The sequence below is a fragment of the Callithrix jacchus genome, chromosome 9, assembly GCF_049354715.1.
Source record: "Callithrix jacchus isolate 240 chromosome 9, calJac240_pri, whole genome shotgun sequence".
NCBI lineage: Eukaryota > Metazoa > Chordata > Mammalia > Primates > Cebidae > Callithrix > Callithrix jacchus.
The window spans coordinates 136,352,765-136,423,064 of NC_133510.1; the positions used below are offsets into that span (position 1 = coordinate 136,352,765).

At 45.9% G+C, this 70,300-nt stretch overlaps 2 protein-coding genes and 1 pseudogene across 10 annotated transcripts; 1 reads left to right on the plus strand and 2 right to left on the minus strand.

Annotated features, from left to right (window-relative positions):
• Positions 1 to 632: 632 nt before the first annotated feature.
• On the plus strand, positions 633 to 31,625 carry ZNF268 (zinc finger protein 268). Of its 7 annotated transcripts, none has more exons than XM_054239171.2 (6): positions 633 to 876; positions 1,035 to 1,119; positions 16,802 to 17,002; positions 20,132 to 20,258; positions 20,547 to 20,642; positions 27,506 to 31,625. In XM_054239171.2, exons 1-6 carry the CDS (start codon positions 833 to 835, stop codon positions 29,890 to 29,892), a joined length of 2,940 nt encoding a protein of 979 aa, XP_054095146.2. In that variant the 5' UTR covers positions 633 to 832; the 3' UTR covers positions 29,893 to 31,625. The 7 variants fall into 7 exon arrangements, with proteins under 7 accessions (XP_054095146.2, XP_017832020.4, XP_009003201.4 ...); XM_017976531.5 differs by having other exon boundaries at positions 633 to 786; XM_009004953.6 differs by having other exon boundaries at positions 633 to 660.
• Positions 13,006 to 13,532, minus strand: LOC100409043 (ribosomal protein S20 pseudogene; annotated as a pseudogene).
• A 16,652-nt stretch (positions 31,626 to 48,277) lies between the features above and the next one.
• Positions 48,278 to 66,890, minus strand: ANHX (anomalous homeobox). Of its 3 annotated transcripts, none has more exons than XM_017969229.4 (10): positions 66,573 to 66,890; positions 64,557 to 64,827; positions 61,994 to 62,121; positions 58,995 to 59,118; positions 58,067 to 58,283; positions 57,445 to 57,568; positions 56,656 to 56,948; positions 51,528 to 51,675; positions 49,222 to 49,306; positions 48,278 to 48,928 (listed from the first exon to the last, which is right to left on the minus strand). In XM_017969229.4, the coding sequence occupies exons 2-10, from the start codon at positions 64,803 to 64,805 to the stop codon at positions 48,842 to 48,844; spliced, it is 1,455 nt and encodes a 484-aa protein (XP_017824718.2). In that variant the 5' UTR covers positions 64,806 to 64,827; positions 66,573 to 66,890; the 3' UTR covers positions 48,278 to 48,841. The 3 variants fall into 3 exon arrangements, with proteins under 3 accessions (XP_017824718.2, XP_078193998.1, XP_078194000.1); XM_078337872.1 differs by lacking the exon at positions 66,573 to 66,890 and adding an exon at positions 66,345 to 66,561; XM_078337874.1 differs by lacking the exon at positions 51,528 to 51,675 and having other exon boundaries at positions 48,795 to 48,928.
• Between the last annotated feature and the right edge of the window lie 3,410 nt (positions 66,891 to 70,300).

Sequence of the window (70,300 nt, forward strand, 5' to 3'; positions counted from 1 at the left end):
TGATAAAAGAATCCATTCAAAGTGCAATGTAGACCAACATATTTTATGTAAGAGTACAAAAGTTCTTCTATGTGGTTTCAGACTGTACACTAACAAAAGTATCCCTTGACTTGTATCTTTATTTACTTTGACAAAAACAACATATGCAACAGATTAAATATAGAAGCAAATATGAGAATTCAGCTTTCTCGTAAGTCAGAAAAGAAACAAAAAGCCACTCCTTAATACATTTTTTCTTTTGTAAAATATATTTAATTTTCATTAAAATATGATTTATGTCAACATGTAATGGCAATTTTATGGATCCTTGTGTTATTAACGTGTAAAGCAAAATAATATTTTTACCATTTCAGTAACGCAGGGAGTAGAATACTTGTAACCTAATTTACAACCCTCTCACCGTTGAGCCATTAGTGTCAAGTATTTTAATTCTTTTTATATTTTAAAACCTGCAGGTGCCTGAGCTCAGGGACTGTGCCAGGAGAGCCTGAGCTTCCGGGTCACCTTAGCACGTCCCCTCCCGGTGGCCCTTGATCAGAACCCTGCAGCGTGGGAGTAACTTCTCGCAGAGGCCTCTGGGAGTTATAGTTTTCGCCTTCGAATCTCGATGACGCAATTCCTGTGCGACACCTAAACGGCTTCCATTGCTCGGCGCCGGCGGTGAGAGCCCTGTTCCGCGGATAGCGTTTGTCGCCCATTGTGGTCACCCGGTCACCTGAGACTGGAGTGGCCGCGAACCCTCTGGCTGCTATTCTGCTGCCCATTCAGGGTTTGGAGGAGCCGGAGGTTTGGGATTCCTCCAGTTTCAACGCGGCGGGACGGGACAGAACTAATGTCTCCTGCTGCAGACCTGGGACGGTTGCGTGACCCTAACCTGTGTGTTGGTGGAGGGTGGAGATTTTGAATCCCGTAGCTGTGGGAGGGAAGGAGGCTCGGCTCCAAGAATGGCAGGCAGCCCTGGTGCCTCGGACCCCCCCGCTCTGGGTTTGGGGACTGCAGGGAGACCGCTTTCTTCACCGTGCTCTCTCCCCTAGCATCCCTCGCGTCCTGTCACCTCCAGCGAGGCACACGAAACTGACCCTAGGGATGGCCACCAGGGTCCGGACAGCTTCTGTTTGGGTGAGTAGGCGGTTTCCCTCATTCTTGAAAAGCTCTCCCTGAATGCCAGCGTGACCACTTTCTCTCTTCCGGAGTCTGAATTTGCCGGGAGCTCTCTCGCCCCGCCGCTGTCCTAGGTAGCTGGATTCGTTTAGAGCATGTTAGGCTTTCCAGAAATGCTTCTTGTCATCACACTTCCTGTTTTCCTGCTTTCATCAGTCTCTTTTTTGACAACTCTGTACCCTGAACTTTGAGTTAAACAAGGGGTACTCATACATCTTTCAGTTTTTCAGCCTGCATTTACTGAGTGTCTTTTCTGATGGGATCTTTGAATCTTATTTTGGAAATTACAAACTTTTTTATTCACTTGTTCAACATCTTTGTTTATTGTATTTTGTTTGCTAGACCCTGGGGCAGGTGCTAAAAATGGAAAGATGGGTTCCTCATCATCCCTGTCTTGAAGAACAGTGGTCTGGTGGGGATGGTGGGCAAGAAAAACGCAATGCCAAGTTAGTGCTCTGGGAGCAGGCTGTGGAAGTATACGGGGGCATGCAGAAGTGGGTCAGTTTTGGAAGTAAGGACACCCCCTAACTCACAAATGCTTCAATGATTAAGAGATTGTTAAACTTAGGTTTGAAAGATGACAAACCTAAAGTAGACAAAGGATTAAAGCCAGCCTAGGAAAAAGAAGTAACACGTGCACATTTGAGAGGCTTGAAATGACCTTAGACGGTGAATTTCAGGCACTTTAGGGTTGCTGAAATGTAGAGTTTAATGCTGACAGTAGAGGTGTATATTAAAAAATGAGTCTAGAGCCATAAACCTAAGATCATCGAGGGTTTTGAGGACCCCACTAGAAACTTGGATTTTATCATATAGGGCAGGCGGTCCCCAACCCCTAGGCTTCAGACTGGTACCGGTCTGTGGCCTGTTAGGAACTGGGATGCGTGGCAGGAGGTGAGTGGCAGGTTAGTGAGCATTACTGCCTGAGCCCTGCCTCCTATCAGAGGCTGCATTAGATTCTCATCGCAAAAACCCTCTTGTGAACTGTGCATGCGAAAGATCTAGGTTGAGTCCTTATGGGACTCTAACTGATGCCTGATGATCTGAGGTGGAACAATTTTATCCAGAAGCCATTGCTGCCCCCATTACTCCCTGTCCATGGAAAAATTGTCTTCCACAAAATTGGTCCCTGGTTGGGGACCAGTGATACAGGGGAAGGAGTCTACTTATTGAAGTGTCTTCACAAAGGATTTTGGGGGTAGAACAGTCTACAAGGTTTAAGTAAATTAGTGGTTTTGAGAAAGGGGAGGAGGCGGCCAGGTACAGTGGCTCAGGCCTGTAATCCTAGCACTTTGGGAGGCCGAGGCAGGCCGAACACCTGAGGTCAGGAGTTTGAGACCAGCCTGGCCAACATGGCAAAACCCTTTCTTTACTAAAAATACAAAAATTACCTGGGTATGGTGGCACAGGCCTGTAATTCCAGCTACTCGGGAGGCTGAGACAGGAGAATCACTTGAACTCTGGAGGCGGGGGTTGCAGTGAGCCAGGATTGTGCACTGCACTCCAGCCTGGGCAACAGAGCAAGACTCTATCTCGGGGAAAAAAAAGGAGAAAGGAGAGGAGGTAAAGAGACAGAAGCATAACTAGTTGGGTGCGGTGAGAAGAGAGGCAAAAAAGCCAGGGATGACGACTAGAGTTCTGCTCTGTGGGCCTGGGTTGGAAGTGTCAGCATTTGCTGAGTAAGGGAAGACTATCAGAACTGTGTTTGGTGGAGGTGGGTAGATTTCAGTTTTATATAGATTGTAGCCTCTAGGTAGAGGTTGCTAGTGGGGAAATGGGCAGACATGTTTCTCAAGAAAAAGATCTGGATGGGGTTGCACAAATTAGGTGTGGGCAAAGTAGCTCAGGGAGAATGTGTACCGTAAGAAGAGAACTGAGGACAGTGGTCAGGGAGATGACAAGAGACGCAGGGGAAGAGGTGTTAGAGACTGAGATGGGACCCAAGAATGGTGAGAGAAAATAGGGGAGAGACATGTAATTCACAGTTAAAGAAAGGGAAACCTCTTAAAGGAAACAAATGCTTTTCAAGTGACATGTATGAGGGAGATCAAGTACCACTAGATCATGGTCTTAGTCTGTGCTGCTGTAATAGAATATCACAGGCTGGGTGACTTATAACAGATACTACTTTCTTAAGAATTCTGGAGGCTAAGAAGTTGAGGATGGAGGTGCTGGCAGATTTGGTATCTGATGAGGGCTGCTCTCTGCTTTCAAGATGGCACTTTCTTGCTGTATCCTTACATGGTGGAAGGGGGAAGAAAGGGAAGAATGCTGTGTCCTCACATGGCTGAAGAGATGGAAGGGCCAGGCAGCTCTCTGAAACCTCTTTTAAGAGGTTATTAGTCCCATTTGTGAAGGAGAGCCCTCATGACTTAGTCACTATTTAAAGACCCACCTCTTTATTTTTTTTTTTACAGTCTCGCTGTGTTGCTCAGACTGGAGTGCAGCTAGGATGACAGGCGCACACCACCACGCTCAGCCGGTTGGACCCACCTCTTAATGCCACCACAATGGGGGTTAAGTTTCTTTTTCTTTCTTTTTTTTTTGAGATGGAATTTCGGTCTTGTTACCCAGGCTGGAGTGCAATGGCGCAATCTCGGCTCACCGCAACCTCCACCTCCTGGGTTCAGGCAATTCTCCTGCCTCAGCCTCCTGAGTAGCTGGGATTACAGGGGGTTAAGTTTCAATATGAATTTTGGATGGATGCAACCATTCAAACCATAGCAGTCATAAAAACCTAAATTGAATTTAGTAGTGATGGGCCAGGCGTGGTGGCTCATGCCTGTAATCCCAACACTTTGGGAGGCTGAGGTGGGTGGGTCACCTGAGGTCAGGAGTTTGAGACCAGCCTGGGCAACATGGTGAAACCCTGTCTCTACTAAAAATACAAAAACTAGCCAGGCATGTTGGTGGACACCTGTAATCCCAGCTGCATGGGAGGCTGAGGCAGGAGAATTGCTTGAACCCAGGAGGTGGAGGTTGCAGTGAGCTGAGATCGCGTGACTGTGCTCTAGCCTGGGTGACAGAGTGAGACTCTGGCTCAAAAAAAAAAAAAAAGAATTTAGTGGTAATGGTAGTGGCGACTGTTGCTGGCAAGCTTTCTACAGCAGAGTATGAATATATATGTGTGATGGGTAAGGGAGAAAGGTGAAGGGCTGGGAAGGTGAGACCAGCAGTTGACAGCAGAAGTGGGATTGAGGCAGGAGAAACGGTAGTATAGAGTTAAGCAAGGTAGTTTGAGGAAAATCCAGTAAGGTACCTTCATACAAAATCAATCTAAAAATCAGTAGGCTTTTAATTTATAAGTGGTGTCTATAAGTAAATGTTTCTATTTACAGTGGTAATATAGGAAATACAAAGGACTTCTGTATTAATGAGTTTTCCAACTTCATTAATACCAGTTAGCATTTATAGAGTGCCTGTCACGTTCCAGCCCCAGGTCTAAGCACTTAGGTCCTCACAGCAGCCTCATGAAGAAGGCACTGATGTTCAGCCCTACTTTGCAGATGAGAAAATCATGACAAAGAGAAGTGATTTGCCAAGATCACACAGCACATAAGTAGCAGAAGAAAGACAGAATTCAAACCAAGACGACCAGGCTCCAAACTCTTGAGTTCTTAATACTGCAGTATATGCCCTCTCAAGATAAAGATCAGCCTAATCAATGCAGATCATATTCCTTCGTTTCTGAAGTATTCATTCATTCATTCATTCATTCGTCTGATGATTAATTTAGCACCTACTGTGTGCTAGGCTTCCTTCTAGGTGCCAGCTTGTGACGGTGAATGAGACCGATGGAATCCATGCTCTTGGGAGGGAGACAGATGCCAAATAAATGTTGAAGAAACTACTCACAAGTTAAAAGAAACCATCAGAGTTTTGTAACACACAGAATTAAAGTTGGTTAATGTGAAAGAATGAGTGAGGGCTACTTACAGCTTGGGTGCTTAGGGAAGGCCCCCACTAAGGAAGTGACATCTAAGCTAAGTCTGAGTTACAGTAGCAAGCCAGCCTTGGGAAGAGCAGGTAGAAGAGCATCCAGGATGGGAAGAGCCAGGGTCAAGGCCATGCGGCAGGAGAAGTTTGGTGCCTTTGTAATAGGGAAGGAAGGCCTTTGTGGCTGGGCATAGGGAGTGAGAGAGAGGATAGCAGATGAACACAGATGGCCAGAGGCCACATCAGGCTAGGAAACCATGGGGTTGGGGAGTGGATGTGGTGCTGAGAAAGGGAGCAACATGATCTGCTTAGGATTTCCAAAGACCCTTCTGAGTGCTGAGTACAGAACAGGTTGTAGGTGGGCAACAGTAGACACAGGAAGAGGTGGAAAACGAGACTGATTAGATCACTGCAATGGTTCAGACAAGAGATAGCAAGGATTTTGTCTGTGGTGGTAGAAATGGAGACTAGGCAGAGTTGAGGGATGTTTGAAGGTAGAGTCCTCTTTTTTTTTCCTTTTTTAAATTCTGTCTTGATTGAGTTATAAGAGTTCTCTTTTCTAAGAAACAGTATATGCTTTTCATCTTACTGATTGTCATTTTGTAACGTGGTCAATTTTCATTAAGTATTCCTGGGGATTTTGTTTTGTTTTGCTTTGCTTTCTTTTGCCATTTCTTTTTTTTTTTTTTAGTTGCATTTTAGGTTTTGGGGTACATGTGAAGAACATGCAAGATTGTTGCATAGGTACACACATGGCAGTGTAAATCACACTGCCTTCCTTGCTCAGTGTCTACTGTGTATGAGGTTCTGTGCTGAATCTTTTATTAGGTATTACTACCTTAAACCCTCACAGTAGCCCCAGGTGGTGAATCCTGTTATTCCCCTTTGATGGGTAAGGATGCTGAGGCCCAGAAAGGGGTAGTTGGAAGCCCAGATGGCACCCCTGGTGAATGTATAGCCAGGATTTGAACCCAGACAGTCTGGCTCTACATGCATTTTTCTGGCCTGTGCACTGTATTTAGTCTCTGTATGTAGTTTGTGAAGATTTCTCAAGAGTGAGAGATTCTAGGATCCTAGACCCTGAAATGTAGAGTGGGTAGAGTGTGCCCATTGTACAGAGAGAAGGCTCCAAGAGATAAGCTGTTGGTCTCCAGGGAATTATCTTAATGTCCATTAACTGGTGAATGATGAAACATGATGGAATACTATTCAGCAACAAAAGGAACAAACTATTGATACATGCTATGACAAGTGTAAACCTCGAAAGCATTATGTGAAGTGAAAAAAGCCAGCCACAAAAGACTAGATATTATATGACCCCATTTATATGGGAAACACATGCATATATACATATACTTGCAGTCCCCCTTCTTTTTTTACACAAAAGCTAGCTTTCTGTATGTACCCTTTTTCCCTTGTCATTATCACTAAGGGTATATATTGATCATTATATTGTACCAATGCTGGTACCTAGAGGTTGTTGGCTACCTCTTCCCTGTCTCTGTCACCTTTATAGTGGCTGTACAGATGTCCCATAGTGTTTTTAGCCAGTGCTATAGTCACAGATATTTGGGTTATAAAAATGCTTCTGTGAACAGACTTTTCCTAAGTCATTTCATTCTAATGTTTTATTCTGTTTTCTTTTAGGCGTTCCCCACTTTTTACCTGTGCTGCCTTCTAGGTTCTTGGTGCTTTTTTGTGTTCCTCCTAATTTAATTTTCATTTCTGAATCTTTTTAACTAATTTATTTGTGCTGATATTTTTCTTTTTTTTTTTTAATTGCATTTTAGGTTTTGGGGTACATGTGCAGAACATGCAAGATAGTTGCATAGGTACACATGTGGCAGTGTGTTTTGCTGCCTTCCTCCCCTTCACCCACATTTGGCATTTCTCTCCAGGCTATCCCTCCCCAGCTCCCCGCCCCCACTGTCCCTTCTCTATTCCCGCCAATAGATCCCAGTGTGTAGTGCTCCCTTCCCTGTGTCCATGTGTTCTCATTGTTTATCACCTGCCTATGAGTGAGAATATGCAGTATTTCATTTTCTGTTCTTGTGTCAGTTTACTGAGAATGATGTTCTCCAGATTCATCCATGTCCTTGCAAAGGACACAAACTCATCATTTTTGATTGCTGCATAATATTCCATGGTGTATATGTGCCACATTTTCCCAGTCCAGTCTATCATTGATGGGCATTTGGGTTGGTTCCAGGTCTTTGCTATTGTAAACAGTGCTGCAGTGAACATTCGTATGCATGTATCCTTATAGTAGAACGATTTATAGTCCTTTGGATATATACCCAGTAATGGGATTGCTGGGTCAAATGGAGTTTCTATTTCTAGGTCCTTGAGGAATCGCCATACTGTCTTCCACAATGGTTGAACTAATTTACACTTCCACCAACAGTGTAAAAGTGTTCCTTTTTCTCCACATCCTCTCCAGCATCTGTTGTCTCCAGATTTTTTAATGATCGCCATTCTAACTGGTGTGAGATGGTATCTCAATGTGGTTTTGATTTGCATCTCTCTGATGACCAGTGACGATGAGCATTTTTTCATATGTTTGTTGGCCTCATGTATGTCTTCCTTTGTAAAGTGTCTGTTCATATCCTTTGCCCATTTTTGAATGGGCTTGTTTGTTTTTTTCCTGTAAATCTGTTTGAGTTCTTTTTAAATTCTGGATATCAGCCCTTTGTCAGATGGGTAAACTGCAAAGATTTTTTACCATTCTGTTGGTTGCCGATTCACTCTAGTGACTGTTTCTTTTGCCGTGCAGAAGCTGTGGAGTTTGATTAGGTCCCATCTGTCTATTTTGGCTTTTATTGCCAATGCTTTTGGTGTTTTGGTCATGAAGTCCTTGCCTACTCCTATGTCCTGAATGGTTTTGCCTAGATTTTCTTCTAGGGTTTTTATGGTGCCAGGTCTTATGTTTAAGTCTTTAATCCATCCGGAGTTAATTTTAGTGTAAGGTGTCAGGAAGGGGTCCAGTTTCTGTTTTCTGCACATGGCTAGCCAGTTTTCCCAACACCATTTATTAAATAGTGAGTCCTTTCCCCATTGCTTGTTTTTGTCAGGTTTATCAAAGATTGTATGGTTGTAGATATGTTATGCTGCCTCCGATGCCTCTGTTCTGTTCCATTGGTCTCTATCTCTGTTTTGGTACCAGTACCATGCTGTTTTGATTACTGTAGCCTTGTAGTATAGTTTGAAGTCTGGTAGTGTGATGCCCGCCCCCCCCGCACCGTGTTCTTTTTGCTTAGAATTGACTTGGCTATGCGGGCTCTCTTTTGGTTCCATATGAAGTTCATGGTGGTTTTTTCCAGTTCTGTGAAGAAAGTCAATGGTAGCTTGATGGGGATAGCGTTGATTCTGTAAATTACTTTGGACAGTATGGCCATTTTGACAATATTGATTCTTCCTAACCATGAACATGGAATGTTTCTCCATCTGTTTGTGTCCTCTCTTATTTCGTTGAGCAGTGGTTTGTAGTTTTCCTTGAAGAGGTCCCTTACGTTCCTTGTGAGTTGTATTCCTAGGTATTTTATTCTCTTTGTAGCAATTGTGAATGCAGTTCGTTCTTGATTTGGCTCTCTTTAAGTCTGTTACTGGTGCATAGGAATGCTTGTGATTTTTGCACATTTATTTTATATCCTGAGATTTAGCTGAAGTTGCTTATCAGTTTCAGGAGTTTTTGGGCTGAGACGATGGGGTCTTCTAGGTATACTATCATGTCGTCTGCAAATAGAGACAATTTGGCTTCCGCCATTCCTATTTGAATACCCGTTATTTCTTTTTCTTGCCTGATTGCTCTGGCTAGAACTTCCAGTACTATATTGAATAGGAGTGGTGAGAGAGGGCATCCTTGTCTAATGCCGGATTTCAAAGGGAATACTTCCAGTTTTTGCCCATTCAGTATGATATTGGCTGTTGGTTTGTTGTAAATAGCTTTTATTATTTTGAGATACGTTCCATCAATACCGAATTTATTGAGGGTTTTTAGCAAAAAGGGCTGTTGAATTTTGTCAAAGGCCTTCTCTGCGTCAATTGAGATAATCATGTGGTTTTTGTTTTTGGTTCTGTTTATGAGGTGAATTATGTTTGTAGACTTGTGTATGTTGAACCAGCCTTGCATCCCCGGGATGAATCCTACTTGATTATGATGGATAAGCTTTTTGATGTGCTGTTGCAATCGGCTTGCCAGTATTTTGTTTAAGATTTTTGCATCTATGTTCACCATGGATATTGGCCTGAAGTTTTCTTTTCTTGTTGGATCTCTGCCGGGTTTTGGTATCAGGATGATGTTGGTCTCATAAAATGGTTTTTGAAGGATTCCCTCTTTTTGGAATATTTGGAATAGTTTCAGAAGGAATGGCACCAGCTCCTTTTTGTGTGTCTGGTAGAATTCGGCTGTGAACCCATCTGGACCTGGGCTTTTTTTGGGTGGTATGCTCTTAATTGCTGCCTCAACTTCAGACCTTGTTATTGGTCTGTTCATAGTTTCGGCTTCCTCCTGGTTTAGGCTTGGGAGGACACAAGTGTCCAGGAATTTATCCATTTTTTGCAGGTTTACTAGTGTATGTGCATAGAGTTGTTTGTAATAATCTCTGATGATGGTTTGAATTTCTGTGGAATCTGTGGTGAATACCCCTTTATCGTTTTTTATTGCATCTATTCTGAGTTCTAACTTTTCTTTTTTATTAGTCTGGCTAGTGGTCTATTTTGTTGATCTCTTCAAAAAACCAGCTCTTGGATTTATTGATTTTATGAAGGGTTTTTTCGTGTCTCAATCTTCTTCAGTTCTGCTCTGATCTTAGTTATTTCTTGTCTTCTGCTAGGTTTTGAGTTGTTTTGATCTTGCTCCGCTAGCTCTTTTAATTTTGATGATAGGGTGTCAATTTTGGATCTCTCCACTCTTCTCATATGGGCACTTATTGCTATGTATTTTCCTCTAGAGACTGCTTTAAATGTGTCCCAGAGATTCTGGTATGTTGTGTCTTCATTCTCGTTGGTTTCGAAGATCTTCTTTATTTCTGCCTTCATTTCATTGTTTATCCAATCAACATTCAGGAGCCAGTTGTTCAGTTTCCATGAAGCTGTGCAGTTCTGAGTTAGTTTCTGAATTCTGAGTTCTAACTTGATTGCACTATGGTCTGAGAGGCTGTTTGTTATGATTTCAGTTGTTTTGCATTTGGTGAGCAGTCCTTTACTTCCAATTATGTGGTCAATTTTAGAGTAGGTGTGATGTGGTGCTGAGAAGAATGTATATTCTGTGGATTTGGGGTGGAGAGTTCTGTAGATGTCTATCAGGTTTGCTTGTTCCAGGTCTGAGTTGAAGCCCTGGATATCCTTGTTGATTTTCTGTCTGGTTGATGTGTCTAATATTGACAGTGAAGTGTTAAAATCTCCCAATATTATTGTGTGGGAGTCTAAGTCTCTTTGTAAGTCATTAAGAACTTGCCTTATGTATCTGGGTGGTCCTGTATCGGGTCCATATATATTTAGGATCGTTAGCTCTTCTTGTTGTATGGATCCTTTTACCATTATGTAATGTCCTTCTTTGTCTCTTTTGATCTTTGTTGCTTTAAAGTCTATTTTGTCAGAGACGAGAATTGCAACTCCTGCTTTTTTTTGCTCTCCATTTGCTTGGTAAATCTTCCTCCATCCCTTTATTTTGAGCCTTTGTGTATCCTTGTCTGTGAGATGGGTTCCCTGGATACAGCACACTGATGGGTTTTGGCTTTTTATCCAGTTTGCCAGTCTGTGTCTTTTGATTGGGGCATTTAGCCCATTTACATTTAGGGTTAATATTGTTATGTGTGAATTTGATCCTGCCATTTTGATGCTAGCTGGCTGTTTTGCCCGTTAGTTGATGCAGTTTCTTCATTTTGTTGATGCACTTTAGCATTTGGTATGTTTTTGGAATGGCTGGTACTGGTTGATCCTTTCTATGTGTAGTGCCTCTTTCAGGAGCTCTTGTAAAGCAGGCCTGGTGGTGACAAAATCTCTGAGTACTTGCTTGTTCGCAAAGGATTTTATTTTTCCTTCAGTTATGAAGCTCAGTTTGGCTGGATAAGAAATTCTGGGTTGAAAGTTCTTTTCTTTAAGAATGTTGAATATTGGCCCCCATTCTCTTCTGGCTTTTAGCGTTTCTGCCGAGAGATCTGCTGTGAGTCTGATGGACTTCCCTTTGTGGGTGACCTGACCTTTCTTTCTGGCTGCCCTTAGCATTTTCTCCTTCATTTCAACCTTGTTGAATCTGACGATTATGTGCCTTGGGGTTGTTCTTCTTGCAGAATATATTTGTGGTGTTCTCTGTATTTCCTGGACTTCAATATTGGCCTGCCTTGCTAGGTTGGGGAAATTTTCCTGGATAATATCCTGAAGAGTATTTTCCAGCTTGGATTCATTCTCTTCATGACATTCAGGTACACCTATCAAACATAGATTAGGTCTCTTCACACAGTCCCACATTTCTTGGAGACTTTGTTCATTCCGTTTTTTGCTTTTTTCTCTAATCTTGGTTTCTCGTTTTATTTCATTGAGTTGATCTTCGACTTCTGATATCCTTTCTTCTGCTTGGTCAATTCGGCTGTTGAAACTTGTGCATGCTTTGCGAAGTTCTTGTGTTGTATATTTCAGCTCCTTCAGTTCACTCGCATTCCTCTCTAGGTTGTACATTCTTGTTATCATTTCCTCAAATCTTTTTTCAAGGGTCTTAGTTTCTTTGAATTGATTTAGAACATGTTCTTTTAGCTCATGGAAGTTTCTCATTACCCACCTTCTGAAGCCTGATTCCATCATTTCATCACAGTCATTCTCCGTCCAGCTTTGTTCCCTTGCTGGTGAGGAGTTTTGGTCCTTTGTAGGAGGCGAGTGTTCTGGTTTCGGGTGTTTTCCTTCTTTTTGCACTGGTTTCTTCCCATCTTGGTGGATTTATCCACCTGTCGTCTGAGTGGTTGCTGATTTTCCGATTGGGTCTCTGAGTGGACGTCCAGATCGTTGATGATGAAGTATTTCTGTTTCTTAGTTTTCCTTCTATCAGTCTGGCCCCACTGCTATAGGACTGCTGAGGTCCAATCCAGGCCCTGCTTTCCTGGGGAACTCCTGTAGCAGCTGTGGAACCGTGAGGGTTGCTACCAGATTCTTCTTCTGCTATCTTTGTCCCTGAATGATGCCCGCCAAATGTCAGTCTGATTAGTCCTTTGTGAGGTGACTCTTTGGATATATGGGGGTCAGGGAGCTGCTTAAGGAGACTGTCTGTACTTTATAGGAGCTCAAGTGCTAAGCTGTGAACTCCATTGTTCATTCAGGGCTGCTAGGCAGGAACGTTTAAGTCTGCTGCAGCAGAGCTCATAAAGCCCCTTTTTTTTCCTCAGGTGCTCTGTCCCGGGGAGTTAGGGCTCCATTTATGAGTATCTGTTGCACTGTCCTACTCAGCAAGGGGGCAGTCTAATCACTGCTTGCCTGCAGTGGCTATGCTGAGCTGCCGTGGGCTCCGCCCTGTTGCCATGGGCTCCGCCCTGCTGCCGTGGGCTTCGCCCTGCTCTTGTGGGCTCTGCCCTGTTGCTGTGGGCTCCGCCCTGCTGCCGTGTAATTCCCTGTAGTCCTGTTTATATGGGTGTGCTCGCCTCTGTAGTAGCAGACTCTCTCGTTATTGCGGGTGCCCCAGCAATGGCGGGTTGCCTCGGCAATAGCAGGCTGCATCAGCAATGGCAGTGTAGCTCCGTAGGGGTCGAGTGCCTCGTTAATGGTGGATGCCACTCCCCTTCCAAGCTGCACTGTCCTGGGTTCCGCTGTGCTTGCCGTGAAACTCTCAACCCTGAGCGTTTCCAATTGCTGTTTCATTTGTTTTTGTTTTTGTGGGGGTGGGACCCACTGAGCCTGATCACCTGGCTCCCTGCCTCAGAGCCCTTTTTTTTTTTTAACAACTGGTAATCACTTTATTAAAATAACTGACTTAAGCATCTGCAATGGTGACTTCCACCTCAACTCCTGGCTCAATACTAATGGAAGTAATCTGCTTAACAATCTCAGAAGGACTGTGCAAGTCAATGAGTCGCTTGTGGATTCTCATCTGGAAAGGATCCCATGTTTTAGAACCCTCACCACAAGGTGTCTTTTTTGTAGTGATTCTCAAAGTCTTCCTAGGCATTCGAACGGGTCCTTTCACTTTCAGATTCTTTTCCTTTGCTCCTCTGATCAAGTCAGCACACACCTTCTCCAGCGATTTTACGTTGCAGCTTGTTAGAGTGATTTGAATTCGGTGAATTGCCACCTCCGGCTCCACGGGTGTTTTTCCGGTATCCTTAAAAGCCATGGCTGCTGCGCGGCTTCCTGACCAACTTGTTCCTGGGCAAGAGCGAACAGCGGTGAGTCAGGAGCAGGAGCGTGCTGACTAAAAACCCACAGCAGCTACGACCGCGTCTTCCTCAAAGAGCGAGCCCTTTTTTTTTAAGTTGAGCGGTTGACTCTCTCCCAGGTGTTCCAGTCGCCTGCTGCAAGGCCTCCGGGATCTGTGTGATTTCCCGTGCAGCGACCCACTGCGCTGGCTCAAACCACGTTGCTGCCTGGGAATCTCCTGGGCTGGCTTTCTGTTTAAGTGTCATTTAATCAGATGAATGTGCTAATCTGCCTTCCGAAATCTCCAATTTTCAGTTTAACACGGCCACCAAACCAGCATATTTTGTACGGAGTGTCGCTGCGCTGCAGCCTCGGCCCAAACAGCTGCGCCGGCCCGCGTGGACCGTGGGGCTCTTACACCTGGGAATCTCTAGTCTGTGGACAATAAAGATCTGTATGGAAATGCGGCATCCACTCACCCTCTGCGGATTGACTGGGAGCTATAATCCTGAGTTGGTCTGACAGTGCCATCTTCCTAAGTCTCCAATTTTCAATTGGTAGACATCTGGGTAGCTTCCACTTTTCATGAACTAACTTTTACTGCAATTTGACAGCTGGTTGTCCACGTTCTGTGTTCTCCTCTCCAAGACACCAACTTCCTAAGTGGCTGTGTGTGGCCGTTCCCGCGCCGCCGCAGATCTTTCCCTGGGCCGAAGCTGGCGCCCGCCTTCTTGGGGAATTCTCCAGAGGGAGGGGGAGTGCGAGGGGAATCACGGTGACTGCCTGCTAGCTCACGGCTGGCGTGCACACCCACATGCCCAACTTTGCCAAGCCATCGGCCTGTGCTGATATTTTTCATTTCACATTTTTCAGTTGTCTAAGCATCTACTTTCTAGGCTGTTTTATTTTTTATATATCCTTTCAAAGTTTTGTTTTTCTAATTTCTTTTACTGTATTTTAAAATACTACGTTACAGTTTTTGTGTGGTCAGATATTTTGGATATGTTTTTATTGTCTGTTGGAGCCTCATTTGGTTCTTTTCCCTTCATAATCATGTAGTATGGGTAACCCCGCTGACCTCCCAGACCGGCCTATTAAGACGCCATTTGCTTTGTGGCAGGAAGTCCGTGTTTGGAGGCTAGGACCAGCCAGGACAAGCCAGGACAAGCCAGGACATCTTTCTGGAGCTTCGCTGTTTGAGGGTTCTGCCTGTTTTTATCATGAAGGGCCAAAACATGACCTGAACTCTTGGTGCTAAGCTTTGTCAGGAAGCTGTTTCTTTTCTGCGTCTTACCCGGCATTTCCTGCAGTTAAATGTGCCTTCTTTTCTAATGTATTTCTCTCACATGTATGTGATATATTTGGTTTTTGTTGTTGTGTTTGAGACGGCATCCCACTGTCACCCAGGCTGGAGTGCAGTGGTGTGATCTTGGCTCACAGCAAGCTCCACTTCCCAGGTTAAAGTGATTCTCGCACCTTAGCCTCCTTAGTATCTGGGATTACAGGTGCACCACCACACCTGGCTAGTTTTTGTAGTTTTAGTAGAGACAGGGTTTCACCATATTGACCAGGCTGGTCTGGAACTCCTGACCTCAGGTGATCCCCCCCATCTCAGCCTCCCAAAATGCTGGGATTACAGGCCTGAGCCACCACGCCCAGCCTGATGTATTTTGTTGTTAAATAATTTTTTTTTTTTTGAGACAGAGTTTCACTCTTGTTACCCAGGCTGGAGTGCAATGGCGTAATCTCGTCTCACCGCAACCTCCGCCTCCTGGGTTCAGGCAATTCTCCTGCCTCAGCCTCCTGAGTAGCTGGGATTACGGGTACACACCACCATGCCCAGCTAGTTTTTTTGTATTTTTAGTAGAGATGGGGTTTCACCGTGTTGACCAGGACGGTCTCGATCCCTTGACCTCGTGAACCACCCGCCTCGGCCTCCCAAAGTGCTGGGATTACAGGCTTGAGCCACCACGCCCAGCCTTAAATAATTTCTGTAATAAGATTTCTCTGAATCCTTCCCTCTTACTGTCTAAACCTTCTCTCCTGCCTCTCTTACTCACAGTCTTCTCAGTTTTCTTCTGTCTGGCCCTTCTCTCTCCTGTTCCTCTCACTGTGAGTTCCCTCTCTCTGCCTGAGTCTTTTTTTTTCTGTCCTCTGTTGCTGTTCGATTTGGTCTGTGTCTCTGACAGCTTTCCCTCAGAGTGAGCATCTGTGCTTCTGGAAGGAACTATATGCCCATTAGTTCTCAGATTTTCTTTAGATGGCCACAGCACTGTTTGGTCACTTAGTGACTTTAGGAATATTTTTTCACAGCCATCTGCAGCTTTGATCCTGAGAGGAGTTCAGCCTGTTGTTTCTTGCAAGACTTGCTTTCTCAGTGCTGGCTCATGCTTGTAATCCCAGCACTCTAGGAGGCTAAGGTGGTGGGATCACCTGAGGCCAGGAGTTCAAGACTAGCCTGGGCAACATAGCAAGACTCCATCTCTAGAAAAAAAAAAATGAGCTAGGCATGGTGTTGCTCACCTGTAGTCCCAGCTACTCAGGAGGCTGAGGTGGAAGGATCACTTGAGCATGGGTGGTCGAGGCTGCAGTAAGCTGTGATCACCACTCAGCCTGGGTGACAGACTGAGACCCTGTCTCCAAAAAAAGAAAAATGTTTCTTGATTGCTTAGACTCCACCGGGGGAGGGTACTCTCCTCCTAGGGATACGTGTTTATTGGTGACTTTGGAGATCTTACAGCAAAGTGACCCATCAGAATCTCCCCTCAACTCCCACTCCTTTACTGCTTTTGCAGTTGGTCACATCTGCCCATATCGTGCGACCCTGTTACCTAGTTTGTGTTTGTTTTTATATTATTAATATCATGGTTTTAAAAAATTCTTTTACTATTCTGTTAAGTCTCTTTTGATTAGGAGTAAGCAAGACTCAGAGAGGGGAAGTGAGTTGTTCACGGATATCTAGATGGTGAAAGAGAAGCTTGGATTGAAATGCTGTTTCATTCAGAAATCTCATACTGAAGTATAGTCACCTAAAACTGGGACTTGTTTACTCCCTAGCACTTAGCATCACTTTCTCATTTAAGTGGCTGCCCAGAGGTTGTGTAAATATTTAGTGAATCTCAGGTGTCATCACTGCACCTTCAGGGGTCTGGGTGCCCGTGCAGAATCTGTGGGTGGAATTGTCATCTGCATGCTGGATTCCCTGTGTGCATTTTGTCTCACCTTTGCCCTGTAGTGGCACTGCACACAGTCTACAGAACATGCAGTGCAGCCTCTGTGTGAGCATGATTCACCAGTGTAAGAAGACCAAGATTGGGGTCCAAAGGAAATTACGCTGGCTAAAGGAAATTTTCTCTTGAGTCCACAGGTCCCACCTCTCCAAGAACAAAACAATTCATGGGATAGAATCAGAAAGCTCCGAGATCAGGAATCCATCTTGGGCCAAGGGACTCCTGATCTGCAATGTCTCCCTGGAACACCCGGGCAGAGACAGAAGAGTCACAGGACAGAGAAAGTTCTAGAGTGTCTATTTATTTCCCAAGAGCAGACCCAAATCACCAGGTCCTGGGTAAGCTTCTCATTTGTTTATTCCTAGTGTTTTCTTTATTATTTTTCTATTTTGGTGTGGAGAGGGATGGAGATCCTTAGGTCAAAGGGTTAATTTAAATTAATCACTCCTCAGTTCAGTTGAAGAACCCCACACCCCACTTTTTTTTTTTTTTTGAGACAGGGTCTTGCTCTGTCCCCCAGACTGGGGTGCAGTGTTATAATCATAACTCACTGCAGCCTTAAACTCCCAGGCTCAAGTGATCCTCCTGCCTCAGCCTCTTGAGTAGCTGGGACAGCAGGCAAGTGCCACCATGCCTGGCTGATGTTTTTTATTTTTCGTAGTGAGGCAGTCTCGCTATATTGCTCAGGCTGGTCATCAACTCCTAAGCTGAAGCAGTCCTCCCGCCTTAGCCTCCCGAGTTGCTGAGATTACAGTCATGAGCCAGTGTGATAGGCCCATGGCCCTTTTATCATCACTGGTTCATGTAAGGTCCTTGTCTACCTTTATTTATATATTATCTTATTTCCTCATACTCAATTTCCATATCCTTCCCCATCCCCAAAAAGTTGTTTTGTGTTTTATGTGTATCCTTTAAAAAAAAAGTGTGTTTACAAAGTATGTATTATTCTGGAAGCTTGTTAGAAATGCAGAATATCAGAGTTCATCTCAATGCCATTAATTCTAGACTCTTCGTTTTAACAAGACTCAGTGATTCATGCACATTAGAGTTTAAAACAAGCGTAGTATGAAGTCTATATTCAAATTTTTACCTGGGATGCTTCTTTTACTTCTGATATTGCCTTGCTTTTTTACTCTCTTAATGCCTACTTTTGATGAACAGATATTTCTAACTTTTACTGACTCTGGGTTACAAATTCTTTTTCTTTCATTGCTAATGATTTTTTTGTCCTATTTTTTTTCTTTTTCCAAATCTCACCTTGAATTGTATTTTGTGTCCTATTTAAGAAATCTTTTTCTTATCCTAAGCTCATAAAGATTTTTTTCGTTGTTACTTTATTACTTTACCTTTCACTTTTAGATTTACAATTAGGAATTGAGTTCAAATTCATGAACACAAGGTCCTCCATTATTTGCATCTTTGATTTTTAAAAATCAGTGTTTATATTGAGCATACAGATCCTACACAGATGTTTTAGATTTATATGTAAGTTCTTTCTGTTTTGTTGTTGCTGTTGTAAAGAGTATCAGTTTCTTAATTTCTTCTTTTTTTTTTTAGATGGTGTCTTGCTCTGTTACTCAGGCTGGAGTGCAGTGGCACAATCTTACCTCACTGCAGCCTCTGCCTCCTGGGTCGAGCAATTCTCCTCTCTCAGCCTCCCGAGTAGCTGGGACTATGGGTGTTTACCACCACACCCAGCTAATTTTTGTATTTTTAGTAGAGACGAGGTTTCATCATGTTGGCCAGGCTTGTTGCAAACTCCTGATTTTAAGTGGTCCACCTACCTCAGCCTCTTAAAGTGCTGGGATTACAGGTGTGAGCCATGGCACCCAGCCAGTTAATTTCAAAATCAAATGATTTATTGCTGTTATATAGGCATATAGCCAACTTTTAGGTATTGAGCCTGTATCCTGTGACCTTGCTACATTCACTGATTAGTTCTAGGAGCTTAGATTTTTTGGTATTTTCTTCATAAACAGTCGTGTCATCTTAATCTTTTCGTTGGCATCCTCAGTTTCCTTCTTACTCTCTCTATAATAAAGGACAATTTTATTTATTTATGTCCAATCTATATGCTGCTAACTACAAATTTTATGTCTTTTTTTTTTTTTTTTTTGAGACGCAGTCTTGCTCTGTCACCAGGCTGGAGTGCAGCGGCGTGATCTCAGCTCACTGCAGCCTCCGCCTCCCGGTTTCAAGCGATTCTTCTGCCTCAGCCTCCCAAGTAGCTAGAACTACATGCGTGCGCCACTACGCCCAGCTAATTCTTGTATTTTTAGTAAAGACGGTTTCACCATGTTGGCTAGGATGGTCTCGATCTGTTGACCTCATGATCCACCTGCCTTAGCCTCCTGATATTTCTTTAATAGATACAGAATTATCAGTTAAGTTTATCTGTTCTTGAATGAGTTTGGTCATTTGTGTCTTCCGAGGAATGTACCCTTTTCATCTAACTTATCAAATTTATAAGCATAGTGTAGTCTTTTCATATTTGTGTGTTCAGTAATGATAACTTCTTTCCATATCTGATATTTGTCATGTGTGTCTTCTTGTTCTCACTTAGACATAAGTTTTCAGTACCTAGGGCATGGTTGCTGGATTATATGGTAAGACTGTTTAGATTTGTAAGAAGCTGCCAAACTGTCTTCTGAAGTGGCTTTTCATTCCCACCAGCAATGGATAAGAGTTTCTATTGCTCCACACTCTCTCCAGCATTTGGTGGTCAGGTTTTTGGATTTTATCCATTCTAATAGGTGTGTAGTGGTGTCTTATTTTTGTCTGGATTTGCAATTCCCTAATGACATGTGGTATTGAGCATGCTTTATATGCTCAGTTACCATCTGTGTAGGTTCATGATTAGGTCTTTTATCCCACAGAGTGGCTGCTACGTAGAGCAGTTACCTTTTTAGTCCACAGAGCTTTAATGTGTCTTCCCTTCTGGGTGCCTGTAGTACCCTTCCACAGATTCCACTTGACGCTGTCAAACAGCATTGCTTCTTTTTGTCCACATTGTCATCTGTGTTCTTTTATCCTAGCTTCTGTGACTTCCAGTTGCATTTGCATATGTAACTTTCCCTCCCTCTGCAGTGCTGAAGGCTTCTTGGGGGCAGGACTCTGTTTTGTTCATTTTTATATTCCTGGCACCTGGAGGTCAGTAACTGTATTCTAGGTGTAGAGTGATCAGTTGAACTTGTTTGCCTGACTGTCCTGCCTTTAGTACTGAAGGTCCCACGTCTGAGCACCCTGGTATAGATGGTTTCTAGGATAGATCAAAACTTTAAAAAGAGGTTATCCTAGTTGTCAAATGTTGAATGAAAGATGACTGATTTAATGCACATTGATGGCTGGTTTCAATACAAGTTTTGTTTTCTCACAAAGTTGAACGTAAATAACGGACATCCTAAGCAGCTATTTTTCCACAAACCTAGTAAAATAACTTGAGATTGGATGACAATATTGTATTTCAGGGACCATTGTCATTCATGGATGTGTTTGTGGATTTTACCTGGGAGGAGTGGCAGCTGCTAGACCCAGCTCAGAAGTGCCTGTACAGGAGTGTGATGTTGGAGAACTATAGCAACCTGGTATCCCTAGGTAAGTGCTGCCTCCCTGAGGAGGAGTGTGCTCAATCTCCAGGCTTTTCTCTTTGGTTGCTGAAAACTGGAGGCCTCATGTAAAATACTTAGTGATTTTGCACTTAGATTTTAAGGCCAGATTTCTTAGTTCCCCATGGGGCAGTATGCCAATTGAATGGTCTTTACTTTGCCAAATTGCAAAAAGGTAGCTTCATCATGCTACCTAGAAACCAAATCTTCCCCATTCTTCAGAATCCCTGAATGCCATGCTGTTTGTTCCAGGTTGTCTGTGATTTTCTATTTATAGGGTATCAACACACCAAACCTGACATCATCTTCAAGTTGGAACAAGGAGAAGAGCTGTGTATGGTACAAGCCCCAATTCCAAATCAGTGCTGTCCAAGTGAGTGATGGAGACAAATATTTTCCTCTTTATTCAGAATTGGCATGAATTCTAATGCAACGTGCTCCTCTTGTTTGTTCTTTCCCTCATGTATTATCATGCACTCTTTTTTTTTTTTTAATTTTGAAGCAGAATCTTGCTCTGTTGCCCAGGCTGGAGTGCAGTGGTGCAATCTTAGCTCACTGCAACCTCTGCCTCCTGGGTTCAAGCAATTCTTCTATGTCAGCCTCCTGAGTAGCTGGGAACAGCTGTGTGCTCCACATTCAGCTAATTTTTGTACTTTTAGTAGAGATGGGGTTTCACCATGTGGACCAGGCTGGTCTTGAGCTCGTGACCTTAAGATCCACCTGCTTCAGCCTCCCAAATGCTGGGATTACAGGCAGGAGCCACCACCATGTACTTTTATTCTTCTCGTTGGCATCTTTATTTTTCTCCCTACTCTGTCTTGGTGATAGACTCATTTCATTATGCATTTTAGCAAGCCTTTCCTCTTTCTCTCACTTGAGGTGACTTTCATGCCCCTTCTCTTTTCTTTCTATATTTTGAAAATTACATTTAAATTTCCTTTGGTTTTCTTTTTTTGAGACAGAGTTTTGCTTTGTTTCCAGGAGCCAGGCTGGAGTGCAGTGGCACGATCTTGGCTCCCGGGTGCAAGCAGTTCTGCCTCAGCGTCCCAAGTAGCTGGGACTACAGGTGTGTGCCACCACACCCAGCTAATTTTTGTATTTTTAGTAGAGATGGGGTTTCACCACATTGGCCAGGATGTTCTCGATTTCTTGACCTCTGATCTGCCCACCTTGGCCTCCCAAAGTGCGGGGATTACAGGTGTGAGCCACTGCGCCCGGCCCTACATTTAAATTTCTTACACATAAAGTCAACAGCCACAGTCTCATCTTCCTTCTTCTGAAACCTGTTAGCAGATTCTACCCCTTTTGTGCTTCTCTGTGCTAATGGTTTTAACATGATCCCTCTGGACCTTCTGAGCACATTCCTTTGTCATTTGATAGTGTCGACCACCCTGCAGTGACCCGAATTGATCCTGCTCTTGTGCTGCATGACCAAGCACTTTTTCCCTTCATGTTCTACTGGGCTTCTCTTGCTTTTTTGAGTCCAAGAGTTCTTTATTCTTCATTTCCTTCATATAGTGTAACTTCTAAAAGACATATATTAGCTCAGCATGGTGCTGTGCACCTGTAGTCCCAGCTCCTTGGGCGGCTGAGGTAGGAGGACTGCTTGAGCCCAGGAATTTGGTGCTGCGGTGAACTATGATTGTGCCACTACACTCGGGCCTAGGGGACGGTGAGACCTCATTTCAAAACAGAAAGCCTTCTGAGTCCATTTGTGTTGCTATAATAAAATACTACAGACTAATGTGATAAAGCCCACAGATTTATTTCTCACAGTTTTGGAGGCTGGGAAGTCGGAAGCTAAGGTGCCAGCAGGTTTGGTGTCTGGTGAGGGCCTGGTCTGTGCTCCAAGGTGATGCCTTGTTGCTGCATCCTCTGGAGGTGAGGAACACTGTGGAACAGAAAGAGGGGTAGGAAAGTCCTAAGATAGTTCCCTCAAGCCCTTGTAGAAGCCGCTAATCCATTCATGAGGGCATGACTTGGTCACCTCCCCTTAATGCCACCACAATGGGGATTAAGTTTCAACATGAGTTTTAGAGGAGACATATTCAAACCTTAACAACTTCCATTCTGAAAATTTAAATTCTTTTTTCCTCTACTGGTAATTGATCTTTTATCTGCCCTTTGGTCCTGGTTTTGATTGATTCACTGGCATCAGTGACCACTCCCTGGCCATTCACTGGCCACTCCCTGGCCTCATTTTCAGAAACTAGAATAATCTCTCCCACTGCTCCATGGCCACCTACATACCACCTTCTTTTCATCCTTCTCTTTGTTTATCCTACTATTCTTTTAATTTTAAGGTTTTGTTTTTACTAACACTGGGGAAAGTCAGCTTGAATTTCCTTTCTGTGCAGGGCTCCCTTACTAGTTTTGGTACAGTCCGTTAGCATTTTGGTCCTTTAAAAAGAGGTCTTTTAAAGCCCTCATCTTCTCAATTCCCACTCAAAATCAGGCCAGTATTATCATGTCTGGATTGTTGTACTTAGCTAACTTTATTCCTTTTACTCTTTTTATACAAATTCATCTTCATTGTTACTGTCAGATGTTTCCCTGAACACCCCTGCTATTACTAGCCTGACAGCATAAATCAGCCGTTAGTCCGTGTATTACTCAGATTGCTTCAGCTGCAGTTGTTGGTCAATCCCAGACCAACTAATTGAAGCAGAAGGGATTTATTACTACATATCACAAGAAGTCCTGAAGTGGGGCAGCTCCGGGATCAATGAAGTGATTGACTCAATCGCCAAGGGCCCATATAGGTATGTTGGCATTTTCCTTAGGCTGTCTTCCCTAATGGTGCTCAGATGGCTATTGCACTTCATCTTTCTAGATGCCTATGGATATACCAGTGGCCAAGGAAATAGAAAGGGCTGTTTCTTCATATACGACTCTGTCAAACAGGAAAACTCATCCAAGGAAGTCCCAAGCAGACTGATGATGTTCAACAGGCTAAATTTTTGTCACATGCCTCTGTCCGAGGAAGGGCCTGGAAAAGGAAATGGGACTATCTCTGTTGGCTCCGATAAAGTATGCTTTACTTTTGGAAGCAGGGTTGGGGTTAGAAATGGGTCCCCACTTCCCTGACTGAAGCACATCACCTTAAGGATGGGGATAGAAAAAAAATCAGGTTACTGCCAGCCAGGAACAGGGCAGAAGAACCACTGCGCAGGCAGCACCCGTCACATGCATCTTCCCAGCCATCCATCTGCAAATATTTGCTGCAACCAATATGTTTATTCTTGTGCTACATTAATACAAGTATAGGATCTTGTTCTCATTCAGACCTGGGAGTAGTTCTTTATAGTCTGTAGGCCTATAATTAAAGATAAATTAAACACATCCAGCCATCCCAATGTAGAGGGTTAGGATAAGCATTGGGTCCCCCAGTTCCAGAAGAGCAGCAGCAGTGAGCGCCACATGTAGCTACTGATTTTGTCCGGATTTCTTTCCGTGGCAGTGAAATAAGCTACCTGGTGAACCTTTGTTTCTCCAAATATAATCCTTTTCTATTATCATCTGTGGCTAAACTCGAGGTGGTCACTGGGGAGACTGCTACTGTCCATTCGTATTGCCAAGTTGAGGGCATGACTTAATTGCTTCTTCTTAATGCCACCAAAGTGGGGATTAAGTTTCCCCATGAGTTTTAGAGGGGACACATTCAAACCTTAACAGCTTCCACTCTGCTTTTCTGTAGCTTCAGAATCTCAGTTCTCTTGGTGTATATTGGGTTCCCAGTGATTTCCTTTGGCCCACAGCCAGGAATCATTTAACGTGGTCTCGAATCATCTTTAAATACTATTCAAGCCTAAGAATTCCTGGGCCAGGTGCAGTGGCTCATATCTGTGATCCCAGCACTTTGGGAGGCCAAGGTGGGAGGATCACTTGAGGCCAGGAGCTTAAGACCAGCTTTGGCAACATAGTGAGACCCCATCTCCACCAAAAATTTTTTAAAATTAGCTGGGCATGATGGCTTTTGCCCGTAGTCCCAGCTACTTGGGATGCTGAGGTGGGAGGATCACTTGAGTCTGGGAGGTTGAGGATACAGTGAGTGATGATTGCACCCCTGCACTCGAATCTGGGTGACAGAGAGGGACCCGTTCTCTTAAAAAAAAGCTGCTAGGCATGGTGGCTCACGCCTATAATCCCAGCACTTTGGGAGACTGAGGTGGGCGGATCACAAGGTCAAGAGATTGAGACCATCCTGGCCAACATGGTGAAACCCCGTCTCTACTAAAAATACAAAAATTAGCTGGGTATAGTCACAAGTGCCTGTGGTCCCAGCTACTTGGGAGGCTGAGGCGAAAGAATCACTTGAACCCAGGAGGCGGAGGGTGCAGTGAGCTGAGCTTGCGCCACTGCACTCCAGTCTGGCGACAGAGCAAGGATCCATCTCAAAAAAAAAAAAAAAGAAAAGCCTGTCTTTTAGTTACTGGATTTGGTATTCCCTGATTTTTTGAATTCTTTGAACTCTACCTTGAGGTGTCAAGCATAGTCTTATTTTTGCCATTATTGTTACAAAGAACATGCTCTAGAGAAGATAACATTAGATTTCAAATGATGAATGCAGAGATACAGGAACTAAGCAAAGAGGAGGATGGTTATGGTACGAGCAACAGAAGGAAGGGAAGGATAAAGTATAGGATTTGACAGTAAGGATGGTCTCAGTATCCATCCTTACTGTCAAATCCTGTATAAGGATTGAAAGTCTACAGAAAAAAACAGTGACAGCCAAACACAGGAGGAAATCTGATTCTAGCTCACAGAGTAATTACTCACTGGCCTATTTTCATTTTGTTGGGGACAGTTTTTACAATAGGACCATTTGGTGGTATCACTCCCCGTCAAGCCATTGTGAAGACTGAAAGTGCTCATATGTATGTCAGTGCATTCATGGAAGATACTGCCCTAGTGGGGAATTAATGTTTAGGGAGATATAATTTGATGGTTGCATACCATCAAAATGAATAAGGTGGATCAGATTTCTTTTTCCTTTTTTCTTTTTTTGAGACGGAGTCTTACACTCTTGCCCGGGCTGGAGTGTAATGGTGTGATCTCAGCTCACTGCAACCTCTGCCTCCTGGGTTCACATGATTCTCCTGCCTCAGCCTCCCGAGTAGCTGGGATTATAGGTGTACACCACCCCACCCGGCTAATTTTTTTGCATCGTTTAGTAGAGATGGAGTTTCACTGTGTTGGCCAGACTGGTCTCAAATTCCTGATCTCGTGATCCACCCGCCTTGGTCTCCCAAAGTGCTGGGATTACAGGCTTGAGCCACCGTGCCCAGCCGATGGATCAGATTTAATAGGAAAACTACCTGCAGTTTTGCACAGTAAACCTGGAGTGAGATGTTAAGATCCTGTGATCTGCTGTCTCTGAGCCTGACTTGCTGCTGCTTTCTTTTAATATCCTTTTCTTTCATTAACCTGGTTAGTATGTTGTTTTGGGGCATCTATCTATTTTCTGCTCAACCTCCAGATATTTCCTCTTGTGATGAAGGACTTCATCCTTTGTCTTATTTCCTATATTTTATATCTTTCACTTTTCGTTTTTGTGTTCAGACTATCCTGTGCACTCTCTTTCCAGTGCCTGCTAGAGACCTCACCCTAACCCTAACACCTTCAGTCTCTTTAACTCTTGTGGCAGTTGCCTCCATATTTCTAAATAACCAGCTTATTCTGCGACACCTTGGCTTCCTTTTTATGACTGCTCAGTGTAGAAAGGTGATGCACTTCCTTCACTCCCTTCCCTCCATACCTTCCCACCTACACTCTCCTCACGGCTCCTATGCCTCCATCATTCTGATGTATTGATTTCATATTTTTGGTTAGATTTGTTTTCAGTTTTTATGTTGGTTCTGACTGTAATTTCTGTTTGCAGGTAAATCATGCAAGTATACAGTGATTAAGTTTTGTTTATAAATTTGTATCTTTTCTGTAATTTTTTGCTTGTTTAACTCTGTTATCATTTATGTATTCATCATATATTTAACTCCAGACGTTCCTTTCAGGATCTGAGTATTCTCGGCTGGTACTTTCAGCCAAATTATTAGTTGTATTCCTTTTATCTTCCTGGTGATATTGATCGCCAAGTTTTTCTGTCTTGCTTCAGAGTAGCCTAGTTTTTCTTAAGGCCTGCTGTGTAATTTTTATCCCAGGACCTTCTTTTAAATTTCATTTTCTTTTCTTTCTTTCTTTCTTTTTTTTTCTTTTTTGAGACAGAGTTTCGCTCTTGTGACCCAGGCTGGAGTACAATGGCGTGATCTCGGCTCACCGCAACCTCCACCTCCCAGGTTCAGGCAATTCTCCTGCCTCAGCCTCCTGAGTAGCTGGGATTACAGGCACGCACCACCATGCCCAGCTAATTTTTTGTATTTTTAGTAGAGACGGGGTTTCACCATGTTGACCTGGATGGTCTCGATCTCTTGACCTTGTGATCCACCCGCCTTGGCCTCCCAAAGTGCTGGGATTACAGGCGTGAGCCACCACGCCCGGCCTTAAATTTCATTTTCTATATCCCCTGTCATTTCTTTTCTTGGAGCAACTCAAGAGTAGCTTCCCAGGAAAAGGTACATGTGATATAAACATTGAGACTTGTGCATGTGAAAGTCTTTTGACTTTGTTTCTCATTGCTCTTTTTTCTGTCAGCTGGTTTTCCTAATGAGAATTCTAATGCCATTCTAATTTTTGTTACATTGTAGGAAGCTTGTTTTTATTTTTGCTTTGATTTATCTGAATGGTTTTAAGAACTGCTTCTTGTCCTATTAAGGAATGATGTTCCCTCAGTTTATTTTTATCTATGCCTAGGTATTGAGATGTTATTCCCAGGAGGACTGGGAAGTAATCTGCAGTGTTCTCTGCCATTTCTCTAGAAGTTAGCACAGTGTTTGGCACATAGTACGTATTTAATAACTATTTTTTGAATAAATCTAATGTTCATAGATCCCTTATGACATCTTTATATTATGTTCATTGTTCTTTGTGCCTATTTTGCCTTTTTTATCCAATTTGCAAAACTTTTAAAATTCTTATCAGTTTACCATGCCTATCTTCAGTTTGGCATTTACTTGTTTCAGTGCCTAGTAGTTTGAGTGTTTTTACACCTGAGAATTTATCTATATTCAGATCTGATACCTGAAACTAAAAAACCTCATGATATGGCATTTAAAGCAACTTTCTACTGTAACACAATCATGTTATTATTTATAACATGCAACTAACTGTTCTCATTTCTAGACAAAGTCTGGAAAATTGATGATCTTATGGAATGGCATCAGGAAAACCAAGGCAAGCTGAGAAGTATGGCAAAAAGCTTTGAATGCACTGCATTTGGGAAACTATGCCTTCTTAGTACAAGTTATCTTCCAAGACAAAAACCTCATACATGTGGCACGCATGGAAATAATTTGAAATATATAGATTGCACCAGTAATTATGCTAGAAAGAATCCTAACGGGATTCAGGTACATGGGGAATCATTCCTCCATTCTAAACATGAGCAAACTATTATTGGAATAAAATACTGTGAAAGTAATGAATCTGGAAAAACTGTCAATAAGAAATCACAACTTACGTTACAGCAAATGTATGTGGGAGAAAAACTCTTTGGATGCAGCTATTGTGAGAAAGCCTTCAGCAGCAAGTCATACCTTGTAGTGCACCAGAGAACTCATGCAGAAGAGAAACCCTATGGGTGCAACGAATGTGGGAAACACTTCAGTAGTAAATCATACCTCATTGTACATCAGAGAATTCATACAGGAGAGAAACTACATGAATGCAGTGAATGTGGAAAAACATTCGGTTTCAATTCAGAACTTGTTACTCATCGGAGAATTCACACAGGTGAGAATCCCTATGAGTGCTATGAATGTGGTAAAGTCTTCAGTAGGAAAGACCAGCTTGTTTCACACCAGAAAACTCATTCAGGACAGAAACCATATGTGTGTAATGAATGTGGAAAAGCTTTTGGTATAAAATCACAGCTTATTATACATGAAAGAATTCATACAGGAGAGAGACCATATGAATGCAGCAAATGTGAGAAAGCCTTTAATACAAAGTCAAACCTTATGGTACATCAGAGAACCCATACAGGGGAGAAACCCTATGTTTGTAGTGACTGTGGGAAAGCCTTTACATTCAGTTCACAGCTCATTGTACATCAGGGGATTCACACAGGAGTAAAGCCCTATGGGTGTATTCAGTGTGGGAAGGCATTCAGTTTGAAATCACAGCTCATTGTACATCAGAGAAGTCACACAGGAATGAAACCTTATGTATGCAATGAATGTGGCAAAGCCTTCAGGAGCAAGTCATACCTTATTATACATGTAAGAACTCACACAGGAGAAAAACTCCATGAATGCAGTGATTGTGGGAAAGCCTTTAGTTTTAAATCACAGCTCATTATACATCAGAGGATTCATACAGGAGAGAACCCCTATGAATGCCATGAATGTGGGAAAGCCTTTGGTCGGAAATACCAGCTTATTTCACACCAGAGAACTCATGCAGGGGAGAAACCTTATGAATGCATTGAATGTGGAAAAGCTTTTGGTTTAAAATCACAGCTTATTATACACCAGAGAACTCATACAGGGGAGAAACCATTTGAATGTAGTGAGTGTCGGAAAGCCTTTAATACAAAGTCAAACCTGATTGTCCATCAGAGAACCCATACAGGAGAAAAACCCTATGGTTGTAATGAATGTGCAAAAGCCTTTACTTTCAAGTCACAGCTCATTGTACATCAAGGAGTGCACACTGGAGTAAAACCCTATGGATGCAGTCAGTGTGAAAAAAACTTTAGTTTGAAGTCCCAGCTCATTGTGCATCAGAGAAGTCACACAGGCATAAAACCACATGGATGCAGTGAGTGTGGGAAGGCCTTCAGGAGCAAGTCATACCTTATTATACACATGCGAACTCACACAGGAGAGAAGCCACATGAGTGCAGTGAATGCGGGAAATCCTTTAGTTTCAATTCACAACTCATCGTGCATCAGAGAATTCACACAGGAGAAAATCCCTATGAATGCAGTGAATGTGGAAAAGCCTTTAACAGGAAAGACCAGCTAATTTCACATCAACGAACTCATGCAGGGGAAAAGCCTTATGGGTGCAGTGAATGTGGGAAAGCTTTTAGCAGCAAGTCATACCTCATTATACACATGAGAACTCATTCAGGTGAGAAACCATATGAATGTAATGAATGTGGGAAGACCTTCATTTGGAAGTCACTACTCATTGTACATGAGCGAACTCATGCAGCGGTGAACCCTTATAAATGCGGTCAGTGTGAGAAGTCCTTCAGTGGGAAATTACGGCTTCTTGTACACCAGAGAATGCACACAAGAGAGAAACCATATGAATGCAATGAATGTGGAAAAGCCTTCACTAGGAATTCTCAGCTCACTGTGCATCAGAGAACTCATTCAGGAGAGAAACCCTATGGGTGCACTGAATGTGGGAAAATGTTCTCTCAAAAATCAATTCTCAGTGCACATCAGAGGACACATACAGGAGAGAAGCCCTGTAAGTGCACTGAATGTGGGAAGGCCTTTTGTTGGAAGTCACAGCTCATTATGCATCAGAGAACTCATATACGTGACAAACACTGACAATAGTATGAAACTCTGCAAAGTGAATTCACAAGAGATACCAACAAAAGTATATATAAAGAGAAACTCTATAAGTGGAGTCATTTTGTTATCCTCCAGAAAACTCATGCTGAATAGAAACTTTGTGAATACACAGCATATGGAAAGGCAGCCACAGAAAGCTGTTCTTTACACGAAAAAAGATAGTAGAAAATACACAGGAAAACTATTAATTTAACTCCTGAAAATTTTCAGCAGCAAATAATATCTTTTTTTAAAAAAAGTTCATACTGGTGAGGAACCATGTTAATTAAATGAATGTTGTAAAGTTATTAAGATTCACAAAGAGGAAACTTCATGAACCAAAGTAATATAGAATAGTCTTCTTTGAAGTTCATAGTTTACAGGATTTTAATGAGAGAAATTATTGAGCTGATGAATGGCAGAATTAACAAAATTACAAACATTTTACGTATCGGAAGCTTATACCTTGGAGGAACCGGGTTATAAGGGAAGTTTTAAATCTAGAAATGACAAATCTCTGGGGGGAAAATATATATATATATGTATATATAGGAATGAACACCTGTGAATGTATCAAGCCACAGCTGGACTGTTAACCTCACTTTGTATCAGAAGCTTCATTCTAAGAAAAAAATTTTTCCTTTAGGAATACTTTTTTTTTTTTTTGAGATGGAGTCTCACTCTGTCACCAGGCTGGAGTTCAGCAGCGCAGTCTTGGTTCACTGCAGCCTCTGCCTTTTGGGTTCAAGTGATTCTTCTGTCTCAGCCTCCCAAATTGCTGGGACTACAGGTGCATGCCACCATGCCCAGCTACTTTTTGTATTTTTAGTAGAGACAGCATTTCACCATGTTTGCCAAGATGGTCTTGATCTCTTGACCTTGTGATCTGCCTGCTTTGGCCTCCCTAAGTGCTGGGATTATAGGCCTGAGCCACTAGGAATCATTTTAAGAGAAATTATGTTCTGGTTCCAGAATTTCAGGAAGAGATTTGAGAAAATTCTCAATTATAAATAATAAGATACAGATTATTTCAATGTACAAATGAATCTAGTAATGAGGTTAACAATAAGAAATACATCCCAGAGCCTACAAGGATAATTAGGTATCTTCCTGTGTGTACTACATAATATGATTTTTGCAGTTTGGCAGTTTGCTTGTGAATGCCATTTGTGAGACAAAAGTAAATACAATATCATCTTACAGAGATTTCTGCTCTGCATACCAACATTGTTTCTTTGTGTCTTATCAAATGCAACTTGTTACTAGGGTAATAAGGCTTATTAAGAATGCATTTCCACATTGCAGACATTTTCTTGTGTTATCTTCTACCCTTTGGAAGCAGTCTTGGCAGCAACCTCTTTATAGTAATCAATACAGTGCACATTTTATGTGTTTGTGTAGTCTGGAACCTATCTTGATTTCCTTTTAGACAAACATTCCCTCACAGTGTATGAGTCATGATGGAACCACCATTCACGATGCCCTGCCAAGGACTTGGCATGATCACTATGGCCAACTGAGACCCAACTGTACATTGTGAGTGGGTTTTTCAAGTACAGAAAAGCAAAATGAGCTTTTGTTCGATGGTAGCATCTTGATGTAGTAAGTAGCTATTTCAGTAGATGTTTCCAGAGCAGCTTTTGTTACTGTAATTTTCTTAACCTTGTTCACTTGTCCTTTCATTTTAACTACTGAGTGTGCTTTTAATACATCCTTGTTTGATTGCATTAGCCACTGTGTGTGTGCATTGCATACAGCTTACTAAATCAGACTGCTTCAGAAATGGGGGCTCGAGAGATCTTGCAAGGATATGTGGATATTTGGAAATGGTTGTTTCCCAAGACAGGATGGAAGTCTTTCACGTCTCCATTTATGTTCCATGGGAGGAACTTGGCCCATGCTATGAAGTCATGAAACTTATTGTTGGCATCATATGCTCACAGCCTCTAGGGAAATGGATAAGTTTTTGTCATTGAAAAATTTCAAACAATTCTGGAGCGTGGTCAAGAGGGGACTGCTTTTGATGTCCATCTAGAACATGGAGAATAATGATCTTAAAACCTAATTTAAGATGATGTGTCATCAGTGATACTGCTTAAAATATTTGTGTGTAGGCCGGGCTCGGTGGCTCAAGCCTATAATCCCAGCACTTTGGGAGGCCGACGCGGGTGGATCATGAGGTCAAGAGGTCGAGACCATCCCGGTCAACAAGGTGAAACCCCATCTCTACTAAAAACACAAAAAATTAGCTGGGCATGGTGGCGCGTGCCTGTAATCTCAGCCACTCGGGAGGCTGAGGCAGGAGAATTGCCTGAACCCAGGAGGCGGAGGTTGTGGTGAACCGAGATCGCGCCATTGCACTCCAGCCTGGGTAACAAGAACAGAAACTCTGTCTCAAAAAAAAAAAATTTGTGTGTAGCTACAGAGTCAGAGGGGTGATAAATTCTGCCAGTTGTCTACTCACAAAATTAGTTTTATGCAATATCTCATCAAGTCTGTTATGTGAGTGGGCATTAATCTAGGAAGAGTGGGACCCTGCCAGTTAGATTAGGACTCTTGAAATATAAGGATTCAACATGGCAAATATTTCTGAAACAGCTTTTGCTTTGTACGCTATTAGAAGAGGGAACCCTTCATCCTTGAAGGGGAGGAATTTAATGATTTCCAAAAGCCTTATTTTTTGTGTGTGTTCTGCTCATTATACAGAATCCAATCTCAAGATACCTGGGGTGAAGAATGATTCACAGAAGGGAAGAGAAATCTTATAAACAAAGAATTGCAGATATTTGCTAAAGTATGTCCCCCAGTCTGGGAAATACTGTAAAGGTGTATTTTATTACTGATGTACCAAAGAAGTCAGAGTAAATTCGTAAGAGAAAGTTTATGTTCAGTTGACTAGTACCTAGGGTTAGATTTTAGTTTGTTGTTTTTTCAGATGAAAAGCTACATGTAGGCTTGCCTGGCAGAAGCCAGAAGTGTTGACAGCATTGAGGACAGCAGTCACATACTGTGGGAAAGAATAAGACTTGATTAGGACTTACAGTTTTTAAAGAAATGAAAATTTTACAAAATAGAAATTGAATCACTGGTTTGTAAATCTACCTAGTCCCTCCACTTTTACCCCACCCCAGAAAAGAAAGACATTCCAGACTTTTCAGGAGTAGTTATTAGTTATAAGGAAAAACCAAGGAGAGATAATCCCAATACTTTACAACTTTCCCACCAAATAGAAATTTTGGAGAAAAAATGATTTGCAAACCATGTTTGTGAACATAAATTTAAAAATTCAAACCAATGTATAGCTAACAACAAGAAAGTCATGATATTTTTAGGTTTAACACACTATAGTGGATCCAACATCCTTTGTTCATTACTAGCAGAATCACTGTTATTTATAATGGCAGTGTGCCCACTTAAAAAGATCTATCGTCTATCTGTCTATCATCTATCTATCTGTCTATATCTATCTATCATCTATCCTCTATCAGTCTATCATCTATCTGTCTGTCATCTGTCTAGCTATCATCTATCTATCTGTCAATCACTGTCTTTGTTGCTAAGTGTGACCATGCTACTAAGTTTTGACTAATGGAAATGGAAGTTGTCGAGAAGGTCTAGTTGGGAAGGTTCCTTAAAAAGGTAAGCAGACAACTGGGGAAAGCCCCCTTGTGCCTTTTAATATTTTTTCTTTTTTATCTGCATCATTTAATCTCCAGAGGTGTTTGGAGATTCAGCAGTTATCACAGCACTTAAATTCATCCTGACGATTTAGGCCATCTGCTAGAATGTGCGGCAGAAAACGTGATGTGAGTCTGATACCAGGAGGGTATTTTGCCAGCCTTAGACTACCTACATCTTGGTATCTTTTACATGAAAGAGAAATGGACTATCTTAAGACACCTTTTCTCTTGGGGGTTGGAGGGGACTTGGTGCTGTTAAATTGGGCTGAACCTGATCCTAATGGACACACATTAGTATGTTTGGGCTGGGTGTGGAGGCTCACATCTGTAATCCCAGCACTTTAGGAGGCTGAGGTGGGCAGATAACTAGAGGTCAGGAGTTCAAGACCAGTCTGGCCAACATGGCAAAATCCCATCTCTGCTAAAAATACCAAAAAATAGGTGGGCATGGTGACAGATGCCTATAATCCCAGCTACTGGGGAGGCTGGGGCAGGACTTGACCCCAGGAGGCAGAGGTTGTAGTCAGCCAAGATCATGCCACTGTACTCCACCCTGGGTGACAGTGAGACCCTGTCTGAAAAAATATAATAGCATGTTTGGAAGATTTAATATTAGGAAACACTCTGATTAACTTCACTACCAGATAGAACTCATAGGGCTTATCTCAGTCTGTGCTGATAAGTCACTTGGTGGAATTTAATACCCATAGGTGACTTTAAAACAGTATTAAATTGGGAATAAAAATTAACTTGATAGGGAAGATGTTCCAAAAACACAAATGTTATACTTAATGACAAAAGTAAAAAGATTCCTTTGAAATTAGGTGCAGTGGCTCATCCCTGTAATCCCAGCACTTGGGGAGACTGAGGCTGGAGCACTGCTGGATCCTCAGAGTTCAAGACCAGCCTGGGTAACATAGGGAGACCCTGTCTCTACAAAAACATTTTAAGAAGATAAGCCAGGGGTGGCCAGGTGCCGTGGCTCATGCCTGGAATCTCAGCACTTTGGGAGGTCGAGGTGGGCAGATTCATTGAGGTCAGGAGTTTGGGACCAGCCTGGCCAACATGGTGAAAAACCCTGTCTCTACTAAAAATACAAAAATTAGCGGGGCGTGGTGGTGTGCACCTGCAATCCCAGCTACTCAGGAGGCTGAGGCAGGAGAGTTGCTTGAACCCAGGAAGTGGAAGTTGCAGTAAGCTGAGATTGCACCACTGCATTCCAGCCTGGGCAATAAAGTGAGACTCCATTTAAAAAAAATTAGTAAAAGCAAGCATATAGGGTGCACATTTGCCCTTCCCTTTCAGGATCCACGGTGACCCCACAGGTGCTTGTTTATCCCCAACTTTGACCTGGACTGTTCCAGTTTTGTCTCGGTGTTTCTCCCTTCTTTGTACCAGGATTTATCTCCAGAAACAAACCCACATCTATAAAAAGTAATTTGGCTTGCTATAAAGATGAGCGGTGTAAACCTCAATAGAGGTATGATTTTCTAAAATCTTGTTAAAATATTACAGGGCAAAGTAAAACACCCAGCAAAGATCTCTCAGCACTCAGAGTCTCAGAGAGGCCCCACTTTTCCTGCCGTGGCCCTCATGTATCCCAAAGGTGAGGTGACATCCCCCAGATTGGTCCAGAAAATGAATCACTAGTCATCACTGTGGATTCACCCCACAGGAGTCTTCAGGACAAGAAAGCTCAGGATCTCACTGTGATGCACCCCCCAGGTTGGTCCTGAGATGAAGTAAATTCTGTGGTCATCACTATGAAGTGCCCCTCAGGGGTGTTTGGGTCCTGAGGAGCAGGTAGGTCTGTTTGTCACTGTGGATTCCCCTCTGCCAAGGGTACCGAGGTCAGTCCTGAGGAGAAGGCAGGCAGCTCTGCTCCTCACTGATGCAACCCCTAGTGATCCCCAAGTCCTGAGTAGAAGGAAGGTCTAGTGCTCAGGATTCAGCCCAGAGGTTGTGAGCAGAATGCAGGTACTACAAGCAGGCTAGACAAGGTGTGGTTCTGCACCCCTTCCTTACCTCCCAGGCAGCCCAGGATGGTTAACACTTCCTGTTTTGTGATGGCCATGTGCCCCCCTTGCAGTTCCCAGTGAATCCCTGAAATTCAGTATTATGATTTTCCACTCTATAATTTTGGAAAATAAAACTGAAATAGAGTCTACCATTCCATGCCTTAATTGGAATGGAGAGCGATAATAAAAGGCAAAGTAGATGGCCAGCAGACAAAAGTGAAGTGGTTTCCTATATATTCGAAATAAAGTATAGGAATAACTGGAATTTGTAATGAAAAAATCATTCAAAAAATCTGAAAGAGGATTTATATGCAAAATGTATTTAAAAAACTAAAACGGAAAAAGACAACCCATTTAAAAAATGGGGACAGATCCAAATACATACCTTCCCTAAAAGATATACAGATGGCAGGGCCGGGCGCGGTGGCTCACGCCTGTAATCCCAGCACTTTGGGAGGCCGAGACGGGTGGATCACAAGGTCAAGAGATTGAGACCATCCAGGTCAACATGGTGAAACCCCGTCTCTACTAAAAATACAAAAAATTAGCTGGGCATGGTGGTGCATGCCTGTAATCCCAGCTACTCGGGAGGCTGAGGCAGGAGAATTGCCTGAGCCCAGGAGGCGGAGGTTGCGGTGAGCCGAGATTGCGCCATTGCACTCCAGCCTGGGTAACAAGAGCGAAACTCCGTCTCAAAAAAAAAAAAAAAAGATATACAGATGGCAAATAAGCATACCAAACAGTGCTCAGTAACACTTGTCACGAGGGAAAAGCAAATTAAAACAATGAGATAGCACTGCACACCACTAAAATGGCTACAATCTAAAAATAAATAAATTTGCGATTGCAACAGAAGCTCTCATTCATTGCTGGTGCAATGCATAATAGTGTGGCCACTTTGGAAGACAGTTTGACTCTTCCCCAAAGCTAAACAAAGCCTCACAATATGAGCCAACAATCACACTCGTAGGTATTGAGATAACTGCTTTGAAAACATACGAGTCTGAACGAAACAAAACCCAGCATGTACTTACGTTCAGCAGCTCTTTTCCTAACAAATACTTTAAGGAGTCAGGATAACCTTCAATAGGTGAGTGAATAACCCGGCTGGGTTACCTCCCTGTAGTGAAATCCTATTCAGCAAGAGAAAGCTCTAACGCCAAGCAGGACATGGATGAATCTGGTATGTATATTGCTAAGTGAAAGAGGCCAGTGTGAAAAGGCTACATACTGTATGATCATATTTCTATGAGGTTATCGCAAAGTAGAAACTACAGAGATCACAGACATACTTATGATTGACAGTGAGTTCAATAGGAGGATATAATGATGGAAGCAGGCACAAACGGGCCTTTGGAGCATGTACTCCCTCTGGTTGGTGAAATTATGCTGGGTGTGTGTGGAAGAGCCTGGGATGTATAGTGCCAGCATGAACAAAAAGACAACTTCCTACTCCAGGAGAGAAGGGTCTTCTTTGATCACATATGAAATTATTTCAGGACCAGTTCCAAGGAAGACTTTTGTGTGTGATTTTATATATATACATATATTGTATATATATAAACATATTAAATGTATAACACACACACACATATGAAAATTTACCATTTTAACTTTTAAAAAAATTTTTATTGCATTTTAGGTTTTGGGGTACATGTGCAGAACATGCAAGACAGTTGCACAGGTACACACATGGCAGTATGTTTTGCTTCCTTTCTCCCCTTCACCCACATTTGGCATTTCTCCCCAGGCTATCCCTCCCCAGCTCCCACCCCCGCTGACCCTCCCCTTTTCCCCCCAGTAGACCCCAGTGTTTAGTACTCCCCTCCCTGTGTCCATGTGTTCTCGTTTTTCATCACTCACCTATGAGTGAGAATATGCGGTATTTCATTTTCTGTTCTTGTGTCAGTTTGCTGAGAATGATGTTCTCCAGATTCATCCATGTCCCTACAAACGACACGAACTCATCATTTCTGATTGCTGCATAATATTCCATGGTGTATATGTGCCACATTTTTCCAATCCAGTCTATCATCAATGGGCATTTGGGTTGGTTCCAGGTCTTTGCTATTGTAAACAGTGCTGCAATGAACATTCATGTGCATGTGTCCTTATAGTAGAACGATTTATAGTCCTTTGGATATATACCCAGTAATGGGATTGCTGGGTCAAATGGAATTTCTATTTCTAAGGCCTTGAGGAATTGCCACACTGTCTTCCACAATGGTTGAACTAATTTACACTCCCACCAACAGTGTAAAAGTGTTCCTTTTTCTCCACATCCTCTCCAGCATCTGTTGTCTCCAGATTTTTTAATGATCGCCATTCTAACTGGCATGAGATGGTATCTCAATGTGGTTTTGATTTGCATCTCTCTGATGATGAGTTATGATGAGCATTTTTTCATGATTGTTGGCCTCATATATGTCTTCTTTCGTAAAGTGTCTGTTCATATCCTTTGCCCATTTTTGAATGGGCTTGTTTGTTTTTTTCCTGTAGATCTGTTTGAGTTCTTTTTAAATTCTGGATATCAGCCCTTTGTCAGATGGGTAAAGTGCAAACATTTTTTCCCATTCTGTTGGTTGCCGATTCACTTTAGTGACTGTTTCTTTTGCCGTGCAGAAGCTGTGGAGTTTGATTAGGTCCCATTTGTCTACTTTGGCTTTTGTTGCCAATGCTTTTGGTGTTTTGTTCATGAAGTCCTTGTCTACTCCTATGTCCTGGATGGTTTTGCCTAGATTTTCTTCTAGGGTTTTCATGGTACCGGGTCTTATGTTTAAGTCTTTAATCCATCTGGAGTTAATTTTAGTGTAAGGTGTCAGGAAGGGGTCCAGTTTCTGCTTTCTGCACATGGCTAGCCAGTTTTCCCAACACCATTTATTAAACAGGGAGTCCTTTCCCCATTGCTTGTTTTCATCAGGTTTATCAAAGATTGTATGGTTGTAGATATGTTGTGTTGCCTCCAATGCCTCTGTTTTGTTCCATTGGTCTATATCTCTGTTTTGGTACCAGTACCATGCTGTTTTGATTACTGTAGCTTTGTAGTATAGTTTGAAATCCGGTAGTATGATGCCTCCTGCTGTGTTCTTTTTGCTTAGAATTGACTTGGCTATGTGGGCTCTCTATTGGTTCCATATGAAGTTCATGGTGGTTTTTTCCAGTTCTGTGAAGAAAGTCAATGGTAGCTTGATGGGGATAGCGTTGATTCCGTAAATTACTTTGGGCAGTATGGCCATTTTGACGATACTGATTCTTCCTAACCATGAACATGGAATGTTTCTCCATCTGTTTGTGTCCTCTCTGATTTCGTTGAGCAGTGGTTTGTAGTTTTCCTTGAAGAGGTCCCTTACGTTCCTTGTGAGTTGTATTCCAAGGTATTTTATTCTTTTTGTAGCAATTGTGAATGGCAGTTCATTCTTGATTTGGCTCTCTTTAAGTCTGTTATTGGTGTAGATGAATGCTTGTGATTTTTGCACATTGATTTTATATCCTGAGACTTTGCTGAAGTTGCTGATCAGTTTCAGGAGTTTTTGGGCTGAGGCGATGGGGTCTTCTAGGTATACTATCATGTTGTCTGCAAATAGAGACAATTTGGCTTCCACCTTTCCTATTTGAATACCCTTTATTTCTTTTTCTTGCCTGATTGCTCTGGCTAGAACTTCCAGTACTATATTGAATAGGAGTGGTGAGAGAGGGCATCCTTGTCTAGTGCTGGATTTCAAAGGGAATGCTTCCAGTTTTTGCCCATTTAGTATGACATTGGCTGTTGGTTTGTCATAAATAGCTTTTATTACTTTGAGATACGTTCCATCGATACCGAGTTTATTGAGGGTTTTTAGCATAAGGGCTGTTGAATTATTTCGAATGCCTTCTCTGCGTCAGTTGAGGTAATCGTGTGGTTTTTGTTTTTGGTTCTGTTTATGTGGTGAATTACATTGATAGACTTGCGTATGTTGAACCAGCCTTGCATCCCCGGGATGAATCCTACTTGATCATGATGGATAAGTTTTTTGATGTGCTGTTGCAATTGGCTTGCCAATATTTTATTGAAGATTGTTGCATCTATGTTCATCATGGATATTGGCCTGAAGTTTTCTTTTCTTGTTGGATCTCTGCCGGGTTTTGGTATCAGGATGATGTTGGTCTCATAAAATGATTTGGGAAGGATTCCCTCTTTTTGGATTATTTGGAATAGTTTCAGAAGGAATGGTACCAACTTCTCTTTGTGTGTCTGGTAGAATTCGGCTGTGAACCCATCTGGACCTGGGCTTTTTTTGTGTGGTAGGCTCTTAATTGCTGCCTCGACTTCTGACCTTGTTATTGGTCTTTTCATAGTTTCAACTTCCTCCTGGTTTAGGCTTGGGAGGACACAGGAGTCCAGGAATTTATCTATTTCTTCCAGGTTTACTAGTTTATGTGCATAGAGTTGTTTGTAATGTTCTCTGATGATGGTTTGAATTTCTGTGGAATCTGTGGTGATTTCCCCTTTATCATTTTTTATTGCATCTATTTGGTTGTTCTCTCTTTTCTTTTTTATCAATCTGTCTAGTGGTTTGTCTATTTTGTTTTCAAAAATCTTTTCAAAAAACCAGCTCTTGGATTTATTGATTTTTTGAAGGGTTTTTCGTGTCTTTATCTCCTACAGTTCTGCTCTGACCTTAGTTATTTCTTGTCTTCTGCTAGGTTTTGAGTTTTTTTGATCTTGCTCCTCTAGCTCTTTTCAATTTTGACAATAGGGTATCAATTTTGGATATCTCCATTCTCCTCATATGGGCACTTATTGCTATATATTTTCCTCTAGAGACTGCTTTAAATGTGTCCCAGAGATTCTGGCATGTTGTGTCTTCGTTCTCATTGGTTTTGAAGAACTTCTTTATTTCTGCCTTTATTTCATTGTTTATCCAGTCAACATTCAAGAGCCAGTTGTTCAGTTTCCATGCAGCTGTGCAGTTCTGGGTTGGTTTCTGAATTCTGAGTTCTAACTTGATTGCACTATGGTCTGAGAGACTTTGTTATGATTTCAGTTGTTTTGCATTTGCTGAGGAGTGCTTTCCTTCCAATTATGTGGTCAATTTTAGAGTAGGTGTGATGTGGTGCTGAGAAGAATGTATATTCTGTGGATTTGGGGTGGAGAGTTCTGTAAATGTCTATCAGGTTTGCTTGCTCCAGGTCTGAGTTGAAGCCCTGGATATCCTTGTTGATTTTCTGTCTGGTTGATCTGTCTAATATTGACAGTGGAGTGTTAAAGTCTCCCACTATTATTGTGTGGGAGTCTAAGTCTCTTTGTAAGTCACTAAGAACTTGCCTTATGTATCTGGGTGCTCCTGTATTGGGTCCATATATGTTTAGGATCATTAGCTCTTCTTGTTGTAGCGATCCTTTTACCATTATGTAATGTCCTTTTTTGTCTCTTTTGATCTTTGTTGCTTTAAAGTCTATTTTATCAGAGATGAGAATTGCAACTCCTACTTTTTTTTGCTCTCCATTTGCTTGGTAAATCTTCCTGCATCCCTTTATTTTGAGCCTTTGTGTATCCTTGCATGTGAGATGGGTTTCCGGGATACAGCACACTGATGGGTTTTGTTTTTTTATCCAATTTGCCAGTTTGTGTCTTTTGATTGGTGCATTTAGTCCATTTACGTTTAGGGCTCATATTGTTATGTGTGAATTTGATCCTGCCATTTTGAGGCTAGCTGGCTGTTTTGCCCGTTAGTTGATGTAGATTCTTCATTATGTTGATGCTCTTTAGCATTTAGTGTGATTTTGGAATGGCTGGTATTGGTTGTTCCTTTCTATGTGTAGTGCCTCTTTCAGGAGCTCTTGTAAAGCAGGCCTGGTGGTGACAGAATCTCTGAGTACTTGCTTGTTCGCAAAGGATTTTATTTGTCCTCCACTTATGAAGCTCGGTTTGGCTGGATATAAAATTCTGGGTTGAAAGTTCTTTTCTTTAAGGATGTTGAATATTGGCCCTCTCTTCTGGCTTGTATAGTTTCTGCCGAGAGATCTGCTGTGAGTCTGATGGACTTCCCTTTGTGGGTGACCCGACCTTTCTCTCTGGCTGCCCTTAGTATTTTCTCCTTTATTTCAACCCTGGTGAATCTGACAATTATGATCCTTGGGGTTGCTCTTCTTGCGGAATATCTTTGTGGTGTTCTCTGTATTTCCTGCATTTGAGTGTTGGCCTGTCTTGCTAGGTGGGGGAAATTTTCCTGGATAATGTCCTGAAGAGTATTTTCCAGCTTGGATTCATTCTCTTTGTCACATTCTGGTACGCCTATCAAACGTTGGTTAGGTCTCTTCACATAGTCCCACATTTCTTAGAGACTTTGTTCATTCCTTTTTGCGCTTTTTAAAAAATCTTGGTTTCTCATTTTATTTCATTGAGTTGATCTTCACCTTCTGATATTCTTTCTTCTGCTTCGTCAATTCGGCTGTTGAACTTGTGCATGTTTCGTGAAGTTCTCGTATTGTGTTTTTCAGCTCCTTCAATTCATTGATATTTCTCTCTAAGTTATCCATTCTTGTTATCATTTCCTCGAATCTTTTTTCAAGGTTCTTAGTTTCTTTGCATTGATTTAAAACGTGTTCTTTTAGCTCACAAAAGTTTCTCATTATCCACCTTCTGAAGTCTAATTCCATCATTTCATCACAGTCATTCTGCATCCAGCTTTGTTCCCTTGCTGGTGAGGAGTTTTGGTCCTTTGTAGGAGGCGAGGTGTTCTGGTTTGGGGTGTTTTCCTCCTTTTTGTGCTGGTTTCTTCCCATCTTTGTGGATTTATCCACCTGTGATCTGAGTAGTTGCTGACTCTTCAATTATGTCTCTGAGTGGACACCCAGTTTGTTGATGATGAAGTATTTCTGTTACTTGGTTTTCCATCTACCATTCTAGCCCCTTTACTGTACGAGTGCTGAGGTCCACTCCAGGCCCTGCTAGTCTGGGGTGCACCTGTAGTAGCTGCGGAACAGTGAAGGATGCTAGCAATTTCTTTTTCTGCTATCTTTGTCCCAGAATGATGCCTGCCAAATGTCAGTCTTCTGGATATAGAGGGGTCAGGGAGCTGCTTGAGGAGACAGTCTGTACTTTATAGGAGCTCCAGTGCTGAGCTGTGAGCTCTGTTGTTCATTCACGGCTGTTAGGCTGCTACGTTTAATTCTGCTGCAACAGAGCTTATTAAAAAACCCTTTTCTCAGATGCTCTGTCTTGGGGGATTGGGGATTTCTTTATGAGTGTCTGTTGCGCTGTCCTGCCCAGGTAGCAGGCAGTCTAGTCACTATTTGACTGCCGAGGCTGCGCCCTGCTGGTGTGAGGTTTGTCCTTTTGCTGCGGGGTCCGCCCTGCTGCTGCGGTGTCTGCCCTGCTGCCACGGGCTACACCCTGCGGCGGGTCTCTCTGTTTTGGCAGGTTGCCTCAGCAACGGCAGGCTGCATCAGCAATGGGCGTGTACCTCAGTAGAGGCGGATTGCCTCGGTAATGGCGGACGCCCCTCCCCCACCGAACTGCACTGTCCTGGTTTCAGCTGTGCCTGCAGTGAAACTCTCCACCTGGAGCATTTGGAATCGCTGTTTTGTTTGTCCCAGTGCCCTGGCCCAAACGCCGTTTCCCTGGAATCTCCTGGCCTGGCTCACTGTCCAAGTCCCATTCAATCAGATGGATATGCCAATCTGCCCTCTCAAGTCTCAGATAGCCTGTTCAACAGGGCACCTGGACCCGTGCGCTTTGTGCGGAGCACTGTGGAGTGCTGCTGCACTGTAGCGCTGGCCGCCGGCTGCACCGGCCAAAACTTTTTCGCCGGTGCCTCGCGTCTCTTTTATACCTGGGAATTTCCCCGTTCTGTGGGCAACAAAGATCCGTCTGGAAATGCCCTGACTCACCCTCCGCGCGTTCACCGAGAACTTCAATCCTGGGTTGTTCTCACTGCGCCATCTTGAGTCCGTCCCCCATTTTAACTTTTTCTTTTGATATGTAGTCTTGCTCTGTTGCCCAAGCTGGAGTGCAGTGGCACCATTTTGGCTCACTGCAACCTCCACCTCCTAGGTTCAAGTGATTCTCCTTCCTCAGCCTCCTGAGTAGCTGGGATCACAGGCATGTGCCACCAAACCTAATTTTTGTATTTTTCGTAGAGATGGGGTTTCACCATGTTTTCTGGGCTGGTCTCGAACTCCTGACCTGAAGTGATCCACCTGCCTTTGCTTCCCAAAGTGCTAGGATTACAGGCATGAACCACTGCACCTGGCCTCCATATTTTTTTTCGTCCATATTTTTTATAGTAGCCACTTTAACAGGTGTGAAGTGGTATCTCATTGTGGTTTTGATTTTCATTTACCTAATGTCTAGTGATGTTGAAAATCTTTTCATGTACTTATTGGCATTAGATTTGGCAGTGATTTCTTGGATATGACACCAGAAGCATGGGAAACAAAAAATATATAAATTTGACTTCATCAAAATTAAAAAACACTGGCATCAATGGACACTATCAAGAAAATGAAAAGGGGCCAGTCACAGTGGCTCACGCCTATAATCCCAACACTTTGGGAGGCCAAGGTGAGCAGATCACTTGAGGCCAGGAGTTTGAGACCAGCCTCACCAACATGGTGAAACCCTGTTTCTACTAAAAGTACAAAAAAAAAAAAAAAATTCACCAGGCGTGGTGACATGTGCCTGTAATCCCAGCTACTTGGAAAGCTCAGGCAGGAGAATTGCTTGAACCTGGGAGGCAGAGGTTGCAATGAGCTGAGATCACACCACTACACTCCAGCCCAGGCAATAGAGCGTCTCAAAAAAGAAAGAAAAAAAGAAAGTGAAAAGGAAACCAACTGAATGGGAGAAAAGACATTGTAAAATAATATACTGAATAAGGATCTCATATCCAGAATATATAAAGAATTCATACAACCCAACAACAAAAAGCCCAATTTCAAAATGGGCTGAGGACTTGAAGAGACTTCTGTAAAGAAGATGGGCAAATAGCTTATGAAATGATGCTCAGCATCATTAGCCATTATGGAAATAGAAGTCAAAAATACAATGAGATAACCTTCCATACCCATCAGAATGGCTATTATTTTAAAATCAAACCAGAAACTAAAAAGTGCTGGCAAAGAAGTGGAGAAATGTGAACATCACTGTAAAATGGTGCAGCTACTGTGGCTGACACTTGCTGCAACATGGAGGAACCTCAGAAAGTTGTGCTGAGAACCCAGCACAGGGGCACACACCTGTAATCCCAGCTACTCAGGAGGCTGAGGCAGGAGGGTCGCTTGAGCCAGGAAGTTCAAGTCCAGCCTGGGCAACAGAGCAAGACCCCACCTCTAAAAAGATAAAAAGAAAAACATTGTGCTGGTCGCATACTGCATGATACCACTTATATGAAATACCCAGAATAGGTAAATCCAAAGAGACAGCATATTAGTGGTTGTCAGGGGTCAGAGGAAGGAGGGAATAACAGTTGCTTAATGGAAACAGGATTTCCTTTTGGGTGAAGTATTTTGGAACCAAGAGGTGGTGGCTGCACAACTGTGCATGAACTAAATGTCACAGAAGTGTACATTTTTAAAAAATTTTATATTGTATAAATTTTACCACAATAAAAAAGTAAAATCTAGTCCACAGCATTCCCTCACCAGGGTGAGCCCTCATAGTCTGGCATTTAAGTTCCTTCACAGCCCAGTGCTGCCCGGGCCTGGCCAACCACATTCCAGACATGCTCCAGCTACACCATCTGCCATCTCCTAAACCCACGGCTGTTTCATCATTCCAGGTTCAGGTCACCTTTCCTTTGATGCCTTTACAGACACCCCGTGATCAGCAATGCCTCCTCAGGGCACACGGGGTCTTTAGAAACTCGCTCTGCTGTAATTCATACCTCCGTACATGGTCTCCAATGGTTGTCCCATTTCAATAAGGAGAAATCAGTGTTTTCTTAACACCATGTGCAGGTGTCTTGCTCAGGTGACTCACAGCAATCTGCCAGATATGGCTAGTTCCTTGTGCTGAGTGGGGGGGCCAGGCCCAGGTGGTTGAGTGATTCACCTGCAATCATACAGCCTCTAAGTGGCTTCACACTCAGGTTCCAGCACAGAAGCCGGTCTCCAGGTGCCACTCAAAGTTTGTGAGTCAGAAACCAGTGTCCAGGACACACAGGAGAGGTGTCCCAGCTATGGGGGCACTTGCCCTGTCATGAGATGGCCCAGGTCCTGTGTAAAGCCTTGTGAGCCACACAGACCCTATTATAAATACACTAGCCTGTGGTTTGCCAGATGCCAACTTCAGGAAGTGGAATCAGGCTAGTATTGTAGTACTTTGTTAGAACTGAGGCCACCTGCACCTCACTTCCATCCACACCCCTCCCACTATCTGTATGCTAAAGATCAATTCTAGGGCCTGCCTCAACCCTGATGATTCAGCTCCACAGAGACTCCCCACAAAACCTTGGGGGCTCTGCAGGCAAGCAGAGCAGGAGGGATGCTATCTGAGTCAGAAGGGGCTTTTGCCTTTAGGGGCCTAGGACTGCAAGTACTTTCTGCCCAGGCTACATGAGGCATTGGAGCCCCCAGGAGAGGTATCCTGCTCTGGCTCAGCATCCAGAGAGGAACCAACCTCTGGATTTGCCTGCCTTCAAAACTTCAGCACCCCATCCCCAGAAGTCTTGATCTAACCCTTACTGGGCAGGAGATCCCAATGCCAGCCCCAAACCTAGCAGTTAGGCCCTGCTGTGAACTGCCTGGAGCACCAGGTACAAGGATGGGGCACCCTGGGAGGGGCCATGGTTATGTGGCACCAGCAGGGATATGGGGCTCACCAGCAGAGACAGACACACTGCTGGGGTTGAATTTTGTCCCCTAAATTTGTATGTTCAAGTACTGACTTCCAGTAGCTGTGAATATGGCCTTACATGGAAATGGGTCTTTGCAGATGTTAAATGTGAGAAGTAATTACAGTCCTTAGTCTACTATGACTGTGTCCTTATAAAAAGGGGAAATTTGGACACAAAAATGCACACAAGGAGGATAGTTTGTGAAGACTGAAACTTTGCTGTTACAAGAAACAAGCAGAGCTGGAGAGAGGCCTGGAGAGCTCTTCCCCCTCTTCAGAGACAGCATGATTCAGTTTCCTAGATTTCTCAACTCAGAGGCAACAAATCTCCATTGCTCTAAGCCTCTCAGTTTGTGGTACTTTGTTACAGCAGCCCTAAGAAAGGAACACACCCATATTCTGCTCCATTCATTACTCTCTTCAGACCACAGTCGCCTCCCCGAGCCCATCCGAGGGTTAGTCAGGGAATTAAGGCCCCTCACGGACCACCATTGCTATTGGGTGGTCCACTGTCGGGAAGTCCTGGTCTCAGCTCTTAGTCTCCTGGAGCTGTCCTGAGCCTCCACCTTGCTGTCCCTGGAGTCCAGAAAGCCCAGGGCTGGCCAAACCCCACCCCTCACACCTCTCTTGATCCCTCCTCCCAGCCATCCATCCACTGGAACAGTCATATGTCCCTTCATTCTCTAGATGGTGCCACAGAAAGGCACAAAATGGGGTCATACCACACCAGCTGGTCATGGTGCCTTACCTGTGTCCATTGGTCCCAGGCTGGTGCTACAATGGGATGAGGGCAGCACAGGCTGTGAGGCCACATTCCATTGTTAGACGAGGGATAAAGCCAGCAAGGAGACGGGAAGGAATGGCCTGTGGGCAGCAGCCCCTCCTCACAGAGGGGGCTGAGATGGGCCTAGGCTCTGCATGTTCCCTGGAAGGGTCAAGGAGTGGTACCTCCTCCCATAGCAGCCAAAGGCATGGTAGTCACTGCTGCTGCCTCTGCTCTCTGAGTCTGGGGAGTCAGCCTGTGGTGGACATGGAGGTGGTTCTCCTGCTACAGGTAGGCAAGCGGCTGTGCCCTCCACTTCATACCACCATGCTGGCAGCACAACTTCTTTTTTTTTTTTTTTTTAGCACAACTTCTTTGAGTGCAGGATCCCTGGGAGGCTGGTCCCAGTACGCCCCTGCTTCTACTATAGGCCTGGGGACTGCCAGGGATGCGTGGGGCCACAGGTGAGCAGTGCGATGGCTTCCAGACCCAAAGGCTCCTGCTCTCTTTGCTGTGCCACCCCATTCCCTTCCTATCACAGTGCCCTTCTCCAACCTCTGTCAAGATTTTCCTGCTCCCCCTACCCCCACTGTCAGGTCTCCCAGCCACGGCTCCTCCTCCTGTTCCACCCATGACCCCACAGGAAAGTCAGTATTTGTGCCTCTGTCTCCACGGAGCAGCTTGGGAGCTCCAAGAGCAGGCCAGAGTCTTGACTTCTCTGGGTTAAGGGCTATTGACCTCAGCCCAGACCACATGTGGCTCTCTCCTGAGATGGGCACATGGTCAGCTGAGCACAAGGTCAGTCACAGACATTCCAAAATCAAGGCCACACAGACGGCTACCACAACGGACCCAGAAATTGAGCTTCCAGGAATTTATCCTAATAACCAGGTGAAGGGCAAAGGGCAGAGGACAGGGATGCCCATCCTAATGCTGCATCTAAAACATACACACTAGAAACCATCCAGATGTTCGTCTGTCGGGCACGCTGCATGACCAATGTACACTCACACCGTGAGACACTGGCCCAGGCAGAAAGGCTGATGTTCATCTCTGTACTTTGACACGGACAGATGCCCAGAATACATGGCTAAATGAATTAAAGGGGAGTTCAAAACATTAAACTTTAATTGACTACAACATCTGTGTCATAGACACAGTGAATTACAACCTGAAGGGAAAATCCACCCTGCTGTGCCCTGTGTGGGCTGCCCTGACACGTTTGCCTCCCAGTACTCAAGGGAGAAGCCCCTACACACAGAAATCTCAGAACACTCAGTAAACTTGGTGGAAAAGTCGGGCCTTGTGTATGGGCAGATGGCAAGGCAGCCAGCAGCAGAACACTCCCTTCTAGAATGGCCTTCTCTGCCACACAGGTGCACAGGAGCCTGACTCTGATCCAGTTCTGCCCTGAGTGGACAGACCCACCTTTAACTTCTGATCTCGTGAACATTTCTTAAATGCTTTCTCTATTACAGGGAATTGCCAACCAAACTATTCAAACATGATAGTGGGAGAGAATCTCTCAATGCTTTTCAGCAGAGCCCCGAGTGGAACTCTGGGGGCCTCCATTTTGTATTTGTGATAAAGCTCTGCACCTCCTTGTGTTGAATAACCAGACCATCCACACCCACTCCTCCTAGGGTGCTGCCTGGCTCCTGAGGACAGCTCAGTCCAGGCTGCTCCCTGAAAACTCAAGGAGCATCCTGGCTCCCCAGAAGGCATCGCCAGAGGCCTGGCTGTCGGCACACTGCACCTGGAAGACACCACAGGGTTAAACACAGAGGCTGCCTATGCCAGGCTAGAGACCTGCCCTCCTTCCTGGGTACCTCCTGACCTTTCAAAGACCCCCCTTCAGTCTGGACTCAGGAGGGAACACTGCCCCACAGCACCCCTCACCCCAGCTCCAGGACCAGTAATGTCCAGGCACAAATCTTCCTTGCCCCTGTTCCTCTTTGCCTGGGGTGGCACTTGCTGAGTTCTCAGCACTGTGAGCTGCAGACCCAGGAGTAAAGAGGGAATCATTCAGTGCTCATAGGGAAACCTCACCTGGCTGGAGGGCAGGGCCTGGCTCAGCTCCATGGCAGACACAGGGCCGGGGAAGGCGGATGGAGCTGGGGCCAGCTCTGGAGGGCTGGAAAAGAGACAGTGTAAGGATAGGCTGTCTCAAGGGGACACTAGGTAACAAAATCCACCCAGCTGTGCTTTCTTCCTCATCAGGAGCTGTTCTAATACCTGACACTCATCAGAACAGACTCTTTTTCTGCAGCGCTGTCATGTACGTAGGGTGTTAGGAGGGGAATGAATGTATTACACTGAGAGCAGGGTCAGCTGGTGGGTCACAGGGGTAACTGCACAGAAGGCTCAGGGCAGGCCCACAGAGCCAGTGAGCAGAAATGTTAAGGAAGCAGAGATCTCAAAGGAGGAACAGGCCTGGGGTGTGGAGACAAGACTGCGAGGAGCAGGAGGGAGAGCAAGGACGCATGGCACAGTCACTCAGGACAAGGGTTGGTAGTTCCTCAGCAAGGCCGGCACAAACGTGACACGTGACATGGCCACGGCACTCCTAGGCATGAACCAGGAGAAAGAAATGAAGGCAAGTGTGCACACTATACACACAGGATGTTCACAGCAGCCTTATCTGTGATGCCCCCAAATCCCCATCCACAGGGCAAGGGTGAAGAAGTTGTGGCACAGCTACGCCATGTTATGTGGCTCCAGAGAGGAATGAACTCTTCATGTAACCACAACACGGTGACTGTCAAGAGTCCTCATGCAGAGCGTAGGAAGCCAGACCAGAGCAAAACAAAGACCCAAATGTAGACCGTATTTACATGGAAGTCTATAAAATGCAGCTAATCCTTAGTGACAGAAGCAGATCCGTGGTCCTGGGTGGCCAGGGGGAGCCGCAGAAGGGCAGGAGGGGGGTACACTGAAGGCCTTCATCATAGTGGTGGCCTCGTGTGGACGAGAGTCACACTGAGAAAATTCAGGTGCTCCATCTACATACGTACAGTCAGTAACACCTCAATGAAGCCACTTTTAACCAAAGAACTGATGTTCTCAGGTTGAAAATGGCCTTCAGGTTGGAGCAGAGAGGCATGGGAGCTGGAGGAGCAAGAGGAAGGGTCGAGATGGCCATGTGGTGAGGTCAGGTGAGATACAGGGGACACCGTGGCTGTGGCAGCCTCTGCCTAGTCTCAGCTCCCAACCATGAATGGAAAAGCGAGTCCATCTACGTGGTGTACAGTTTCTCACAGTCTGGCTGTTTCAGCAAGCAGACCATGTGATTTGGGGCCTGCTCCCCCTTTTCTCCTATGTCCCCTATAATCCTGCCCTCATTAGCATGAGCCTTGAGTCAACCTGGTTTCAGCTTCCTGATGAGGGAGGAGACCTCACACCCTGGGGACCTGCTCTGCTCCTGCTGGCCCTAGTGTAGACATGATGGCGTGTCTGCTAGAACAGGACTGGTGGGGGTGATTGCCTCCCCACCAGAGGACCGCAGGTTACCCTGACACTCCTTCCTCCCTCCTGTCTCTGCAGGATTCCACCTGCTGTGCTGGCCTCGAAGGCCCTGGTCATCTTCTCTCTGTTTCTGAAGTCTGCAGTACTGACACTGCCAACAGCAAGTGCTCACGGGGCCGTTCCAGACCCCCCAAAAGTCCCTTTAAAACTACAGTTCAGGGCCGGGTGCAGTGGCTCAAGCCTGTAATCCCAGCACTTTGGGAGGCTGAGGTGGGTGGATCATGAGGTTAAGAAATCGAGACCATCCTGGTCAACATAGTGAAACCCCGTCTCTACTAAAAATACAAAAAATTAGCTGGGCATGGTGGCACGTGCCTGTAATCCCAGCTACTCGGGAGGCTGAGGCAGGAGAATTGCCTGAACCCAGGAGGCAGAGGTTGCGGTGAGCTGAGATCTTGCCATTGCACTCCAGCCTGGGTAACAAGAGTGAAACTCCGTCTCAAAAAAAAACAAAAAAAAAAACAAAACTACAGTTCAGAATATAAAATCAGGATGTCGATTCTGTCAGAAACTGACAGTGTTTGTCCAGGGAAAAGAAAACACCAGAAAGAGGCTGCTGGGGCCCAGGGTGATTTGGGGGGAGGGTTAGCCCTGATAATGTCCAATAAATGGGATGCCCACATCTGCTCGGATGTTTTGAGGTGCTCTTTTGAGACAAACGTACCCTTTTCTTCGTAGATGTAGGCTGTGGGGGACAGTTAGAGTTTTCAGCAATTAAAGGAAAGGGCTCTGTCTGCACAGTCTGGGATGGCGAGTCTGCAAACTGGGCCTTACCCCACACTGTGGCCCGTAGAAAGTATCGTCCAGGCCTGTGGCTCTTCAGGGCTTACCTCTGGGTGAGGACGAATTCAGGAGCTTGCAGTGGGGGCTGTGTCACCAGGTAGCTGCCCACCCGTAGCTCTGCCCGTCCATTGCTTGTGCCTGGACCCTCCTCTGGCTGCATGCTCTGGGGATGGCCGCTGGGTGGGCCAGCAAACCCTGCATGTGATGAGATTCCACGGCACACTGGCAGGATGAAGGAGCACAGCCCACGTGTGACACAACCAAGACCTCAAAGTAGGGAAGTGGATGCAGCCCAGCCCGGAACACATGAACCAGGCTCACGGTCCCTGGGCCTTAGTCTCCCTTTCCAAGGAAGGAACTGTCACCATTAACCTCAACAGCCTTTCTAGGCTTCCAGAGACCAAGACATGGTCTCATTCTGCTGACTTAAAGGCTGCCGTCATCGCAGACCTCATGTGCCCTCGGTGCCAGAGTCAGAGTCTGCAGCTTGCTCCCTCCTGCTGGCACAGAACGACATGCTAGGAGCCCCCAGTCTCCTCTTGTGGCTGGTTCATGGAGTGCTCAGCCACCAGCTCTTGATGGTTTCCACTTTCACCTCTTACTAAGGTTACCAAGATGTCACTGAGGTGTAAGTTGTCACTACCTTCCCCTCCCTTTGACTTTCCAGACAGTAGACAAGCTACTGTGGATTCTGTCAATTCTGGGTGGACATTTAGGAAAGCTGTGGCCTGAGAAGGCAGGTTTTTCCTGCCCTGAGTCTACTAGGCTATAAAACAAGTATTAAGATGGCCCTGATTTCAAGACACAGAACAACAGGCCTGGGGGTGAGGATCATGTTGTCCTCCTTCCTGTACACCAGAGTCACTACCTAACCTGGTTCCTAGCTGCCCAGGGCCTTCTTAGGTCAAAGGGACCCTCCTATGTGCCTGCTTTCTACTACTTTCTCTTTCATGCAGACTTTACAGACACCCTGGATAGAGAAAATAATGTTCAAGCACTAGTTTGGACATTCTGATTCCATCCACCATAGTAGAGCAATGGATACACATTCTCTCTCCAAGAGAAAGGGAAAGCCATGAGCACAATGTCCACGAGTTGTGCAGTCAGGATGCAAGTACAGCTCATGGTGACGGGGTGTCTGGCAGGGAGCTGGGGTGTGGGGCAGGGGCTGGGATTCCCAAGGAGCTCAAGAGGGAAATAATCCAGGTGCCCAGGCAGTAGCAGGGAGCCCGAAGGCAGGGATTTCAATAGACAGAACAAAGGAGTTTGCTGATTCCCAGGGAACGTCACCCCTCACTTGTGCAGGCCCCAGGTTTAAAGACGAGCTCCTCTTATCCCAGTGGGAAGACACCCGGTGACTGTCCCCACTCCAGCCTCATTAGTAATTACAGACAGGCAAATGTGGGTCTCCAACAGTTAAATTAAAAGGACAGCAAGACATGAAAGGCCAGTGTGACCAAACTGACAAGTCCCCTCTGGAGAAGTGAGCCCTCAGATCCCTTCCTCTTTCTGCCCCTGCATTAAGGAGGGGCCAGAATCCATGGTCCCAACAATCCTGCCTTCAGACAATGAAGCATATTTTAAAAATTCTTATTAGGAATCTTAGGGAAGTATGAGCTATTACATTCATAGAAAGCAACATAATCTATGAAGGAAGAAGCATTCTAAGATCAGTAAAGAAGGACTGAAATTCTCTTAAGATATATAACTGTTGGCCGGGTGTGGTGGCTCATGCCTGTAATCCCAGCAGTTTGGGAGGCTGGCTTGAGATCAGGAGTTCGAGACCAGCCTGACCAACATGGTGAAGCCCCATGTCTACTAAAAATGCAAAATTAGCCAGTGTGGTGGCCCATGCTGGTAGTTCTAGCTACTTGGGAAGCTGAGGCAGGAGAACTGCTTGAACCTGGGAGGCAGAAGTTTCAGTGAGCCGAGGTCATGATGTTGTATTCTAGCCTGAGCAACAAGATCAAAACTCTGCCTCAAAAAAAAAAAGATACACAACTCTTAAAACAAAAAAATCAAGAGAGAATTTAAGAAATACTAGGCCGGGCACGGTGGCTCAAGCCTGTAATCCCAGCACTTTGGGAGGCCGAGACGGGTGGATCACGAGGTCGAGAGATCGAGACCATCCTGGTTAACATGGTGAAACCCCGTCTCTACTAAAAATACAAAAAAATCAGCTGGGCATGGTGGCACGTGCCTGTAATCCCAGCTACTTGGGAGGCTGAGGCAGGAGAATTGCCTGAACCCAGGAGGTGGAGGTTAGGGTGAGCCGAGATTGCGCCATTGCACTCCAGCCTGGGTAACAAGAGCGAAACTCTGTCAAAAAAAAAAAAAAAAAATTACTAAAAATGCACATACAATTAAAAAAAAAACAAGATAAAAGGTAAGTTCTCTGGGTGACTAGTCCCAGAGTTCCAACATCCAAATAACATTTGTGTTCTAAAGAGAGGGCTGAAAACAAAGAAGCAGGAACTTACCAAAGATACTATCAAAGGATAAAAAAAAATGTGCAGAGCTTACAGGAGACTTTATTCTTTAAGATGAAAGTCTTAACAGCAAGATGAAGCCAAAAGACCCACACCTCGGACTCTCAGTGTGGAATTTCAGAACATCAAGACCAAAAAAAAAAGAAAAAGGAAAGAAAAAAAAAGAATCTAAAAGCTCCAAGAAAGAAAAAGTATGTTACCTTAAAGAGAATATACACACTGGGACACCTGACAACACTAAATGCTACAAAAAAAAAAAAAAAAAAAAGATAAAATGTCTTCAAATTTCTGAGGGGGAAAAAAGTATTTTCAACTCAGAATTCTGTCCTTGCAAAACTGTTAACCGAATGTGAAGACAGATCAAAGATGTTTTTAGAACAAACGAGGACTCAGGTAATTTATCCTGCAGGTGCCCTTTCTTGCAAAGTTGACTGAAGATGTTGGCTAACAAAACAAAGGAGTCAAATAAAGAAAGAAGCAGACCTGAAACTCAGGACACCCTGGAGCAAATCCAGAGAAGCAGCATGGGAGCACTGGGGACAACGGCTTCACTCCAGGTCTAGGAAGCATCACTTGGATGGAAAAGGGAAGAAGGAGGGCCCCCAGCGGCAATTTTTCAGACGAGATGCTTCAAATGCTGGAAGATGTTAAGTATGTGATAAAAGCAGACAACGCAAAAAGAAAAAGGAAAGGCATGGAGGAGGAGCAAGAAGGAAAAAGAGAAAGGAAAGGCATGGAGGAGCTGCAGGAAGGAAAAAGAGAAAGGAAAGGCATGGAGGAGCTGCAGGAAGGAAAAAGAGAAAGGAAAGGCATGGAGGAGCTGCGAGAAGGAAAAAGAAAAAGGAAAGGCGTGGAGGAGCTGTGAGAAGGAAAAAGAAAAAGGAAAGGTGTGGAGGAGCTGCGAGAAGGAAAAAGAAAAAGGAAAGGCGTGGAGGAGCTGTGAGAAGGAAAAAGAAAAAGGAAAGGCGTGGAGGAGCTGCAGGAAGGAAAAAGAAAAAGGAAAGGCGTGGAGGAGCTGCGAGAAGGAAAAAGAAAAAGGGAAGGCGTGGAGGAGCTGCAGGAAGGAAAAAGAAAAAGGAAAGGCATGGAGAAGCTGCAAGACAGAAAAAGAAAAAGGAAAGGCATGGAGGAGCAGCAAGAAGGAAAAAGAGAAAGGAAAGGCATGGAGGAGCTGCAGGAAGGAAAAAGAGAAAGGAAAGGCGTGGAGGAGCTGCAAGAAGGAAAAAGAGAAAGGAAAGGCATGGAGGAGCTGCAGGAAGGAAAAAGAAAAAGGAAAGGCGTGGAGGAGCTGTGAGAAGGAAAAAGAAAAGGAAAGGCGTGGAGGAGCTGAAGGAAGGAAAAAAGAAAAAGGAAAGGCGTGGAGGAGCTGCGAGAAGGAAAAAAGAAAAAGGAAAGGCGTGGAGGAGCTGCGAGAAGGAAAAAAGAAAAAGGAAAGGCGTGGAGGAGCTGCGAGAAGGAAAAAGAAAAAGGAAAGGCATGGAGAAGCTGCAGGAAGGAAAAAGAAAAAGGAAAGGCGTGGAGGAGCTGTGAGAAGGAAAAAGAAAAAGGAAAGGCGTGGAGAAGCTGCGAGAAGGAAAAAGAAAAAGGAAAGGCGTGGAGGAGCTGCGAGAAGGAAAAAGAAAAAGGAAAGGCATGGAGAAGCTGTGAGAAGGAAAAAGAGAAAAGAAAGGCATGGAGGAGCTGCAGGAAGGAAAAAAGAAAAAGGAAAGGCGTGGAGGAGCTGTGAGAAGGAAAAAAGAAAAAGGAAAGGCATGGAGGAGCTGCAAGAAGGAAAAAAGCTGAAGAGAAAAGATGTGTACACCCAGAGAATTTTAAATATAGGTTAATTTGGCTGGGCATGGTGGTTTACACCTGTAATCCCACCACTCTGGGAGGCTGAGGCGAGTGGATCACGTGAGGTCAGGAGTTCAAGACCAGGCTGGCCAACATAGTGAAACCCCATTTCTACTAAAAATAAAAAAATGCTGGGTGTGGTGGCAGGTGCCAGTAGTCCCAGCTACTCGGGAGGCTGAGGCAGGAGAATCACTTGAACCCAGGAGGCAGAGGTTGCAGTGAGCCCTGAGATCCTGCCACTACACTCTAGCAGCCTGGGTGACAGAGCAAGACTCCGTCTCAAGAAAAAAAAAAAAAAAAAAGGAAAAAATATAGGTAAATTCATAGTGCCAATTTCCGCCTTACAAACTGAGAAGTCTCACGATTCTGGGGTAATGGATGGACAAAACATACATCTAAATACACATTCTTTAAATGATTTTACAGCTTCAATCATAACCTAGAAAGAAACTAAAATCATGACATCTCTACTACGGGCTAAGGCGGGTGGATAGCTGGGGAGTCTACGGAGCTCAGCCTCCTCTGCTGCACCAGGTGTTAACAGATAAATCAGGTGGACTGCAGTGGAGAGCTCAGGGTGGCAGCTCTTTGCTTTCAACTTAACTCTTTCCTCTTCAGTGATATGCATACACACACACACACACACACACACACACACACACTGAGATGGATAAGAAACAATCTGGGATGTTTGTGGGAAGAGTCTTTGTTCTGGCTACATTGACTCCAGGCCTAATAAAACATCATGGGTTCAAGCAGCGTGGCCTTACCCACACTTCTATTCCCTCAATCAGGACCCGAGTAGTCACAATGTCTGCTGCTGAAACTCATGGTCTGTCTGAAGTGGACCCACCTGTAGGGCTGGGATCTCCAAGAGTGGCAATGGACACGGCCACCGCGGTGTCTGCAGGGCCCATTACGAAGTCCAGCCCATGACTGTGGACCAGCTGCCCAGTCTGGAAGGAAACTTCCTTGGAGGACGCCAGTGCAAGAGACATCAGCCAAGATTCAGGGGCAGCCACGGTTGGATCCAGTATGTCACTGCCAGCAGCCAGAGGGCAGAGGCCAGGGCCAGGGCAGAAGAGGGGGAGGGTAGCAGGATCATGGCCAGGCCCCTCCTGGTACATCTCGCCACCTGGCAGAGACCTGGGGGACATGGAGAACACTGTCTCTTGGTGGGCAGAGGCTCCCTCGGGCCAGGGTAGCAGGGAGCATAGGGTGCACAGACAGAGCTCAAACAGTACTGGTGTGCAGTGGGAACTCAAGATATACCGGCTAGTATTAACTCAACGAAAAGCAAAACAGACAAAGTACTAGAAACAAAGCATGGGGATAGCTAGGTGTGTCTTTAGGGGCAGGTCTGCAGGTGCTTCCTTCTAAGTCTGTCCCCCATTCTCCAAGACAGACATGAACTCAGGTTAGGAGTCAGGCTGCAGGAGCACAGGTGGGGTCAGAAGAAACTGCCCCCCACCCTCGTCCCTGAAGTGGGCTCCTGCTGGTGGCTTTCCTCTCCCTGGGGCCTACTTGATCCCATTGCGGGGGTCCTGTCATCCCTGTGCCCACTCCATGTCCTAGTCTCCACCCGAGGAGGAAAGGGAACCGAATAGGTGAGGTGTTTCCATGGCCGTGGAGATGACAGTACCTGGAAGCCAGTGGCCTTGAGACTGTCTCATCTGCAGGCAAGTCCGGGGCTAAGGCCAGTGGTTCCCATGGTCCTTGAGTGGTCTCTGGAAAATACTGTGGAGGTCCCTTTTCCTCACGTTTCTCTGAAGGTGATGAGATGGGAGAAGAGGCTTAGTGAGGCTGCAGGTCCGAGCCTCCTCAGCAGGTACGAGCAGCCCAGCTGGTTGGAAAAGGCTGTCGCCATGGGGCCATCCCAGTATTTTGGCTTCCTGGCCTGTCTCTGGTGTGAATCAACAATCCATAATTGCCAACCCAGGACACCCCAAATCCTAGTGCTTGATTCACTTCTCAAACTGACTCACCAATTCCTTCTGTGGCCACACAATGCCCCTCCTCTCCAGCCCAGCTCCTGGCCCTGCCACACAGTGACCTTGAAATGCAGCGGGGCAGCCACAGCCCGGCCTGTACCAGTCTTGAGCCTCAGACCCTCAAACTCTGTGATCTTACTCCCACAGAGTGACACCTGGAACCTACTGACTGGGGGAGGGCTACCCCTGTAACCAGCATGACTACCCAGGCCTGGCCCTTGTCAGAAATCAGCTCCCCAACCACAAAGAAACTGGGGCCATTGGGCCACTCACCTGACCACTGAGGCCTGTCCACAAACCCAGAGTCAACATGGGGCTTGCCTGAGGGCTGCAGGCGGTCGGGACCCCACTCCCTTGTACCAGGGTCTTCAGCTGTGGCCTGCCCGGCCGGCTCCATGTGCGTGGGAAGGGCTCTTTGGCGGCGCCGGTAATTGGCAAACCAGTTGTACACCTGCTCAGGGGTCAAGCTCGTCTCCAAAGCCAAGTTCTCCTGCCCCCAAACAATAAAACTTCTAGCCCTGCTTCCATTCCCTGAAGACAGGGGTATGGAGAAGTGGCTCTGATAGCTCATTTCCACCAAGAAAGAGGGTGAGGGCCCAGCCTAATCTCTCCAAGGACAGCAGAGAGCAGTGAGCATGACCAGAACATGCGGACCTTGCCTCCTTGGGCTGATCCCCATTCCCTAGGCAGTGAGGTCCAGGCCAAGGTGTCTGTACAGCCACATGTGCATATCCCCGAGTGGGGTCCTTGCTAGGCCCACCCAGACAGCATGCCCAGGGTCACCTGAGCCCCAGAGGTGCAAGGCCTGCAGACTGACACCACCTGTGCCTGGCACAAACCCACTGCACAGTGGGAGACCATGTTGGTTGGCAGATGCCTCAACCCCTTGTCTCAGTGCCTGGCACACAGTGAGTGCTGAGTGCGCAGCTGTGGGGTCACACACATGGATGTTATGACTCCATGTGAGAAAATGAAACCCTTCACGTGGCAGACAGGACTGTCTGCAGGGGCTGCCAATCAACAGGGTACCAGCTGGTCCCCCATCTTACTAAGAACTCTGGACACAGACATCCAGAGGAGAGGTCGAAACCACCAGCACCCTGGAGGACAGGGCCACTGAGGAGCCTGGGGTAGGGATATCCCCTTGTGGAGGGGAGGAACCAGGGGGAACCCCTGGGTCCTGGGTGTCTTCTATTCTTACCCTCTCAGCCTTGCTGGGGTTGGTGCTCACCCCCACAGCGAAATTGTGCAGCTTCTCTCGAACCTCTCTGGGGAAGTTCCGGGTCTTCAGCCCCTCTGGGCAGAGGGAGGGGGGCGGGGGGTTCCTGGGCAGAGGGAGGGGGGCAGGAGGTTCCTGGGTGAGGATAGGGAGGAGGTAGTAACATACAGGACCCTCCAAATCTGTTCCCTTCTCCAGGCCTAGCCTTCTGCAGAAGGTCACACTTCCTTCCCTGTGCCTCCTCCTGGGGGATGCCACTGTCTCCTTGTCTCTGTGACACACCTGGACCCTGGCACCTTGCCACTAAAAGCACTGCTCCTCAGCTCACAAAATCCAGTTAGTTTCTTAACTCTCCTTTTAACTGGCACCTCCTTGGCTGCACTGGCTTCTGAATTCTGCGCACCACTGGATTTCCTCTTCCTCTCACTGGCCACGTCTCAGCTGATTCTTCCTCATCCCCCTCTGCGTTACAAAGTCCCAGAGGTCTGTTCCCTGAACACAGAGGACCCCTCCTTTCTCTGTGCCTTCCCAGGGTTTCAGTGTCACTCACAGAGATGACAAAGGGATGTGTGGCTGGCCAGTGCTGGAGCTGGACACCAGGGGTGTTCCCACTGGTCATGCTCCTCTCTAGTGCTGAGCAGATTTGAACATTTCATAAGAAAAAGGTGATACATGCAACAGCATCACTCGTCTGTAGAAGGCGTGTCATCCGAATGCCTACTGGGACGTCTGAAATGCATCTCACACATCATGAATTCCAGAAGAACTCCATCCTCCCTCTCTAAACGTTCCCCGACCCCTGTGCACCTCAGTGAAGGAACCCTCATGCTCCTGGTGTTTCTCACACAGGCCAAGAGCCCTGGAGTCTGCATTAGTCCCCTCTTTACCTCCTGCAACGTGTCCAGTAACCCCCCAGCTCCACCTCCAAAATGTACCTTGACCCAATCCTGTTTCCTTTCCCCAGCCACTGTCCCAGCCCTGAGCCAGGACTGGAACCTCCTAGAAACCCCAGCATCTACTCCTGACCCCTGTATCTGCATCTACTGTGACTCAGATGCCACCCCTTCCTGAAACCCCTGGACCATCAGCCAGGGGTCATAACCCAATCCAGCAGCTACCATGGCTGCAGGCCCAGTGTCCTGTTGCTCATCAGCCTCTAAGGCAGGGTTGGTGAATCCCATTCCACTGCCTGCTTCTCTGGCTACTGTCTAAGAATTGGTTTTACATTTTTCTTTCTTTTTTTTTTTTTTTTTGAGATGGAGTCTCACTCTGTTGCCCAGGCTGGAGTGCAATGGCGCAATCTCAGCTCACTGCAACCCTCGCCTCCTGGGTTCAAGCGATTCTCCTTCCTCAGCCTCCCGAGTAGCTGGGATTACAGGTGTGCACCACCACACCCAGCTAATTTTTGTATTTTTAGTAGAGATGGGGTTTCACAATGTTGGTCAGGCTGGTCTCGAACTCCTGACCTCGTGATTCGCCTGCCTTGGCCTCCCAAAGTGCTGGGATTGCAGACGTGAGCCACCACTCCTGGTCTGATTTACATTGTTCAAAGGCTGTTAACACATAAACCCCAAAATATTTACTATATGCCCCTGAATACCAGGCTCCTCTGACCACAAGTCTTTGAATGTGTTGTCCCTTCCTGGAAACTTCTGCTCACATGGCTGGCACGATCACCACACTCAAGACTCTCCTCCAAGACTTGGAGCAGCCTGCACTGACCACCCCATCTAAAGCAGCCAACCGCTCACAGCCTCTTCTGAGTATATTCTCTTCATAGCACTTCTCACTCTCTGAATTATGTGATCTACTTTATTTCTTTGTCTGTTGGCCACTGTCCACATTACTGCTGGGCTTCTGACAACTTGCCTCACTCCATCACTTTATTTGATGGCTACCATGCAAAAAAATTCTCTGGGCCAAAAAGGTACGCATGTCTTCTTCCTCCAGCGCCCAGTATTGTTAGTGACCAGGCCCTGCCCTGTGGCTCAGGAATCCTTCATGACTTGGGCTTTCAGGAGTTCACAGCAAGATCTACAGCCCTTCTGTGAGCAGTGGAGAGCACCTGGGATGAAGAGAAAAGGCTCCCAGGAGTTTGAGACCAGCCTGGGAAATACAGCAAGACCCTGTCTTCACAAAAATTAAAAATTAGCCAGGCATGGTGGTCAGATGTACTTGGGGGCTGAGGTGTGGGAGGATCACTTGAGCCTGGGACATTGAGGCTGTAGTGAATCATGACTGTGCCACTGCATGCTAGTCTGGGCAACAGAGCGAGACCTTGTCTCAATTCTTTTAAAAGAACAAAGGCTCCAATACCTCACTGTCTGGGCTACGGTCCTGGCTTTGCAACTCTCACGTGGGGCCTCAGATTAACCTTTCTGTGCCTCAGCTTCCTCACTCATAAGTGGTGATGATGGTGATAACAACAATTACTAGCACTAACATTTATTCAGTGCTGAGAATGGTGGCAATGACCAGGACTGCCACTTATTTAATGTCTATCATGTGCCCGGCACTATTCTCAGCCCCTGACATGTAACTCATGCTAACACTGGCAACATTCTCACCCCTACCTCTTTGAAAGGCCTTGCGGCCCCTCAGTGGCCACCTACCCTCCATGTCCACTGTCCCTGGTTCGAGGGCCCCCTTTCTGGCCGGTCCCTGGGTGGGTGCTAGGGGCAGGGATGATCAGGATGCCAACCTCCTGACCTTACCCTCAGACACACTGCGGTCAGCCATCCATTTCCAGCCATCCGCTGAGTGAAAGGGCTGGTGGAGAGTGTAGCTCAGTGATCAGCATCCAGCACTAGTGTGACACACTGAAGCCATCTTATGCTGACTACACTGTGACTTACTGTTCAGGCAGACATTTCCTACCCATGTCTCCTCCTACTTTGCTTCAGTCCCTCTGGGATTTGCATTGTACATCTAATCCCTTGGGATCACCATGAAATATGCACGAGTAAATCCTCGTGGGTTACCTCTTTCTGCAGCGGAACTTCTGCACGGGGGTGAGTGCAGCCACGCCCAGCCTCCTCATGACCAGACGGTAGTGGATGTTGTTCCAGAGCTGCACCAGCTCCTGGCTGCCTCCTGGCACCTGGCACCCCTGCCAAGAAGAGCATGCTGAGCCCTGGCCACCCACCCTGGAGCACTGTTTGGACCCGTGTCTACCATCCCAAACCAACTCAGCAATGGGAAAGGCAGTGATGGGATGAGCAGGGCTCTGGGTTCAAGCCCACTGATTTTGCAAAGTGCCAGCGTGGCCACACAATGCAGGCCTTGAGTCAGATGGCCCTCACTCCATTCCTAGCAGGCTCAGACCTTGGGCAGATGCATTCACATCAGCCTTGAATGGGCTGCCTTTAAACCTTCAACCCTCCTCAAAACACAATGGTAAGGCACATGTGACAAGAGAAAGTCCAGTGATTCTCTTCTGGCCAACAGCAAATGACAAGTGGAGCCGGGGTCATAATCACATGGTGTGATCTGAGGGTCTGATGTCTGATTCACATCTTACGTGAAAGACCTTTGTCTCCCAGCAGCAGTGCTGGCCCCTCAGCACATTCTAAGGTGAGGGGAATGAAGGGGTCCCTGTCCAGTTCACCCGTCTGCTTAACAGAGGATGCCTGGTGCTGGTCTCTGCTGTGATTCCTGTGTGGCTCCCACCATTCCCTTAATTCCCATCATCTGCCACAGGAGTGGTCCCTGTGGCCCCACACAGGCCTTAAACTACAGTGTTGCTTGGACCATCCTGGCAAGGGAGGTGCTGAGAATCATTCAGCTTTCTCTCTGAGGCATCAGAGAGGCCCAGTCTTGCTGGGCAATGACCCCTCAGAGCTGATCCCTCTGTGCCCCCGTCTCCTCCCAGCATGTGGCCTCAGGGAACCTGCATGACATGGGGGCAGGGCTGGGCAGGAACACACTGCACAGGCTGGGGTTGCTGCCCATTCTTGGTGTGGTGGTCCCTTTGTGTCTCCCAGGTCAGCCCAGGTGGTGCACGTCATGTGCTGGATGCCTGTGTCACTTGCTGAAATGTGAAAATTTCTGAATTGCAGAAAACATTAGGCGCAAAGGGCAATATGGCTCCTCAGACATACACGTGGGTCACCCTGACTGAGCTAATTCCTCTCCGGGGGTTTTCATCACTGATGCCAGTGAGTGCCTTCACGGCAGTCGTTACAACTCTAACTGCATGCCCTCATTTGTTTACTTCATTCGTTTTGACAGATTTGAAAGCCCTCGAGCCCTGCCAGGTTCTCGGTGTCATGCAGTGTGTCAGCCAATCTTGCAGGGAGAAAGACTCTGGTGGCCCTGCCTCTGTGCACCGTCAGTGCAGTGAGGGAGGCAGATGGAAGGCACATCAACAAACATATAACCTTCTAGTTACAGAGGAAGGGCCAGAGAAGGGGCAATGGGGGCAAGACTGGAGAGTGAAGGGGGCATCACCTCCATGGTCTGACATTTAAAGTAGAAACCAGAAGTGTAGGAAGGTACCAGCCAGAGAGCCAGGTGCCAGCCTCCAGCAGAGGGAATGACACCTGCAAAGGCCTTGGGACAGAGAAGTATCTCAGGAGTTGGAATGGCAAGGAGACTGGCGTGGCCACTGCAGAGGAGGCTGGGGGGAGCCAGAGGTGACAGGAAAGCAGCAGGCTCAGAACCTGGCTCTGGGAGCCACTGCTCAGGGCACACTATGATGCCATTTGCATTGTAAAAAACGACTTCTGGCTGCTGTGTGCACAGGCACAGGGGCAGGAGGACACTACACTAGCTCTGTTGGGGCTGGAAGGAATTGAATATCTTGAAGGGGAACTCACAGTGAATTATGCACAGACTGGATTACAGGGCCAAAGAAAGGAAAAAACAGGCCTTCACATTCCTTTTTGGAAACCTTTGGGCCATATGTTTTCTGCAATTCAGAATATTTCAGATTTCAGCAAGTAACATAGGCATCCAGCACATGATACGCACCATTCAGGACCACCTGGGACAGCACCCTGTCACCAAGCACACCCTTATTTAGGCAGCAAAATGTACAGTCGTCACATTAGTTGGACCAACAAATGCTCTAAACAGCTTCAGATCAGCACAGGTCAGGTGCAACGCCTAACGTGTTGAGGTTGAAGGTACCAGGAGGTGAGTGACCAAGACGCTTTTGGTTTTCAGAGGTCTCCATTGCAGACTTGCAGCCAGAGACTGAGAGGGGTGCTGAATGCCCTGCCGACTGAGACGTCGACTCTCCAAAACCAGGCTCGCACTTATTCACTCTGTTGGCATCACGCCTGTCACGGATCACCACTCAACAGGGATTCGATGAATGAGTAGTTTAAACTCATATTACCAAACTTGTGAGAGCTTGGTAATGACAGTGGACTAAGCTTATATAAAACGCGCCTCCCAGGTTTTTCAAAGGCACTGGGGTGTGGGCCTCCGGTCAGCGGGTTCCTACTAACTCCCAGGTACTACTGCAGTGCTGGGGATGGTGGAGGCTGCCTGGAGAAGTTGCCACCTCTCTCTGCACCCCACCATGAAGCCCAGACCTACCTCCAGGAGCTGGCAAGCCGCCTGCTGCTGCTCCTGCTGGTCCAGGACTCGGGCACACACCAGGGCAACATCTGCATTGTCCAGGAGGTGCAGGCGGAGCTGGCTGTCCAGAATGGCTGAAACCAAAGGCTTCACCTGGGCAAGGTCATGCTGAAAGTGACGGCACAGCCTGCTCGCAAGGGTCACCAGCTCTGCCGGGGGTGGGCAGGTGTCCTCATGCTCCTTCAGCAGAGTCAGGAAGCTCTGCATCCTGTGCTGGGTTGTGGCCACTCTGCCAACACAGAGAACAGTCACAGGAATGGGCAACACTGACCACACCCTTTCTGGCAATCAATCATTCAGCCCACTCTGCGAAGCAGGTGTTGCCACGATTGTCGTGCCATGGAAACTTGGGAGTCGGAGTAAGACCTCACGCATCCTGAGAGGGCAGCACCATGGCAGACACCCTCTAGAATTTCCTTCTAATCCCCCAAATACTTTAGTCTTTAACAAACACAGCTGGGCACCAAGCACTGGGCTGGGTACTACTTGCAACAGCTCCTCCACTTCTCTGAACCTTCCACCTGGCCCCTGGTCCACAGCCCACACTGTTCCTCTCAGCTCTGCTTATCCTTCCTTTCGTCCACCCTGCCACACACTTTGTGATTATATTTCATCTCACTCCTTCTCTGGGCTCACTGGGGTAGGGACCTTATGTGCAGTGGTCACCAGTGGATGCCAAGGCCTTCCATCGGAATCCACATACATGCACTTTTTTTTTTTTTTTTTTTGAGATGGAGTCTTGCTCTGTCACCCAGGCTGGAGTGCAGTGGCATGATCTCGGCTCACTGCAGCTTCCACCTCCCGGGCTCAAGCGATTCTCTTAGTAGCTGGGATTGCAGGCGTGTGCCACCACGTCCAGCTAATTTTTATAGTTTTAGTAGAGACGGGGTTTCATCATGTTGGTCAGGCTGGTTTTGAACTCCTGACCTGGTGATCCGCCTGCCTTGGTCTCCCAAAGTGCTGGGATTACAGGCGTGAACCCCCACGCCCGGCCCACATGCACTTGTTTTAACAGCAGAACGTGCTTATGCCAATACTTAATCCAAACTTCACAACCGCACGTTTGGTCCTGCATCCACATGAGGGACCTATACTTGTCCTAACGGGGCCCCGCCTAAGGACGTTTAGGGAGCTGGCAGTGACTGCTTTTCCCAACAAAAACCATCTTTCCCAACCCATCTTACTCCCGCGGAACACATTTTTATTAACGTAAGTGGAGATATGGTAGTAGGTGCTGCCGCCAATGCTTTCCTTTGAAAGGTCTGTGCATCTTCAGAGCAGCAGAGAACCAGCTAGGCTGTGCGCCCCCAGGCGACGGGTTCTGTCCGCCCGCATCGCCTCCCGCGCCAAGGGGACGCGACCTAGTCGACGCCACCGCTTCCCCCGGCTCTAGCGCCATCTCACTCGGGTCCTACTCAGGGCTCCGCATTTGCAGCACCACAGCGGGCAGGAGGCCCTGGACCCTGACTCCCTTGAGGGAACGGAGGCTGCCCGGGCCTCGGAGGAGGGAAGAGGAGGCTCCCAGGCCTGGGTTTCCTGCAGCGCCGAGCCCCACCGGCTCTGAGAGGGGTGCGGTTCCTGCCATTTCTGGAAGCAAAAGGGTTCCGGGAGGGACCTTGGCTTGTCCGCCCGGTGCCCTGAGGGGCACTTGGCTCCGCCTGGAATGGAAGGAAAGGTCGCGGGAGGGGGCGCTGCTGGGCTTCCCGCCTGTGGCATGACCCCCACTCGTGGGCAACCATCCCCTACCTTGCTGGCGCGCCGCTCCCTGCAGAGGCCGGGACTCCTGCCTGGGGCTCCACCCTCAACCCTGCCCCGGCCACCGCACTCCTCACCCTCCAGGACCCCCGATTACCCACTGGCACGCCCCCGACTCGCTCTCTGGGACCCTCGCCCCCGCACTCCTCACCCCCCCGGGACGCCCCCGCCTGCGCGCCCCTCACCCTCCGGGCCCCGCTTCTGCGCCGGCGCACGTACCTGGCGCGCACTGGAGGCCAGCGCGGAAGGCGCGGGCGCCACAAAGTATCCAGGCCGCGGCCAATCCCCGCGAGGCTCCGCCCACGAGCCGGCCCGGGGCCCTGCGCCCCTCAGCCGCCCGCGGAGTCTGGGGGGAGCTGGGGGCTACGCCGGGGCTCGGGTGTCTGTGGCATCTGCGGGTCGAGGAGTCTGGGGCATCCGGGACGACCCCGGGGGTCCTCGGGGCCGCAGTGCGGGGGTCTGAAAGGCCTGGAGCCCCGCGGGTGGGTGGGGGAGGGCGCCGCGACCCCCGCCCTGCCGTGGAGCAGAGGGAACGGTGACCCGCCGCTGACCCCGCTTCTCCCGCCCTGGCGCAGGCGCAGCGGGTCAGGCTGGGGTCGTGGCTCAGTGGGGCGCAGCGCGTTCCTGGCGCCGGGGAGGAGGGCGCCTCTGGAACCCAGACCCGTAGGGGACCTGTCTGGGTCTAGCGGGCTGAGGCGGGGGTGGGGGTCTGGGGATGGACCACATCCGCCCAGATGAGCCCTACGGGTGGCTCCCTCAGGGAAAGCCTGGAGCAGCCTGACCGCGGTTGACCTCCATGACCCCGGGCACCCCAGGACGGGGAGATCCCGGGTCGGGGGTGGTGTCCTTACAGACCTGGTCAAAATACGGCTAGGAAATCAATGAAGACCCCAAGTCCTGGCGTGGGCACAGTTCAGCCTCTTCCCTTGTGGAGTTCGTAGTTTTTTGTGTGCGTTTGTGGGATTTTTTAAGTGTTCTATTATTATGTTTTTTATTTTGAGACAGAGCCTCGCTCTGTCTCCCAGGCTGGAGTGCAGATCTTGCTTCACTGCACCCTCCCCCTCCCGGGTTCTGTGGGTAACCCCCTATATAGGTACCGAGGAAGGACCGCCAAGCAGAATCCTGGCACAATTAAGGCCTGGAGAATATCTCAGTTTATAGTGTTACTAAGTTATTTCCATATATATATGTATATATATGTAACTATATTTTAGTTTATAATCGGAGGAATGCCTAGAGTATGTATAGTACAGAGCATGAATTAAGGAGTAAGCAGCTTGTAATCGGAGGAATGCCTAGAGCAGACACAGTGCAGAGCATGATTTAAGGGAAAAACAGTTATACCAGGACAGGAATCCATGGCCCAGGTGGCAGCCTTCAGTATCATAAAGACACCTGCTGTATGGCAGGCCTGGGGGTGAGAGCCTCTCCTCCTGATAAAGGAGTTGTAGGACCTTGTTCCAGTTCTTGTGGAAGGCCGCCCTCAGACTGGTAATCCACCTTGGTGACTGTGAACTCTATCAGCTCTTGCTACTGTGCTGCTTGAAAAGCATCTTCCCATAGAACTCACTGGAAGGGTTACTGCCAGAAGGTGGTGGTAACCTTGACAGCTCTGTCACTGCTGTGTGACTTAAAGCATCCTATAAATCTTAGTAGCTTGCCCATAGATAGAGGTATTGCACACTGCATCCACTTCACTGCGCACAGCCCGCCTCCATGCCTCGGGGACCTAATGGGGGGTGGACCCCTTACTGCACAGGGCCCTTGCCTTGATGACCTAATGGGAACGGGCCCCTTGCTGAGCAAGGTCCACCTCCCAGCCTAGGTGACCTAATGGGGGTGGACCCCTTGTTTTATTGCTCATGACCCTATCACTATCCTTAAAGATGACTTCACTCACTGCCCTGCCCCTTAACCTATACACAATAAATACTGATGCTTCTGGACATTCTGGGCCTCGCCTGACTCTGTTCCTAGGTGGCGTGGCCCCTGAGCCCGGCTGCGTTTTCCTTGTACTGTGCCCTGTCTCTTTATTTCTTGGATCCTGCACCTCAGCACAGCATAAGGGCCAGCAGCCCTACAGGTTCAAGCGATTCTCCTTCCTCAGCCTCCTGAGTAGCTGGGATTAGAGGCACGCTCCACCACGCCTGGCAAATGTTTTGTATTTTTAGTGGAGCCAGGATTTTACCATGTTGGTCAGGCTGGTCTCAAACTCCCGACTTGGTGATCCGCCCGCCTCAGCCTCCCAAAGTGCTAAGGTTACAGGCATGAGCCACTCACTGCACTCGGCCTCTTTTGGTGTTTCATACAGTAAGTTTGGAAAGTACCTGGAAATGCAAGACCAAAAAGACCTTGAATTGTTTGTTTAGAAGCAGAAGTTTATCCTTGTGCGCAAGTCTTATGCATTTATTGACTTTTTCCTTCCAGTTAGACCTTGAATATGTTTGAAAACCAACTCAAGGCCAGACACAGTGGTGGACACCTTCCGTCTCTGCAATTTGGAAGGCTGAGGAGTGAGGATCACTTGAGCCCAGGAGGTTGAGGCTGGGGTGAGCTACCATTTGCCACTACACTCCAGCCAGGTCCCTCCCCTATTTCCCCGACAGACGATGGGGTCTTCTAAATATACAATCATGTCATCTGCGAATAGAGATAATTTTACTTCCTCCTTTCCTAATTGAACACCCTTTATTTCTTCTTCTTGCCTGATTGCTCTGGCTAGAACTTCCAATATTCTATTGAATAGGAGTGGTGAGAGAGGGCATCCTTGCCTAGTGCCAGATTTCAAAGGGAATGCTTCCAGTTTTTGCCTGTTCAGTATGATATTGGCTGTTGGTTTGTCGTAAATAACTTTTATTACTTCGAGATACCTTTCATCAATACCTAGTTTATTGAGGGTTTTGGCCTTCTCTGCTCAATTGAGATAATCATATGTTTTTTTCCTTTGGTTCTGTTTATGTGGTGAATTACGTTTATAGACTTGCGTATGTTGAACCAGCCTTGCATCCCCGGGATGAAGCCTATTTGATCATGGTGGATAAGCTTTTCGATGTGCTGTTGCAATCGGCTTGCCAGTATTTTATTGAAGAATTTTGCATCTATGTTCATCATGGATATTGGCCTGAAGTTTGCTTTTCTTGTTGAGTCTCTGCTGGGTTTTGGTATCAGGATGATGTTGGTCTCATAAAATGATTAGGGAAGGATTCCCTCTTTTTGGATTATTTGGAATAGTTTCAGAAGGAATGGTACCTGTTCCTCTTTGTATGTCTGGTAGAATTCAGCCATGAACCCATCTTGATCTGGGCTTTTTTTGGGTGGTAGGCTTTTAATTGCTGCCTCAACTTCTGCCCTTGTTATTGGTCTGTTCAGGTTTTCGGCTTCCTCCTGGTTTAGGCTTGGGAGGATGCAAGTGTCCAGGAATTTATCCATTTCTTCCAGGTTTACTAGTTTATGTGCATGGAGTTGTTTGTAATAATCTCTGATGATGGTTTGTATTTCTGTGGAATCTGTGGTGATTTCCCCTTTATCGTTTTTTATTGCATCTATTTGATTCTTCTCTCTTTTCTTTTCTTTTTTTTTTTTAAACTGGCTAGTGGTCTATTTTGTTGATCTTTTTGAAAAACCAGCTCCTAGATTTATTGATTTTTTGAAGGGTTTTTTTGTGTCTGTATCTCCTTCAGTTCTGCTCTGATCTTTGTTATTTCTTGTCTTCTGCTAGGTTTTGAATTTTTTAGATCTTGCTCTTCTAGCTCTTTCAATTTTGATGATAGGGTGTCAATTTTAGATCTTTTCTTGCTTCTCATGTGGGCATTTATTGCTATATATTTTCCTCTAGACACTGCTTTAAATGTGTCCCAGAGATTTGGTATGTTGTGTCTTCGTTCTCACTGGTTTTGAAGAACATCTTTATTTCTGCCTTCATTTCATTTTTTATCCAGTCAACATTC

What these genes read in the sequence shown, in the direction of transcription:
- ZNF268 (XM_054239171.2), top strand. Translation starts at nt 833, where the DNA reads ATGTCTCCTGCTGCAGACCTGGGACGGTTGCGTGACCCTAACCT. An exon ending in CGGTTGCGTGACCCTAACCT is followed by an intron (nt 877 to 1,034) that starts GTGTGTTGGTGG and finishes TCTCTCCCCTAG; the next exon opens with CATCCCTCGCGTCCTGTCAC. An exon ending in TAGCAACCTGGTATCCCTAG is followed by an intron (nt 20,259 to 20,546) that starts GTAAGTGCTGCC and finishes TTCTATTTATAG; the next exon opens with GGTATCAACACACCAAACCT.
- ANHX (XM_017969229.4), bottom strand. Translation starts at nt 64,805, where the DNA reads ATGCAGAGCTTCCTGACTCTGCTGAAGGAGCATGAGGACACCTGCCCA. An exon ending in AAGTTCCGCTGCAGAAAGAG is followed by an intron (nt 59,119 to 61,993) that starts GTAACCCACGAG and finishes CCCTCTGCCCAG; the next exon opens with GAACCCCCCGCCCCCCTCCC. An exon ending in GAATTCGTCCTCACCCAGAG is followed by an intron (nt 49,307 to 51,527) that starts GTAAGCCCTGAA and finishes TCTCTTTTCCAG; the next exon opens with CCCTCCAGAGCTGGCCCCAG.